At 36.6% G+C, this 72,089-nt stretch overlaps 1 protein-coding gene across 3 annotated transcripts; it reads right to left on the bottom strand.

The window, feature by feature from the left end:
- Nucleotides 1–14,095: 14,095 nt before the first annotated feature.
- On the bottom strand, nucleotides 14,096–27,102 carry LOC129877811 (phytochrome A). Of its 3 annotated transcripts, none has more exons than XM_055953345.1 (6): nucleotides 26,742–27,101; nucleotides 25,934–26,373; nucleotides 23,192–25,259; nucleotides 22,103–22,919; nucleotides 21,480–21,770; nucleotides 14,096–14,511 (listed from the first exon to the last, which is right to left on the bottom strand). In XM_055953345.1, exons 3-6 carry the CDS (start codon nucleotides 25,245–25,247, stop codon nucleotides 14,454–14,456), a joined length of 3,222 nt encoding a protein of 1,073 aa, XP_055809320.1. In that variant the 5' UTR covers nucleotides 25,248–25,259; nucleotides 25,934–26,373; nucleotides 26,742–27,101; the 3' UTR covers nucleotides 14,096–14,453. The 3 variants fall into 3 exon arrangements, with proteins under 3 accessions (XP_055809320.1, XP_055809318.1, XP_055809319.1); XM_055953343.1 differs by having other exon boundaries at nucleotides 14,096–14,495; nucleotides 26,742–27,099; XM_055953344.1 differs by lacking the exon at nucleotides 14,096–14,511 and adding an exon at nucleotides 19,658–20,590 and having other exon boundaries at nucleotides 26,742–27,102.
- Between the last annotated feature and the right edge of the window lie 44,987 nt (nucleotides 27,103–72,089).

Below are 72,089 nucleotides of genomic sequence, written 5' to 3'. Positions count from 1 at the left end.
GCCCCTATTGTTGAAGATTTTTTTTTCTGCGATATTTCTGACACGATGAAATTATTTATCTTTATCCAATCCACTAATCCGAGCTTGCTCCTTGTCGTTAGGATGATATGATCTTGAGGAAAACTGCCTCTTAATTACTTTAGCTTTAAGAAAGACAATATTTGATGTCTCTTTGTGAAAATCCTAGATGTCATGTAATATTCAAGATGTATCTTCAACGAAATATATACTCCTTTTATTGATGTGAGATAGGATTTAGGTCAGCCTCCAAAAATCTCCAACATGCCTTAGTGTCATGACCTGCCACTTGATCATCGAAAAGGGGGAAGAATCTCCACTTGATCATCGAAAAGGGGGAAGAATCTAGAGTCTTGGAGAGGTTAATAGAAGACTCTAGAATGTCCAAGAGAATTCTTGGAAATACTTAGAGAAATCTAAAACCTTGTAGAGGAGTCTTAATAGCTCTTAGAATACTCTAGATTGTAGAGAATTCTAGAAGAGGGACTATTTTGTAAATATGGAAGGACTTGTATAGTAATTATTATTTATATTTAAGCCCTTAGGGAGTAGTATAAACAGAAGGGGTCATTTATTTGTAACAACTATCAAGCAACAAGCACTCTTCCAAAGCAATATACAAAGCCTTCTTCACTAAAGCTCTCTTATCTTTTTTTTAATCCAACGTTCCCTTAGCGATCTAGTCTAAAAAGCTTACTTGAGCTTACGAGAGCGTGAAAGAGTCGGGAGTATGTTGTCAAGTTGTAATATCCACTAAAAACGTTGTTTACGATGTTTCAATTTTTGCCTAAACATGATACAACCTCTGTATTTTGGTCATAACTTTTCATAGAAATATCCAAATTGAGTGATTCAAATTTCTGAGTAACCACAAGATCATTACCTACAACTTTTATGAAGACCATATTTTAAGATTCGGAGGTTACGTAGGTCAAATAAATTAATCTTTGTAAGGTAGGATGCTGTTACGGAAATGAGTATTTATAGAAGAAAAATCATATCTCACTGTAGGTTTATCCAAATTGGTTGATTCTTGAACGATATGAAACTAGACTTCCATATCTACAATTATTATGAAGACACCAAATCCTAATAAGGAATTTATCTTATTCAAACGCAGCTCCCAAAAAGAGTATTCTGTCAAAGATAACTCATTTCACCTACCATAGAAAGATCTAGATACATTTGACATCACTCATGACATAAATTGTCCTCCATTTACCATCATCCATGACATCAATATATTCCACTAAATTTTCAGATTTTTATTTATAATTATTTTATTTATTGTTAGGTCATCTTTCCCACCTATAAATACCCACCTTATTTCCTCATTTTATTCATCAAGCTTTCTCAAGCAAATCTTCTCTCTATACACTTCTTTACACATTCTCAAATATAGTTTTAGTTCTTAGTAGTGAAGAAATACTATTCCGGTGATTCATATACTCCGGGTAGTACACAAAACGTTCCGGCGAGGAGAGAAGCTAGGACTCAAGAGTGTTCATTAAGTCTTTCGGTACCAACTAAAGCTTCGGTCTTCAGGTATGTAAGGTTTCAATGAGAGTATTCCTTCCACTCTCATGTCTAAATTATTTTGATTATATGATAAATTATGTTTATTTTCTTTAAGCTTTACTCTAAGTTATGTGGGTGTTTATCCATGGGTTCTTCCACCCATGTAGTCCAAAAACTCTTTCAATTAAATATCCTGATTTTAAGTAATATTTTCTTATGTTAATTCTTATTTTTACTTAATAGTATGAATCATGGTTAAACTAATGATTATTGGTCTATTTTGATGCAACATAATTTTATATGTATGAATTTATGGTTTACAAGTAATTCCTCTATTTATCTATTTAAAGGTTCTTGAAATTCATGGTGGGTTGTTTAAAGCATGATTTTTAATTAATAGATTTCAAAGTATTTATGTATATTTATTTACATACATATTTGCAAGTTGAAGTGATTTGAACCCACCTAGTTTTACTATGTTTTTAATAAAGTTTGACTTGAAAGCTTTGACTCCAAATAAATATTTATGAAAGCAATATCTATGATAAAAAAGGGAGTCTTATGAAATGAAAGAATGATGAAATAATATGAATGATGAATTCTTTATGCAATAAGGACAATTCTTGCATATTTGAATTATCAAATATTTTAATGAGCTATTCTACCGAATATGATGTTTGAATTCTCAAGTTATATGCTATGAATATTTTGAAGTATTAAACTATTCCGTGGGATTGACTTAGCACCGAATGAGGCATTGAGGTGGGATTCGGTAAGGGAATCCTAGTAGCAACCCCTTGTCTCATTAACTATGTGCCAACATAGGAGCCCTTGTAGGCTTAGGCTAATGGATCCATAAATAGCCCTTAAAGTTAAAGTTAAAGAAATGAATAAAGTTGACGGAGTTCTACCTGGCAAGTAGTCTCCCCGGCCAATGTAGGGGGTTATGTTGGATTTCATGTAATAGCTCGCATGGTCTTAAATATCGGTTATGGTTAGCTTCCCACAAAATGAATGTTTTAAAGGATATCCATATGATTTATTATGCATGTATTACATTATGTTCCATATTACATAAATGTTATAATATTTTCTCAATGTTCATGCATCCTTATATACTTAGTACATTCAAAGTACTAACGCATACTCTTTTGCCTACATGATATCACCATGTAGGGATCATTGCTTCTCCTCGTTCTCCTCCACGTGGCTAGTTGATATTCCATTGAAGACTACTTTTGGTGAGTTCCCATGTTCCGGGAACAATACTCCTTTATCTTTCTAGCTTATGATATGTTAAGATATTTTATTATGGCATTTCTTCTATTATGATTGAGGGTGAGCTAGGAACTTGTCTTAGCCCCATTAAATCTAATAGTTAGAGGTATTGTTGGACATATGTAAATTGAATATTTACTATTATGATTTCCTCTTCTTCATTTATCGTCATTACCTATGAAAGGCTAAAAGAATGCTAAGAGGCTTGTTTGAGGTACTTTCGGGTTCCTCATTCGCCATGTCACGTCTAGGCCCTAGGCTTGGGTCGTGACAAACTTGGTATCAGAGCCCGAGGTTTTGAATGATCCTTGGAGTCCAACATACCGCGTCGAATAGGGTCTTGTTCATGGTTGTGAAGCGCGCCACAATTATGAATAAGAGACTATGAGGCGTTTAGGAAAATTTTCACTTCTTTCAAATTCATGTCGTGCCTTAGAGTATCCTAAGCTTTCCTTTAACTAACGACCCATTTTGTGTTCTCTAGATAATGACTCGTGGAAGACCACCTCGAAGAGCAAGGGTTGACGATGAGGACCAAACTCCTCCGATTCCTAATGCCCAACATCATGAGGACGGGGTAACCCATGCCGAGTTTCGCAGTGTTATTACTTTGTTAGCTCAAGTCGTAGCTAACCAAGGGAATCTAGGTGTTCCTCCTCCCCAAATGCAAAATTCAGCCTCTAGAATTCGGGATTTTCAAAGGATGAATCCACCTGAGTTCGATGGTTCTAAACTAGATGAGGACCCTATGGAGTTTATTAATGAGGTATACCGGATTGTGGCTATCATGGGTGTGCCACCAAATGAGAAGGCCGAGCTAGTGGCCTATCAACTCAAAGGTGTAGCTCGAGTGTGGTACGAACAATGGATTGTTGAGAGGGATGAAGAAATAGGATCGATAGGATGGGAAGAGTTCAAAGGTGCCTTCCTAGACTGCTTCTTCCCATTAGAGCTAAGGGAGGCCAAAATCCACGAGTTCATCAACCTCCGTCAAGGGAGTATGAGCGTGAGGGAGTATGCTCTCAAATTCACTAAGTTGTCAAAGTATGCTCCTTTTATGGTCTCCGACCCAAGAGCTAGGATGAGCAAGTTTATTTCCGGTGTCTCAAGCTTGGTGTCCAAGGAGTGCAAAACGGCCATGTTGATCAAGGAGATGTATATCTCTCGGTTAATGACTTACGCAGAACAAATTGAAGAAGAGAAGCTTAGAGAGAGATCAAGGGGGTTCAAAAAGGCTAGAGTGGATGGTGGAGGGTTTAACCCTCAAAGGTCCGATTATGGTAACAATGGCAAAGGCCAAGGTGGGCAACGATTTATGGGGCAAGGTTCCACCAATACTCCTCCTCCAAGGTTCAACAAGGACAAGAGTGGTAAACCAATGATTCCAAGAGAAAACGTTGCTACTCAAACTTTCCCTGCTTGCAAGAAGTGTGGAAGGACTCACAAAGGGGATTGCTTAGCTGGCTCCAATGCATGCTTTAAGTGTGGCAAGCTGGGCCACCATGCTAAGTATTGTAGAGATGGTGGTGGTAGGACTCAAGGCCAAATTGCTCATGGTCAACAAGTCCAAGGAGGTGTCCAACGCACCAACCGCTTTTACGCCTTGCATGGGAGACAAGAGGTTAAAGATGCACCCAATGTCATTACCGATATGTTAAAGGTCTTTTCTTTTGATGTGTATGCACTATTAGATCTGGGTGCAAATTTATCTTTTGTTACTCCATTCCCTGCTAATAGATTTGATGTTTTACCTGAAATGTTATTAGAGCCCTATTTGGTATCTACCCCCGTTGGTGAGTTAGTTATTGCTAGAAAAGTTTATAGGGGTTGCCTTGTGTCTATCTTTTATAAAGTTATTCCTTGTGATCTTATTGATCTTGACATGATAGATTTTGATGTCATTCTTGGGATGGATTGGTTACATGCATCTTATGCTTCCATAGATTGTAGGAATCGTCGAGTCAAATTCCAATTTCCAAATGAGCCTGTTATTGAATGGCAGGGTCATAATTCAGTGGTGAAGGGTCAGTTTATTTCTTATCTTAAGGCCCGCACAATGATTTCTAAGGGATGTATTTACCACATTGTGAGGGTTAGGGATATAAACTTCAAAAGTCCTTCTCTTGAGTCAGTTCCTATAGTCAATGAATTCCCCGATGTCTTTCCCGATGACCTTCCTGGTGTCCCTCCCAAAAGGAAAATTGATTTTGGTATCGATCTCCTCCCTGATACCCAACCTATCTCTATTCCTCCTTACCGTATGGCCCCGGCAGAATTAAAAGAGTTGAAGGAACAATTAAAGGACTTGTTAGAGAAGGGGTTCATAAGACCAAGTATTTCTCCATAGGGTGCTCCCGTTCTATTTGTAAGAAAGAAGGATGGGTCACTTCGAATGTGCATAGACTACAGGCAATTAAATAAGATGACCATTAAGAATAAATACCCACTTCCTAGAATAGATGACTTGTTTGATCAATTGCAAGGGGCAAGTCACTTCTCCAAGATCGACCTTCGGTCCGGCTATCACCAACTACGGGTAAGGGAGTGTGACATTCCCAAAACAGCCTTCCGAACAAGGTATGGTCAATATGAGTTTGTGGTGATGAGTTTTGGGTTGACAAATGCACCGGCGGTGTTTATGAACTTGATGAATAGGGTGTTCAAACCTTACCTTGATACCTTTGTAGTAGTCTTCATTGATGATATTTTAATTTACTCTCGGGGTGAGGAAGAACATAAAAATCACTTGAGAGTTGTGCTTCAAACATTGAGGGATAGACAATTATTTGCAAAATTTAGTAAGTGTGAATTTTGGTTAAAAGAGGTAGCATTTCTTGGTCACATAGTGTCCGGTGATGGAATCAAGGTTGATCCTAAGAAAATAGAGGCAGTCAAAAATTGGCCTAGACCATTATCTCCTTCAGACATTAGGAGCTTCTTAGGTCTAGCCGGGTACTATAGAAGGTTCGTCAAAGGCTTTTCTTTCATCTCATCTCCTATGACAAAATTGACCCAAAAGAAATCCAAATTCATATGGATAGATGAGTGTGAGAAGAGTTTCCAGACCTTAAAAGATCGACTTACCTCTGCTCCTATTTTAACTCTCCTAGAAGGATTAGAGGGGTTTGTATTTTATTGTGATGCTTCAAAGATTGGTTTAGGTTGTGTCTTAATGCAAAACGGCAAGGTCATAGCCTATTCTTCTAGGCAATTAAAGGTTCATGAGCGTAACTACCCTACCCATGACCTTGAATTGGCGGCCGTTGTTTTTGCTCTGAAGATTTGGAGGCATTACCTCTATGGGGTGCATGTGGATGTGTATACTGATCATAAGAGTCTTCAGTATGTGTTCACCCAAAAGGACCTTAACCTAAGGCAAAGGAGGTGGCTAGAACTCCTTAAGGACTATGACATGAGTGTGCACTATCATCCAGGTAAAGCTAATGTGGTTGCTGATGCACTTAGTAGAGTGTCTATGGGGAGTATGGCCCATGTGGATGAAAGTAAGAGGGAGTTGGTGAAAGATGTTCACCGATTGGCTAGATTAGGGGTGAAGTTGTGTGGTACTAATGATGGGGGTATGGTTGTTCAAAATAGGTCTGAATCCTCTTTGGTGGTGGATGTTAAATCCAAGCAAGATCTTGACCCAAAGTTTATCGAGTTAAAGAAGTTGGTAAAGGAAAAGAAGATAGAGGTCTTTTCCCAAGGGGGAGATGGGGTACTATACTATCAAGGTCGGATATGTGTTCCAAATATTGATGGCTTAAGGAGTTTGATTATGATGGAGGCTCATAATTCTACATACTCCATTCATCCCGGTTCAACGAAAATGTACCGAGACTTAAAGGAGTTATATTGGTGGGGTGGCATGAAGAAGGACATAGCAAGGTTTGTGTCCGAATGTACGAATTGCCAACAAGTGAAGGCCAAACATCAAAGGCCGGGTGGCCTAGCCCAAGACATTGAAATCCCAACTTGGAAGTGGGAAGATGTGAATATGGATTTTATAGTGGGTTTGCCTCATACCCGGAAGCGTCATGACTCAATTTGGGTAATTGTTGATAGAATGACTAAGTCAGCTCACTTCCTACCGGTTAAAACTTCCTATAGTGCCGAAGACTATGCCAAGTTGTATATTCGGGAGTTGGTGAGGTTGCATGGTGTGCCATTATCCATTATTTCAGATCGTGGTACCTAATTCACTTCTCACTTCTGGAGATCATTTCAAAAAGGCCTCGGTACTAAGGTAAAGTTGAGCACAGCATTCCATCCTCAAATGGATGGGCAAGCCGAAAGGACGATTCAAACACTAGAGGATATGTTAAGGGCGTGTGTGTTGGAGTTTAAAGGGAATTGGGATGATCATCTACCTCTCATCGAGTTTGCCTATAATAATAGTTACCACTCAAGTATTGAGAACGGCACCGTTTGAGGCTTTGTATGGGAGACGATGTAGATCACCGGTAGGTTGGTTCGAAGTAGGTGAGATGACCTTGTTGGGCCCCGATTTGGTACTTGATGCTTTAGAGAAGGTGAAGATCATTAGAGAAAGGTTGAAGACGGCTCAAAGTCGTCAAAAGTCCTATTCTGACACTAGAAGAAGGGATCTTGAGTTTAATGTGGATGATTGGGTGTATCTGAAGGTTTCACCCATGAAAGGTGTGGTTCGATTTGGTAAGAAAGGGAAATTGAGCCCTAGATATGTAGGGCCTTATAGAATCGTGAGACGTGTTGGTAAGGTTGCATATGAGTTGGAATTACCATTGAAAATGGCCATGGTTCATTCGGTGTTTCACGTGTCTATGTTGAAAAAACATGTGGGTGATTCTAGTTCCATTGTACCTATGGGAGTAGTGAATATTGAAGAAAACTTGACCTATGAAGAAGTTCCTGTGGAAATTTTGGACCGACAAGTTAAGAGATTGAGGAACAAAGAAATTGCATCTGTTAAAGTCCTTTGGAGGAATCAACAAATAGAAAATGCAACATGGGAAGCGGAAGCGGATATGATTAAGAGATACCCTCATCTTTTCCCTTCTACCCAAACCTAAGGTATTAAGTTGTCCTTGCTCAATTACTTGAAATCCTTACATCTCAACTTTTCTTGTCATATGCTTGCAAAATTATGAAATATATTTTAAACGATATTTTAAATTACACTGTTGCATTAATGATAGGTTGTTTGTTAACACTCTACTCTACTCAAGCTAAGTCTTTTCTCATTCGAGGACGAATGTTCCCAAGGGGGAGATAATGTAATATCCCCTAAAAACGTTGTATACGATGTTTCAATTTTTGCCTAAACATGATACAGCCTCTGTATTTTGGTCATAACTTTTCATAGAAATATCCAAATTGAGTGATTCAAATTTCTGAGTAACCACAAGATCATTACCTACAACTTTTATGAGGACCATATTTTATGATTCGGAGGTTAAGTAGGTCAAATAAATTAATCTTTGTAAGGTAGGATGCTGTTACGGAAATGAGTATTTATAGAAGTAAAATCATATCTCACTGTAGGTTTATCCAAATTAGTTGATTCTTGAACGATATGAAACTAGACTTCCATATCTACAATTCTTATGAAGATACCAAATCCTAATAAGGAATTTATCTTATTCAAACGCAGCTCCCAAAAAGAGTATTCTGTCAAAGATAACTCATTTCACCTACCATAGAAAGATCTAGATACATTTGACATCACTCATGACATAAATTGTCCTCCATTTAACATCATCAATGACATCAATATATTCCACTAAATTTTCAGATTTTTATTTATAATTATTTTATTTATTGTTAGGTCATCTTTCCCACCTATAAATACCCACCTTATTTCCTCATTTTATTCATCAAGCTTTCTCAAGCAAATCTTCTCTCTATACACTTCTTTACACATTCTCAAATATAGTTTTAGTTCTTAGTAGTGAAGAAATACTATTCCGATGATTCATATACTCCGGGTAGTACACAAAACGTTCCGGCGAGGAGAGAAGCTAGGACTCAAGAGTGTTCATTAAGTCTTTCGGTACCAACTAAAGCTTCGGTCTTCAGGTATGTAAGGTTTCAATGAGAGTATTCCTTCCACTCTCATGTCTAAATTATTTTGATTATATGATAAATTATGTTTATTTTCTTTAAGCTTTACTCCAAGTTATGTGGGTGTTTATCCATGGGTTCTTCCACCCATGTAGTCCAAAAACTCTTTCAATTAAATATCCTGATTTTAAGTAATATTTTCTTATGTTAATTCTTATTTTTACTTAATAGTATGAATCATGGTTAAACTAATGATTATTAGTCTATTTTGATGCAACATAATTTTATATGTATGAATTTATGGTTTACAAGTAATTCCTCTATTTATCTATTTAAAGGTTCTTGAAATTCATGGTGGGTTGTTTAAAGCATAATTTTTAATTAATAGATTTCAAAGTATTTATGTATATTTATTTACATACATATTTGCAAGTTGAAGTGATTTGAACCCACCTAGTTTTACTATGTTTTTAATAAAGTTTGACTTGAAAGCTTTGACTCCAAATAAATATTTATGAAAGCAATATCTATGATAAAAAAGGGAGTCTTATGAAATGAAAGAATGATGAAATAATATGAATGATGAATTCTTTATGCAATAAGGACAATTCTTGCATATTTGAATTATCAAATATTTTAATGAGCTATTCTACCGAATATGATGTTTGAATTCTCAAGTTATATGCTATGAATATTTTGAAGTATTAAACTATTCCGTGGGATTGACTTAGCACCGAATGAGGCATTGAGGTGGGATTCGGTAAGGGAATCCTAGTAGCAACCCCTTGTCTCATTAACTATGTGCCAACATAGGAGCCCTTGTAGGCTTAGGCTAATGGATCCATAAATAGCCCTTAAAGTTAAAGTTAAAGAAATGAATAAAGTTGACGGAGTTCTACCTGGCAAGTAGTCTCCCCGGCCAACGTAGGGGGTTATGTTGGATTTCATGTAATAGCTCGCATGGTCTTAAATATCGGTTATGGTTAGCTTCCCACAAAATGAATGTTTTAAAGGATATCCATATGATTTATTATGCATGTATTACATTATGTTCCATATTACATAAATGTTATAATATTTTCTCAATGTTCATGCATCCTTATATACTTAGTACATTCAAAGTACTAACGCATACTCTTTTGCCTACATGATATCACCATGTAGGGATCATTGCTCCTCCTCGTTCTCCTCCACGTGGCTAGTTGATATTCCATTGAAGACTACTTTTGGTGAGTTCCCATGTTCCGGGAACAATACTCCTTTATCTTTCTAGCTTATGATATGTTAAGATATTTTATTATGGCATTTCTTCTATTATGATTGAGGGTGAGCTAGGAACTTGTCTTAGCCCCATTAAATCTAATAGTTAGAGGTATTGTTGGACATATGTAAGTTGAAGATTTATTATTATGATTTCCGCTTGTCTATTTATCATCATTACCTATAAAAGGCTAAAAGAATGCTAAGAGGCTTATTTGAGGTACTTTCGGGTTCCTCATTCGCCATGTCACGTCTAGGCCCTAGGCTTGGGTTGTGACACAAGTGCCGCACGAAAGTCTTAGTTAAAGTCTAAGTCTATGTCAAAGTGGTATCAGAGCAAGTTGCTACTAAGGGAAATGACAAGCGAGGGAGACATCAACACTACTAACGCCGCCAACTTAGGTAAGATGTTGGAAACAAGCACCGCAAGGGAAGGAAGAACTCTAAGAGGAAAGAGGAGATGCCGCTCGAGCCTACACCAAGTGAGGACCTAGCATCCTACTCACCCTCAGCCACTGAGGTAAGTGACGACGAGCGAGGTGAGCAGCCCATGGACGTCACACTCGGAATGGAGTGGATTGCAAGGGTGGATACTGCAAGGAAGGCGGTAGAGATCTTGGGCAAGTGCTTGAACAATTTTGAAGGCAAGTTCAAGACTCTAGAGGACTTCACCCTTGAGGAGAATGACAACATTCGAAAGGAGTTAGATGCACGTAAGGCTACGGAGTACGAGATGAAGGAGACGACCACTTCCTTGGAGTGCTGGCTTATTGACGTGCTAAGCACGATTGAGACCATAAGGGTCGAGATGGAGGCACTCAAGGGAGTGGAAATTAGGAGATGTGCGACGTCTAGTGGGGACAGAGAGGCCAAGGTTGAGGCTCCCAAGCCACCTGTGTTCAAAGGCGCTCGTGATGTGCAAGAGCTGGAAAAATTCCTTTGGCACTTGGAGAACTACTTCAAGTGTAACAAAGTGAAGAGTGATGAGATGAGGATCAAGACAGTCGTGTTATACCTGTCGGAGATGGCTATGCTGTGGTGGAAGCACAAGAAGTTGGAGATAGGGAAGGGGATATGTACCATCAACACCTGGGAGCAGTTCCTAGACGAGTTCAAAAAGGCCTTCTTCCTCAACAAGTAATCTATCAGGCGAAGCGCAAGTTTAGGGAGCTAAAGCAAACGAGTAGCATAAGGGCCTATGTGAAGGAGTTCACCACCCTCACCCTTCAGATTCCTAACCTTACGGATGAAGACATACTGTTCCACTTCATGGATGGGCTACAAAATTGGGCCAAGACGGAGTTGGAATTCCAAGAAGTCAAGACTATCAACGAAGCCATCACGCAGGCTGAAGCTTTGACAGACTTCAGGCATGACAAGCATGACCAAGGAAGAGGAGAGGAGATGAGAGGTAGTCATGACCAAGGTGGGGGAGATTGTGGTAAAGGAAAAGAGAAACAACCACATCCTAAGAACCATGACACCTATAAGTCCAATGGCAAGAAGTCTGGACAACGAAGCGATGCTGACAGAAAGGCACAAACTACAAAGGGGAATGGATGCTACATATGCGGAGGTCCGCATGGCTATGCAAGGTGCTCTGAACTGAAGAACCTTGGTGTCATCTTATAGGACTGGAGGGAGAAAGATGCACAATGGAAAGAACAAGGTTCAAACACGACACAATTGGGCCTGATTAGGATATGTGGAGCTATCGCAAAACAATTAGGAAAGTCAAAGGAGTACGGAGCGCATCATGTAGACATCAAGATCAATGGAAGACCTGCTCGTTCTATGGTCGACACAGGTGCAGAGGACAACATCATGAACAAGTTAGTAGCTACGAAGTTGGGGCTAAGTTACAGTCCATGTAACGCCCACCTCACGGTCAATGCATCGCTGACACCCTTTTGTGGAGTCTCTCATAGAGTAGACATCATGTTGGGAAAGTGGCAAGGTAAGACCAACTTTACCGCCGCTCCCTTAGATATATTTGATATAATCCTTGGGCATGAGTTCTTCCGGAGATGCCACATGGTGATCGACCCCTACCTCCAACAACTCTTGGTTATGGAGCAAGAGGGATCTTGTATGATGCCCCTAGTTAAGGTGCCGAAGAAGGAAGGACCAACCCAACTATCGGCCATGCAACTTGTGAAGGGCTTAGAGAAGGGAGTATCGACGTTCGTAGACACAATTGCAAGTTTAGGCAAAGACAATGGTGCTAGAGAGGCATTGCCACCATGCATAGAGATGGACGTGATGCAGGAGGAGTTGCCAAGACACTTACCTCCAAAGTGCCAAAAGAAACAGAAGCCAGTATTGACTAAGACGAGAAAAAACAAGGACAATAGGCCACCTCCATGTTCCTCATTCACTAGAAGGGTCAATCTCCTGAAGAGGCCACATGGGAACGGTATGAAGACATGTGAAAGTTTAAAGAAAAAGTCTAGGGGATCTTGCAGCAGCAGTGCGCCGCGGTCGTCAACACATCAGGTGAGAGAGAATGTCATGACCCGCCACTTGATCATCCAAAAGGGAAAAGAATCTAGAGTCTTGGAGAGGTTAATAGAAGACTCTAGAATGTCCAAGAGAATTCTTGGAAAGACTTAGAGAAATCTAGAACCTTGTAGAGGAGTCTTAATAGCCCTTAGAATACTCTAGATTGTAGAGAACTCTAGAAGGGAGACTAGTTTGTAAATATGGAAGGACTTGTGTAGTAATTATTACTTACACTTGAGCCCCTAAGGAGTAGTATAAATAGAAGGGGCCATTCATTTTAACAACCATCAAACAACAAGCAATCTTCCAAAGCAATATACAAAACCTTCTTCACGAAAGTTCTCTTGTCTTTCTTCTAATCCATTGTTCCCTTAACGATCTAATCTAAAAGGCTTACTTGAGCTTACGAAAGTGTGAAAGATTCGGAGTAATTTGTCAAGTGCCGCACGAAAATCTTAATTAAAGTCTAAGTCTATGATATTAGGCTTTGAAAAATATGGATCAAACTTATCTGGTAGAGGGACATCTAAAATCTAGTAAAACTTACAGGTCTGCAAGTACCTTGATGAACAAAGTTGGTACTATTAGCTTATTTAGTGCCAAACTGGATTAGAGGAGAGAGTTTGCTCTCAAAATGGATGGACTAGAGAGTAACATGAGGTGGGTGGAAATGGAGGAAGAAAGAAAATTGAGGATAATGGAAGGGATAAGGTTTACCAAAATTAGAGCTTAATATCAAGGGATTGCTATGTTTCCTAAACTATTTTTATCTTAGGTAATAATTTGAAAGTAGTAGTAAAACCGATAATTAGTTGTCTTAAGTCATTATATCACATATTAGAACCCAATGAAAGAGAAAAGAACAAAGGTTAGGTCAAGTTGTACGAGTTTTGTTATGACCCATCGTTAATTCATGATGACCCAACTCATCTTAGCTCAAGTAGACTTTTGGCAAGGTTAGATAATAATCCATTTATTTATGGATAATATTACCTAATTACACTCCTTCATTTACCATATTTTTCATTATTTTCATTCATTTCAAAATATTTCAAAAATCCTTTTTCCACCCGGATACATTAATTCAGTAATCCGAATACATTAATTTTGATTCATAAATTCTCTATGTTCAATGTATCATACTTTAAATGTTACATTCTGATACATAAAATCCTAATTATTATATCCAAATTACTGAATTAATGTATCCAGATAATCATATTTTTAAAAAAATTCTGTAAATTGAAAAAGGGTAGAAAAAAATGATAATTAACCCTCGTGTGATTCCTAAAAAATCTACTTTATTTATTCAACCCATTTTGAATCAGCCCAAGCAACCCATTTGCCATCTCTAATATTGAAAAGGAAAGATAATATCTTAGGAATATGAAATCTTGAAATTCTGGTACTAAAAGTGATAATAAGTTTCAGCATTTTGACATATGGGAGATCAGGATTCTAAAATGAAACTGAATTGTTGAAATGCTGAAGATGCAATTGTTCAAGCGACTTGTTAAAAACCCAAGGAAAACAATGTAACAGAGAGGAGGGAAAATGACAAGAACGAGCACAACACAGAGGAAATCATAAAACACATTTTAACTTGCATCCTCCTTAAATATACAGAACTGCGGAAATAGTTTAGGACCTTTAGAGGGTCCTGAAATCATCAGCTTGACTTGGTAGCCACTGCAAGTTCAACGGATATAATGAAAGTTGATCGCCCGGCCTCTCTTAGGTACTGAACTTCCCCATTCATAAGCTTGACCAGTTTTCTGCTGATAAGCAAGCTGATCCCTTCTTCAGATGCGTCAGCTTCACTACCAAACATTTGGCTAAGCAATTCTTCTGGCACTCCACCCCCTGTGTGTCTTATCCTGCAATAGTAAGTGTCTTTGTCCTGGTCAGCCATGCACAAGTAACAGATGGTGCTGATTCTTGTCGCTATCTAAATTCATCTGTTTAGCCTTAAAACACAATCACCACATGAACACGTCTTGGTTAAATGAAGAAAGAACATACTCCTGCCACTTGAATAGATTGGCCATCTTTCTCAATATCTTGAAAGGAGAGGACAAGACCATTCCATATATGCCAACTGAAAACTTTCCGAGAGAAGTATGATTTTCATTTATTTTTCTTACGTCAACATACCTTTTTAAGGCTGGTCATCAATCTCTAGAGTCGAGGTCGTTTGGTAAGTGTATAAGAGCAAAGTACTGAATAGGGTGTATTAGTAGTGTTTGGATTAGTAATGCTAAGATTAGTAGTGCTGGAACTAATAGTGATGGGCTTATTTCTTATCCAATATTTCGATTTGATGTATTAAAAATAAGAAAAAATTACCAAATTACACCTTATATTCTTATATTTTCAATTATTCCCTACCATTTGTAAAAATTTCAAAAATTCTTCTTCTGATACATACGAATGACACTGATACATCGTGATTTGATACATAAGTCCTTTTCATGATACATCGCTAGTTGATACAAACCAAACACACAATATATCAACAAAACATAAGTTTTGCTGCTATTTTTGTTGTGTTCATGATATATTAGATGTTATAAGCTGATTCATAAGTTTTATTGATATTACAATATTTGTTTTGTATCAACTAGCGATGTATCATGAAAAAGACTTATGTATCAAATCGCGATGTATCAGCGTCATTCATATGTACTAGAAATCTGAAAAAAAAGAAAATTCGGGCAATTACCAAAAAATCGGGATAAATTGTAATTGAGTTTTTTCACTATGGGATTTAAGTAAAATTTACTAAAAATAAAGAATAATTATCTTTTTGACTTTCTTTTATAAAATATTTATTGCTTTGAAGCATATTTTTTATTTATTACCTAGATGTACTATATTTAGAAAAAATGTACCGTCTATAGCAAATGTACTATGTATTAAAAGTGAATGATATATGTATTATATATAAATTATAAATGTATTGTACTTGTTTTGGTAAAATAAACTGCATTATGTATTAAAAATGAATTATGCATGTAATATAAATGAATTACACTATGTATAAAACTAATTTTGTAAAAAATATAGATGTATTATAAGTGTTGTAAAATATATTAGACTTCTTTTAATAAATTATCTGCATTATATATTAAAAGTGAATTACACATGAAATATAGATGTATTAAAATTATATAACTATAAATGGTAAATATTTTCTAAATATGTTATATTTAGTTAAGTTTCACTAAAAATAATATGTATTGCTATATTTCATTAAAAGTATTGTTTGTTTACAAAAATACCCTCCACTTTTTATAGTTGTGTATTTTCTTTGCAACACTTTCTTATTCATTTTGCTATTCTCACTTGGATTATTTGAGGGTAAATAATTGTCATCTCAATAAATTGATCGCTTAAAAAGTGTCAATTTTCAATTTAAAAATAATAAGACCATCTACTTTTAAATCCGAAAAGATGGTAAAATAGTAAAATGAAATAAACCGTCTACATTTACACACAAAAATCACAAGCTATATTTTTAATATGTATGCAATTTTATAAATTGTTCAAAATACAATAATCGTAAAACCACATATATATCAACAAAAAATACATTCAATTAAAATCACAAATGTCACATGATCATATATTTATTTTTTCAATTAGTAAAGATATAAGTGTCAAAAACACACCTAAATTATTCCCTCTTTTTGAGTTTCCTACCTAAAAAAATATTAAGAGTGAGTTTCATACCTAAACTATCACTTATTAGTTTGAGAAATACCACCTCTCTTTTATTCCACTCTCATCATAATGTGTACTACACTCTCTTTCATTTAAATTTTTTTTTTTACATTACATTCCACATGGACAAAACATTCCACCTTGACAAAAATTAAATAAATTATTAGAAGTTAAAATGAAAGATTAAAGTATTACTACCCCCACTCAAAAAAAAAAAATTATAAAATAAAATATAAAATATATTTCTGATCTCGCTCCACCACTTTTTCTCACCATACCCCCCCCCCCCCCTCATTTTTAGTTTTATTTTAAATTTTTAAATTTCGATTATATAAGTTTTTTTAAAAAATTCTTACTCCATCCTTCCCCAATCAAATAATAATTTAGATATTATTTTAAACAAACAAACAACAACAACAACCCAGTGAAATCCCACAACGTGGGGTCTGGGGAGGGTAGAGTGTACGCAGACCTTACTCCTACCAAGGTAGGACGGCTGTTTCCGAGAGACCCTCGGCTCTTAGATATTATTTTAATTTTTTTAAAAAAAATTCTACCTTGCCACACCTAACCCTCGGCTTCCAAATAAATTTCTCACTTTATATTAGATATATACATATGATTTTAGAAAAATATTTTTTTCTTAATGCAAGACTTCTCTTAAAATATAATTTTTATTTCTGTTATATTTGGTATGCAATTAGAAAAAACCATTTTCCTAAAAATATGTCTATATCTAACTCAAAACGAAAAAAATGTAAAAAAAATAAATATAAATTAAGAGTGGAAGGTTAGATGGGTGGATATACTTTTATTTTTTTTAAAAAAAAATAAAATTTAGGAAGGAGTGGAGGAGGGGGTGAAATATGATTTTTTAAAGAAAATATTTTTTTTAAAAAAATTTAAAACATAACAAGGACGGGAATTGTCGGGGGGGGGGGGGAGGTGGTGGAGTGAGTGAGAAAAATATTTTAAATTTATTTTTAAATAAATCATTTCTTTTTAAAAAAATAAAACTTTTTTGTGATAAAAATACTATAGTCTTTATCTTTTAATTAATATTAATAATTTATTTATTTATTGTCAAGGTAAAATATTTTATCTAGGAGGAATGCCATATGGCAAGATTTTTGCAAAAAATAGAAAGTGTGTATTACACACACTACTGAGGTATGTTTCTCAAATAAATAAGTGATAGTTTAGGTATGAAACTCACACTTCCAATAGTTTACATATGATATTAAAAAAATCAAATAAATATATATATATATTAATTGTGTTTTTGACACTCATCTCAGTAGTAAATGTTAACAACTCACATTTCAAGTATTGTATTGATTTGTATTAGAGTTAACTTAACAACATACAATTCTCTCTAAATATTAAAATGTGAAAGCTAATTTATTTAAATAAAATGTACTAGTACAAATATAAAATATAAAACCAAGAAAATAAACAAAATGATTAAAAGGATTTGAGGGGTCTTTTTGTCTTTACATGTATTAATCTCATGGTATTAAATCCTATGTATTACTAATACCACCAAATGGAAGGTATTAATATACAACCTGTGATACCAAAACAAAAAGAATTTTCCTTGTATTTAAACTTTTCTTGCTTTTTTTAACCTTCATTCATGGTCTTTTCTCTTTTATTTTTCTATTGATTTTATTTACACTTTTTATTTTCTTTATCTTTCCTTTTGATTTGATTTCAAATTTAAATCCAAATGTCTTGTATTTAAAATAAGTTAATTTCAAATGAATATCAAAATTAAGTGAAAACAAATTACATAAAACATAAAAAAAAACTAAAACATTAAAATTAAAGGACACTTTTTAATTATATATATTTTTTAAAAATCCGCATAAGTTTTTTAAAATAATTTAAAAGTAAAAATATAAGAAATTAATGAAAGAAAAAAATTAAAAAAGTTTAAAGTAAGGAAGAAATTAAAATAAATATTTTACATAGTAAGAAATGAAAATAATTAAATATATATAAGTTTTAATATCAATAATTATGTATACTAACTAATTATAAAGTTACCAATTAAAAAAGAAGACATGTCCAATTTTTTCACTCATCACTTGCCTTCAAGAGAGTGTCCACTCTCTGTGGTACATAAGCATTTAGGGTGTATTTATTCCATTTTAAAATAATTTAGGGAGGTAATAGGACCTTAGTTAAGTTAAAGTGTGTCGCTGAGATTTCGATCATAGTTGAGGGGATACTTATGCATTATCCATTAGTTATACATAGGCCCAAAATTCCTACCCAACATAAACTAAACAATACTCCCTCTATTTCATATTGACTGAATTTCTAAGATAATGCACACATATTAAGAAAAGCATTCAAGGAAAAAAAATTGAATCATATTTTCCTTTATTATCCTTTTGTTTAATCAGCCTCATAAAAATGATTAAATGTGAAATCATAAATACAAATACTCTCTTATTGAAGTATAACTTTGTAAGTAATGTAGTTTAACTCCTAGAAAATTACAAAATTTTATTAATGCATAGGGTTATATGAAAAAAATTTCAAATTTTTCTCTTGAACTTTGAATAATTCAACTATTTTGAACAATGAAAAAAGCTTTAGAAATTCAGTTAATATGGAATAGAGGGAGTGCCATACATAATAAATAGACTATTTTTCCTAATACATGCTACGAAATGACCCCTAATTGCTATTTGGGGTTATTTTATGATTTAAGCAGATGGAAAACTCAACGCTAACACCTCCACGGGAATAAAAATGCCACTCAATTGTGCTGAAGTTTATTTTATGTTTAAGTAGACGGAAAACTCAACTCTAAAACCTCCACAGGAATAAAAATGCCACTCAATTGTGCTGACGGTTGCTTTTTTGTTTGTCCAAAGAATGAGACATTTGAGTTCAACTAAAACTTACACTTTCCTAATTTGATAGGAGAATAAATACACTATCAAAATTACTGAGGACACAAATAACATATCAATCACAGGTATTGAGAGAGATACTGGTCAGTTTTTAAGCCTAAAGATGGTTTTTGAAATGCTTAGATGTCAATGGATTGTGTAGACATCCCTCAACCTTTTATGTTTTTCCAGGATGTTAGAATTATGCTTTTGAACTGCATGCAGTAACTTTATTTTACTGTTTAGTTTTTGAATAAATCCAAGTTAATAGTTGGTTAGCTAGTTTTTTCTATTTATTAGTAATTAATTTATTAAGATACTTTGCAGAGATATTCTAGGCTAGTTTACCATTATCGTTTTACTGTTTTTGTTCTTATAAATGTAGAGGCCAAGAAAGCAAAATAAAATAATTTTCTTTGGCTTCATTGCAGTATTTTTCTCTCAAAGTCTTTCTCTGTTATTTTCTTAATTTCCTTATTAAAAACCAGCAATTGGTATCTAGAACCTTTTTTCTTGAGGGATTTGTGAGTGAAAAAATGAATTCCGAAAATAGCTTTTCATGAATGACTCCTCCTATTTTTGATGGTGAGAACTATCAATTATGAGCTGTGAGAATGGAAGCCTATTTGGAGGCTTTTGATCTTTGGGAAGCCGTAGAAGAGGATTATGAAGTTAATCTGCTACCTAATAATCCCACCGTGGCCCAAATCAAGAGTTACAAGGAAAAGAAAATCATTAAGTCCAAGGTAAAAGCAACTTTGTTTGCTGCTGTTTCAACAACTATTTTCACGAGAATCATGACTCTCGCATCACCAAAAGAAATTTGGGATTATCTGAAGAAAGAATATGCCGTAGATTAAAGAATATGAGGAATGAAGGTATTAAATTTAATGAGGGAATTAGAATTGCAGAGAATGAAAGAGTCGAAAACAGTCAAGGAATACTTGACAGATTGCTTGGTATTGTTAACAAGATAAGACTGCTAGGCACTGAATTTAAAGAATCAAGAATTGTTGAATTTTTTTTTATAACAGTGCCCGAAAAATATGAAGCATGTATAACTACTTTGGAAAATACACAAGATCTGTCCAAAATTACCTCGGCAGAATTGTTAAATTCTTTGCAGGCATAGAAACAGAGGCTTATGAGGCAAGATGGCATAGTTGATGAAACTTTAACAGCCAGCCACAAAACTCAAAACAAGGATAAGTTCTTGAAAAATTACCCATCTTGTCTGCACTGTGGCAAAAATGGACATCCTCCATATAAATGTTGGAAAAGACCAGATGTACAGTGCAAGATTTGCAAACAACTTGGTCATGAAGCAGTTGCCCAAGCCACCGCTGAAGAAGAAGAAGAAGACCACTTATTTGTGGCAACCTATTTTTCTAACAAAAAATCTAATTTTTGGATGATTGATAGTGGTTGTACAAACCATATGACATATGACAAAAATCTTTTTAAAGAGTTTGTGTCTATGAAAAATAAAAAAGTCAGAACTGAAAATGGTGACTATATTCCTGTAAAAGGAAAATGATTTGTTGCAATCAATTCAAGTTCAGGTATAAAAATAATTGAAGATGTTCTTTATGTGCCTGGTATTGATAAAAGTTTATTTAGTGCTGGTCAGTTAATGAAAAAAGGATTTAAATTATTATTTGAAGACAAATATTATCGGATCTATGATTCCACTAAGCAAGAGATTGATTTTACAAGTTGAAATGAGAGAGAAAAGCTTCTCATTTAATCCAATAGAAGATGCAAACAAGCCTTGGAAGACAAAAAATGAATTGACAGATTTGTTCATGAGGTCAATTTCAGCCAAGTATAGAATCTGCAGTTCCTCAAGCAAGGAGGACTGTTAGAATTATGCTTTTGAACTATAGTAACTTTATTTTACTGTTTAATTTTTGAATAAATCCAAGTTAATAGTTGGTTAGCTAGTTTTTTCTATTTATTAGTAATTAGTTTATTAAGATATTTTGCAGAGATATTCTAGGCTAGTTTACCATTATCTTTTTACTGTTTTTGTTCTTATAAATGTAGAGGCCAAGAAAGCAAAATAAAATAATTCTCTTTGGCCTCATTGCAGTATTTTTCTCTCAAAGTCTTTCTCTGTTATTTTCTTAATTTCCTTATTAAAAAACCAACACAGGAGATGCTAACTTGGACAGTAGATATCTGGTCAAGTAAAAAAAAAACACTTTTGATTTTTCTGTCATATGGATTTACCTGAATTCCAAGAGAGCAAGCTGAACAGCTTCTCCTATGCGATCTTTAGTTAACCTGCATGAAATACTAAGCTGGCCACCAGTTGGTGTAGAGTTCACAGATACTAACAAAAAGTCTGCTAGGACTTGTTGAAGCCTCGGACCATCTCCGTATAAAGTTTCATTGAGAAGATCTTCAACCATGTCATTCGCGATCATTATATTCTTTCCATTGCTCTTCATCATGACTTGACTTATAGATGCTACCAATACTTCATGCAGCTTAAACTCGAGCATCTCCAGATCCAAATAACTGGTAAGAGATTAGAGGAAGAGCAAAAATATTACAGTGTAGAAAATCATTTAAAGTGATAAACATAAAACTAAAAACGATAAATAATGGACACGAAAACCATAATCCAGCAAAGAAAACTTAAAATCGACAAATGCACAAAAATATATTCCAAGAACAACATTTCTACTGCAAAAGGTATCCATTCTTCCATAGATCAAATCCAAGCATTTACCTGTAGCTACAGAATCATCATACCTTGATCAAGTTTTCCCTAAAAAAGGAAGAATGGGAAGCAACTCGGGGTATTGAAACAAAAACACATACGGTAAAGTAAAATAAGTGTAGCATACCCATCTATGATGCTATCAAGATCTGTATCATCAAGAATTTTATTGAGCTGACGCTGACACTGTGCACTTGTATGCAGTATATTTTTCTGCTCTATGCCCAAGCTAGTCTCCTCTAGCATCTTCCGAGAGAATATAATCCCAGAAAGAGGATTCCTAATTTGCCTCCTTATGTAAGCTAATACTTTCAACCTTTTCAACGCAGTTTGTTCTGATAATCGTTGAACATGAAGAGCTTGTTGCAACTCATGGCTTGCAAGCTGCAGGAAACAAAAGAGTCCCGTGACTGCACCCTCTTTATCTAACCTTTTGCTCACACAGAGTAAGCACTCCACATATTTCCCGTAACGTGCAAAGAAACCAAAAGGAATCTTCTCAGATTCTTGACCAGTGATAGCATTGTTTAGTATAACTCCAAATTTTACAAAAGCTTCTTGATTCTTGAGACGGCAGCAAGCTGCCTGTGTCCCAAAGACCTCCCCTAACAGCATTTTATCTATAACATCATCACGCCACCATCCCGTTAACTTGGTCATCGCAGAATTCCACTCAGAACACCAGCCAAATTGATCAGTACCAAATATTGGTGGGATCAATGGGTGAGGATTTTGGATAATCGCTCTATAGTCACCTTCGATTCGGGTGAACTTGTCCATGATAATTTTTTGTCCAGTTATATCCTGAGCAATAAAACATACACCCACAACACTATCCCGAACATCTTTGCTTGCACATGCATTCACGATTAAGCTGATTGGACTAGAATCCCTTGACGGCCCATGTGTTTTTATTTCAAACTCTACATTTCTTTCCTCTTTCCCTGGTCAAAGGGATGGTATATTCAATTAAATCTTCAGTACATAATTCATGTAACTGAATGGATGGACAAAAATCATGTGAATGAATAATATTCAAAATAATTAAATTGTGTAGAAAATTAATCATTTTCAGTACATAATTCATTTAACTGAATGGATAGAAAAAAACCATTAATAATATTCAAAATAATTAAATAGTGTAGAAAATCAATCTTCACAAAAAGAGTCATAACATCAACAAAACACAGAAGGGGTAGTGAAAAAAGATACGTACCCTGCAATGCTAATTCCAACATCTTACTCACGGTATCAACTGATGAATCCTCCACGAGAGTGAGCAGATGTTTCCCAATTGCTTCATCAACAGGAAGACCAGTTAATTCAGCAACTTTTGTGTTCCATCCATTAACCTGCCCGTCCACATCAACTGCGAATATAGGAACTGAAGCTGTTTCAATTAAGCGGACCATTTCAGCTGTCACTGCTTCTAGTTCCTGCATTCCGTCAATCTTTAGATCATTAAGCTTCGTATGGATGGAATTGGTATTTGAATTCACGGCATCAGCATCCTTGAAAGCATTTCTTAGTATAAGCTGCAAAGAGTGGATTGCATCCATCTCATAGTCCTTCCAGGGTATACTCCTAGTCTTGACAACTTCCAGGAATGCTTTGAATGATGACCTAGGATGCATTTTCCTGCCATCATCCTTCTCACCAGGTTCATGCTTTGCACCACCCCATCTAACTTCAGCGGCAGTGTGTGACCTGAACCAGAACAGCCAGTCCTTATCAGATATTCTCACAGCCGCCATACCGCAGACTGCATCACCAAGAGCAAGAGCCCCAGGAAAACCAGCATCATACAAGCTATCCGTACTCAAGCCTGTGGAATCTGTATGATACTCACAAAGCCATGATACAATATCGTGCAGCTGAAAGTCGCTTGGGTTCATTCCTAATCGATGTATCTTATTCTTATAGAGCAAAGCAGCACCATCACATTTGACAAGATCCATAATGTTGGGGCTCTGTGACACGATACCTAGGGGAGCATCTCGCATCAGCATATCACACAAGAGAGTCTGAGTACGCAGAATATTTTTCTCAAGGAACTGACTTTCCAATTCCAGTTCCTTGTTAACGTGTATGGCAAAGACTTGTGCAAGAAACTCACATGCATATCTCAGTGGGAAGGGGACAAACCTTGGGGTTGTGTTGTGGCAAACAACCAGGCCCCATAGCCTTTTTCTTTTTTGAGATTGTGAAGAATCAGAGCTTTCTCCTTCTTCATCCCCGTCATTGACCACAACTGCCATTACAAGTGATGCAATTGAATTCATGTTCTCCATATACTGTAAATGGCAGTAGTGAGGGGCCCTAAGAGTAGAGCCGCACAATGTTAAGTCAAATGGAAGCTTCTCATCTTGGACTACCTTCACATGTTTTGCTTGGCAATCACAAATCATTCGGACCTTATTCTTCATAAACAAAAAGCGTGCGGCCTGTGGAATATCCGTAGCAGGATAATGTAAACCAAGGTAAGGCTCGAGGCCAGGCTTTGTGATCTCAGACACCACCTCTCCATGATCATCATCGTGAAATTTATATGCCATCACCCTGTCATAACCTGTGAGTTCAAAAACCTCCTGAACCATTGTATCACAAAGTCTTTCCATGCTGCCACTGGGCAAAGACTGCAAGCGAGTAATGGCTTTCGCTGCAAGTTTATATGACTGCAGGGCCCCTGCAGCAGTCATGGGAACTTCATAGGGTTTCACAGGCTCAAAATCAATGATTAAGCTACCTGTAACCCTATGAACAATTGCATAAAATGGCTTCCCAGAAGTTTTGCAATGAACAAGGACAGGATTTAACAGAGAAACCTCCCCAAACCCTAAGGCTTTCTGCAATGCTGCGCCACTAGGACCAGTGAAGATCGTCCTGATATCAGTCCCAATGCCAAGAACTGGATGCTCACCAACACTTGGAACAGCATGGCTAACCATGGTCAGCATTTCAGGGGCATTCTCACTGAATGCTATGACCTTTAATGTTTTCTCATCCAGGGCTAACAGACAACCAAATGGCTGGATAAACTTGCCCTTCTGGATCTGATGAAGGTAAGCGGTGGTAACTTTGTCCGACTTGGGCCTTTGCTCACCCTCAGCGACACTTGTAACCCTTACTGAGCTTGAATAGTCAAAGGAATCACCTGATTCCTCAAAGTCTGCATGCAACCTTGCATCTATAGAGGTCTGTGCAATGATCCTAGCACTGTGCTTTGATCTTGATGAAGTGGTGGAAGATTGGCTAGGTCTTGACGACGACATTTCGACTCAAATCTAAACAGTTCATACAAAAAAATTACTATAGATGATTAACATTATATGTTATAGCTACAAAGTTTAAGAGGAACTGTTAGCATCCGGCATTGTCAAAGTCTTTATAACAGAGTTTTCAACTTTTTTATATCAGCAAACATAGTAGAATAAACGCATGGATGATTCATTGTAAATGCTCCACCTTTGATCAATATGAAATATCAAATCACTATTTGCAGCATAACATTTTCCACCCCCTCCCCAATCTGACCCCGCTTTAACATACTTTGCAAACAAAAAGAAGGAAGGAGGAAGCATATGTTTAAAACGTACTAAAAAGAGTTTCCCTTCTATTAACGGGAAGGATGGAACCGAATAAGTAAGCTAATTCGGATGCACAAATGAGCCTAGATAATTCAACTATATAACTAAGAAGTTAGAAGATGCAGACAAATAGGTATAGCACAGTAAGCTAATAGTTGTTTTGGCTGGATTAACAAACTAACCACAGCCTAATAATAATTCAAGTTCTTTAACACCCTAAAGTAGTAAAAGTAGATAAAGATGCAAGTTATCGTGTCTTTAAGGCAAAATTATAATATAGCTTTAAGGAAGCTATTGCCAAACCAATATTGAATTTGCAGAGAGAAGTAAGTGAAAGTTGAAGATTAACAAAACAAGATAAAAGACATCACCTTTCACAGGAAGAAAGTAGCAGGTTTCAGCTGAGTTCTTGATATAGTTGGTCCGAATCTGAAGCAAATAAATGAATAACAAACTGGTCCTATGCCAACATACGCTCAGCAGACATTCTTCCCAAGGTATCGATCAGCGCCTTCTCTGAATTTCCCAAGGGCTAAAAAATGGACCACAACTTGCACTTCTCCAACTCCAGAGAACTTTAATCTTTAAAAGATTTATCAATACCATTAAACACACACTTCCCAAGGCTCATACAGACAAGTATACACAAATACCACAGTACGATTACGAGTCTCTATAAATAGGAAGTGAGAGGGACTTTACTAGAAAGAAGTGAGTTGCCCGATTGTTTCCTTTCCAAACATAGTTATACGGTGTCAGTTGATGCACCCCAAAATTAGCATAGGCTTCAATCTTGATTTGTCGTCCAGGTCTATATAATATAAAATAATAATAGATTAACAATCAGTTGAATTTAAAAAAAAAAAAACCACAAGCAGCAAAGTACGGATAATATATAATAATTCGTGAGTGGGTGGAAATATAATATTAGTAGTAGTACTCACTAGAAGGCTTTTTATGTCAATTCTTGCACCAATATGAATAAACAAGATTTAAAACAAAATATCAAATATAAAAGATTCGTTTATTTAAAATATAGTATAATCAAAAGTAGGTCGGAAACATAAAGATATTGCACATATTATATATCATTATTATTATTATTATTATTATTTTAAACAAAGAGATGAGAATACCACTTGGAGGGGAAAGAATGAGGGTGGAACAGAGAGGCCATACCTCGAATAAGAAGTTACCAGCAAAGCCAACAGGTTATGGACATCACGTGAAGACATCATCCCTTATCTTTCGAGAGAGAGAGAAAAGGGTGTCAGGAATTTGAGAGAATTAAGGACTACGAGACTAAGTGAATGAGCTGGTACTGGTAAAAGGGGGGAAATCGATCAAGATTCATATAATCAATCAGGTTTTGGCGTTTGTGGGAATAGTGAGATGAATCTGATTCCCAGATTTACCCGGTGACTGACCTAACCTCACCCATATAAGATACTTTGTCACCATTGAATTGCTGCTTCTAGCTTTTAATTATTAAGTTTTATTGCTCTTGTACAAAATCATTCTGAAAAATTGAAGACTCCAGTCAAAATGAGATATATGGATCTTTTATTTTCTTTAACGGAAAAATATATTTTAAGTTCAATAAATGAACGAAAGAATATTTTTATATTATTTTCAATAGTTTGAAGTTTTTTAATAATTTTTTAATTAAATAATTTGAATAATTTTTTAAGCAAATGGCGGTCATTTATTGGTTATAATTTAATTATTTAAAATTAATTATAAATTAAAATTTATTTAATAAAATTTTAATTAATTAATTTGAATAATTTTTTTAAACACGTGGTGACCATCTATTGGTTATAATTTAATTTAATTTTAAAATTTATTTAACAGAATTTTAATTAAATAATTTGAATAATTTTTTTAAACACGTGGTGGCCATCTATTGGTTATAATTTAATTATTTAAATTAATTATAAATCAAAATTTATTTCACAAAATTTTAATTAAATAATTTTTTAAAACACGTGGTGACCATCTATTGGTTACAATTTAATTATATAAAATTAATTATAAATCAAAATTTATTTTTAAAAAAATTAATTAAATAATTTGAATAATTTTTTTAAACACGTGTCGGTCATCTATTGGTTACAATTTAATTATTTAAAATTAATTATAAATCAAAATTTATTTAACAGAATTTTAATTATGAAAAAGGGCCTAAAATGCCCTCGAACTATTGAAAATGGTACAAAATGCCCCTTATCTATCTACTAGGCCTAAAATGCCTTTTTCGTTGAAGAAAAGGTCATTTTTGGACATAAAGGTAGATGTCAAGGGCATTTTAGGCCCAATAGATGAATGTGAGACATTTTTATACCATTTCCAATAGTTCGAGGGCATTTTAGCCCCCAATCATTACCGTTAAAATTATGGCAAGAGTACTAACTGCGCTAATTTGTGGGTGTTTGATCATGTTTTAATTTGATTTTTTTTTTAGAAAAAAATTCAAAGTAAAAAATGGTATTTACGAAATTGGAATTGAGTATGAAAATAAATTTAATTAGAGTTATTTTTGATTTTTTTAATGAATAATTGAAATTGTATTTGGCCATGTTTCATTTTTCACTTTTTTCGGACATTGCTTTCTTGCTTCCATTAGCAACTGTTTTGAAGCTGTCACCAATGACATGCACTTTTAGTACTTGAGCAGTTTATCTAATGACAAAAATGTATATCATAAGGGTAAGCATCAAAATTGTGATCTTCTCAGAATTCCTCAAAATTAGAGTGGTGCAACAATTCACTAACGGTAAACTGAATGTATTGTATCTTCAAGAAAGGAGGAAGCCTGTTAAGGTAGTCTTCTCTCAGTTTTACTTCCGATGTTTTCTGCAAAAGACTTACAGATCGTGAATTTCTTTGTAGAGTAGAATTTCTCATAAAACAATCTCTAAAATTTCTTGCGAAGTAATTTACTAATCCTGAATAATTTCACGATCATAAGTAACTTTGTAAACAATAGGAATTCTAACATCGTCCGTCAGGCTTCTGCATTGATTAAGTATTCGTATAAGCTCGCACAACGTTCAACTTCAAACAAGCATATCTCCTAGAATATGAAGAGTTACGTGATGCACACTATATGTTAAATTAAAGGACTTCGAGTCTACTTTCCAATGCGCCAAACAGATTGCTATTTGTACTTTACAAGGATATATGATTGTTTTACTAAAAAAGATCACAGTGTAAGTGGACTCTATCGATATGCGACCACATATTAAGCATATTTTGACCACATTCCAGCCCAATATTTGACATGCATTTTGCCTCAATATGTGCATATCCAATGCAGATAGAGCAGATAAAATTCAATAAATTTTCATTATTTCAAACTCTAGACTAGTTCTCTTTCCTCTTTTCAACCTCCAATACTAAGGTAAGTTCATCTCATGTATTTCTAAGCTTTTTAAAGCATTCCTATTCATTAAATACGATTTTTAACAAGATAACACTACAATCGTAGGGTTTTCAAGAACACCTATCTCAAGGTTCAAGAACATATTTTTTGTAGTTCTTATTCAAATCTTGAATTCTTCTTTCAATATTTTAGAGAGAATAATATATTTAAGGCTACCCTTTATGTGTGGGAATGACACGACCCGAGACTACCCCCTAGTCGAGAGATGGAACCTAGAGTTCCGAGAGACCCCAAGCTAACCAGATGGCATAGAATGATACTAAATGTCACGACCCAAGCTAGGCCCTAGATATGACACAGAGATTAGAATCCCGAAGGACCTCATCCAAGCCTCTTAGCATATCATACATGAGCATACATAAGGTAATTAAAGCAATAACGTAAAACATAGATGCGGAATAATGGTCTGATCATAAATGCCTCGATAAAAGAGGAGTAAAACTCAAACTCCCAAGGAAAGAAGATGACAGACTCCATAATAGCTAACATGCTTCTACTAAGCTAAATGGGGGCATAAAACAAGCTCCTAACTCACTCAATGTAAAAGATAAAAGTCATGGTGAAAGAGAGTAAACTCATGTTGGTTGTTCCCTCGGATAATGAGGACTCACCAATCAAGTAGTGATAGCAATAACCCAACTCCAGCCACGAACTGCAGGATGAGTGTGATCGTCAGATCCTACATTATGCTATAATGTAGGTAAAAGGTATGCGTTAGTATATGGAATGCACTAAGCCTGTGAGAAACATGCATGAACAATGATAATATGACATATTCAATATGAGCATAGGATACATGACCAATAGCTTGAAAACATGAATAAAACTTGGAAATATTTGAAGATCGTAAACATATGGTCAATGCATCATAAAACATTGTCATAAGTACGTATAGAACATAACATATACATACGTGAGATATTAACCTTAACCAACATGTAAGACCATATGAGCTATAATTTGAAATTCGATGCAACTCCCACACCTACAAAAGAGAGTCTACTTGCCAAGGTAGACTCCGTATCATAAACATGAGCTATATGTAGATCCACTAGCTAAGCCATAAAGGCAAAACCTACGATGGCACGTAGTTTAGGAACTAATGGTTTCTACGAGGGTTCACTCGTGGATCCCCATCATAAAGATTGCTCGTGCTAAATTAATACCATGGAATACATAAAACATATTCATTAGGAAAGTTAAATCAACTAATCCAATATCATAAAAATATAATATAAGAATAGCTCTTTGAAAATGATGATCATAACTTGAAATTGTGGATACTTACATTTCTAAGCATTTAAATCATCATAATTTGCATATTGTGAGAAAACCTTTCACAATTCATGGTTTTATACTTAATTCATAGTTGAATCATAAAACATAACTTTCATAAATCATACATGAGAATTCATAAACTTCATGATCATAAATTCATAAATCATACTTGAAATTGATAGCTTAATGCATGAGTCATTGAAACATATGTTGAAAACATGTAATTGAGTTGAAAGCATGCATGAATGAACCATTGTAATTGAGATAAATCATAATTGAGATGACCCATATAGAATTCAATCAAAACTAGAATTTAGAAGGGATTTATGAAAGGAGAATTGAGGAATCTTTGGGACTCCAAGGATGGAATAAGGATCCATGGATGAATTCCTACATATCTAAACTTAGAAATATTGAATTAAACTCTTCTAATGGAAGCTTGAAAATTTTGCCCTAGTTCTTGCCTTGGAGAGAAATTGGAAGAAACTTGAGAGGTTTAATCTTATGATTTGGAAGAATGAGGGTTTAGGAGTGTTAGAAATTATTTATAGGCTAAGAATTAATCCCCAAAAATGTCCAAGTATACTAATAATAGGAAAAGACCAACACAACCTTTTAAAAATAACTAAGCGGCCTCCTGGATGGACCATCTTCATAGTTCGTGAAGAGCTTCATGGGCCATGGAGTGGTCCGTGAAATTGGACTTGGCCAAGGCTGAACAAAGGAGGTCTTTGACAGAAGGGACCACAGTCTGTGGTGACATGACGGGTAAGACCATGAAAAATGTGGAAGGTCCAAAACCAAGGATCAAAGAATAAATTCTCAGAAGTGTAGAAAATTGGCACTAGGAGCTAACCACAGAATCCATCACAGGCCATGGTAAGAGTCATGGACCATTGCGATCAACAGTGGTAGAGATTTAGAGACTTAGACTTGTAGGGAAGGGACCACGATGAGGAGCACGGACTGTGGTGAGAATCATGGACTATGAAGACCTCCGTGGTGACCTCTCCCCAAGACTCTCAGGGAATTTCCCAAGGCAAGGTCCATAGACGACCTCCACAGAGCGTGGAATCCTCCATGGACTGTGGTGTGTCCCTGTGGTGGTCACTCTACAGGCCTTATGTAGGACTTGCACCACGGTCATCTTTCACGGCCCGTCGTGACCTTCACGGACCGTGAATATGTTTCGTGATGAAACTTCAAAGACTACCCTGCATACCCTTTCCAAAATATTTTTCAATTCCCTTACCACGGGCTCCACTATGGGCCCGTGGTGAGAACCATGGACTGTGAAGGGTCTCCGTGAAGCCAATTCTAGTCAGATTTTAAAAGAGGCAGTTTAGTCTTTTCCTGCATTTTAATTCCAAGTGGTGTCATTTTGAGGGTATAATTCACCCATCTAAAGCCCCTAAACCCTTCCAAGACCTCATTCTACACACTTAGGCTCAAGACTTACGAATCTTCTCTTCTCAAACTCTCCCAAGAACTTCAAGGCAAGCTAGGGTTTCTACTCAAGGCATTCCAAGTCTCATTTCCTCCTCAAGTCTTCATTAGGGATTTTGTTTACCCAATGCATGTGGGCTTCATCCATGGGTTCTTCCACCCTTGGAGCCCAAATAATTTCCTACTTTATATTTCAATTTTCAAATGATGAATTCTCATGGGCTTTTACATTATAACTCAAGATGCATAGATTATGATATATTTTAAGTTTATTTACGTATATTTATATATATTGACTCTCAATTGCATGAAATGAATAATTTGTTAAAGTGCTTATATGAAGACTTGAAAAAGGTTTTAAGTGTATATGGTGGGTTGTTTTAAAATGTATAATTTGAGGCATTTCCATCACTCTCATGCATGCAAGTATTGTTTAAATGCACTTGAATGTTTTATGAAATGAACCCACCTAGTTTTCCTTATGATGAAGTAAAGTTGAAATGAAAGCTTGACTCTAAATGAAAGTTTATGAAGCAAATATTTATGATAAGGGAGTCTTATGATTAAATGATTGAATGATGAAAGGGATTCTTAGCCAAAGCAAGATTTCAATGTGAAAGGACAATTCTCACGTTGATTCAAATGAAATATTTTAATGAGCTATTCCACCGAATGATGATTTGATGATTAAGTCATACAATGTATATGTGATGATGATATCTAAATGTATTCCATGGGATTGACCTAGCACCTAATGTAGTATGTATATGGGGACTCGACCTAAGGGTCCTTAAAGTAAAGTCTCATGTTGCATTAACTATGCGTATACATACGGGCCCTTTTCATCTAGTTATGCTAGTGAATCCACGATTAGCCATTAAAGTTAAAGTTAAAGAAATGATTAAAGTTGATGGAGTTCTACCTGACAAGTAGTCTCCCTGTGCCAACATAGGGGGTTATGTTGGATTTCATGTAATAGCTCACATGGTCTTAAATGTCGGTAACAGTCATCTTCCCACAAAATGAATGTTTTAAGGTTTCATATGACGATTTCTCATGCATACATTCAACTATGCATATTGCTTATAAATGCCTCTTACATACTTCATTGTATAGTATGCTCACATACTTAGTATATTCAAAATAGTAACGCATACTCTTGCCTACATGATATCACCATGTAAGAACCGGTGTCGCTCCACACTCTCCTTTCCATGGCTAAGTTTGATCATTGAAGGCTACTATTATTGCTGAGTTCCTACGATCCAATAGATATACTTCTATCTTTCTAGCTCATGTTATGTATAGACTCTTGAGTTACATTTTGGCATTTTGACTAAAATATTGAGGGTGAGCTAGGGACATGTCTTAGCCCCCGCCAAGTCTTAAAGTAGAAGGTATGGTTGAAAATATTTGATGTTTAAGATAACTTTGATTCTTATTATATGTGGAATCCCTTAGTTCCGTTACCCCTTATATTTTCGCCACTTTTGACTATCATTACCAATAAAAGGCTTAATAAATGCTAAGAGGCTTGGGTGAGGTACCTTTGGGTGGCTCATTCACCGTGTCACATCTAGGCCCTAGGTTTGGATCGTGACAAAATTGGTATTAGAGCTCTAGGTTTTGAAATGGTCCTCAGAGTCTAACATATCATATCAAATAGGGTCTTGTTCATGGTTATGAAGTGTGCCATAACTATTAAGAGGAGACTATGAGATGTTTAGGAAAGTTTTCATTTCTTTCAAGTTCAAGTCATTCCCTAGAGTGTCCTAAGTCTTCCTCTAACTAAAGAATAATTTTATGTTCTCTAGAAATGCCTAGAGAAAGAGCACCTCTAAGAGAAAGGGTTGATGATGAGGACCAAGCTCCTCCGGTTCCCGATGCCCCACATCATGAGAAAGGAGTAACCCATGTGGAGTTTCCCAATATCACCACATTATTGACTCAATCCATATCCAACTAATGAAATCAAGGCATTCCTCCTTCTCAAATTCAAAATCCAGCTTCTAGGATTCGGGATTTCCAAAGGATGAATCCACCCGAGTTTGATGGTTCTAAAATAGATGAGGACCCTATAGAGATCATCTATAAGGTGTACCAGATTCCGGCTATCATGGGTGTGCCTTCAAATAAAAAGGCTGAGCTGGTGGCCTATCAAATTAACAGTGTGGCATGAATTTGGTATGAACAATAGGTTGTTAAGAGGGATGAAGAGATGGAGCCGATAGGATGGAAAGACTTCAAAGGTGCCTTCCTAGATCTCTTCTTTCCATTGGATCTAAGGGACACCAAGATCCAAGAGTTCATCAACCTTCGTCAAGGTAGTATGAGTGTGAGGGAGTATGCCCTCAAATTCACCAAGTTGTCAAAATATGCTCCCTTCATGATCTCCGACCCTTGGGCAAGAATGAGCAAGTCCATTTTCGGTGTCTCAAGCTTGGTATCCAAGGAGTGAGAGACAACCATGTTGGTCAAGGAGATGGACATCTCCTGATTAATGATTATGCAGAGAAAATTGAAGAAGAGAAGTTGAGGGAGAGATCAAGAGGGTTTAATAGGGATAGAGTGGATGGTGGAGGGTTCAACCCTCAAAGGTCAATGGTTTGTGGGACAAGGTTCCACTGTTACTCCTCCTCCCAAGTTCAACAAGGAAAAGGGTACTAATCAATAGTCCCAAGAGAAAATGTTGGTGCCCAAGCTTTCCCCGATTGCAAGAAGTATGAGAGGACCCACAAAGGGGAGTGCTTGGCGGGCAACAATGCATGCTAAAGTGCAGTAAACTAAGTCCTCACGCTCGGGATTATGGAGGTAGTAGTGGCAGTAGGCGTCAAGGCCAAGTTGATCATGGACAACAAGCTCAAGAAGGTGGTCAACGCACCAACCGCTTCTATGCCTTGTATGAGAGGCAAGAAGTTCAGAAAGCACCAGATGTTGTGTCACGACCCAAGCCTAGGGCCTATATGTGACATGGCAAATAAGAAACCTGAAAGTATCTCAAACAAGCCTCTTAGCATTCTTTTAGCCTTTCGTAGGTAATGACAATAAATAAACAAACAGAAATTATAATAGTAAATATTCAACTTACATATGTCCAACAATACCTCTAACTTTTAAATTTAACGGGGATAAGACAAGTCCCAACCTCACCCTTAATCATAATAGAAAGAAATTCCATAGTAAGCGTCTAAAGATCTCAACATATCATAAGCTAGAAAGATAAAGAAGTATTGTTCCCAGAATATGGGAACTCACCAAAAGTAGTCTTCAAATGAAATCTCAATTATGCAAATGGAGGAGAATGAGGAGGAGCATCGGTCCCTACATGGTGATATCATGTAGGCAAAAGAGTATGCGTTAGTACTTTAAATGTACTAAGTATGTAAGCATGCATGAACATTGAAGAAACATTAAAATATTTATGTAATATGAAACATAATGCAATGCATGCATAATCAATATATAGATATCCTTTAAAATATTTATTTTGTGGGAAAATGATCATAACCGACATTAAGACCATGCGAGTTATTACATGAAATCCAATATAACCCCCTACGTTGGTCGGAGAGACTACTTTCCGGGTAGAACTCCGTCAACTTCATTCATTTCTTTAACTTTAAATTTAAGGGCTATTTTTGGATCCATTAGCCTAAGCCTACAAGGGCTCCTATGTTGACACATAGTTAATGAGACAAAGGGTTACTACTAGGATTCTCTTACCGAATCCCACCTCAATGACCCATTCAGTGCTAAGTCAATCCCACAGAATAGTTTAATACTTCAAAATAGTCATAGCATATAGTTTGAGAATTTAAAACATCATATTCGGTAGAATAGCTCATTAAAACCTTTGGTAATTCAAATATGCAAGAATTATCCTTATTGCATAAAGAATCCATCATTCATATCATTTCATCATTCTTTCATTTAATAAGACTCCCTTTTGATCATATATATTACTTTCATAAATATTCATTTGAAGTCAAAGCTTTCAAGTCAAACTTTATTAAAAATATAATAAAACTAGGTGAGTTCAAATCACTTCAACTTTCAAACATGAATGTAAATGAAATTATACATAAATATTTTGAAATTCATCAATTAAAAATTATGTTTTAAACAACCCACCATGAATTTCAAGAACCTTTAAAGAGCTAAATAGAGAAAATACTTGAAAACCATCAATTCATACATATGAAATTATTTTGCATCAAAATAGATTAATAATCAGTAGTTTAACCATGATTCATGCTATTAAGTAGAAATAAGAATTATCCATAAGAAAATCTTACTTGAAATCAAGAGATTTAGTTGAAAGAGTTTTGGGCTACATGAGTGGAAGAATCCATGGATAAACACCCACATAACTTAGAGTAAAACTTAAAGAAAATTAACATAATTTATCATACAATCAAAATACTTTAGGCATGAGAGTGGAAGGAATACTCTAATTGAAGCCTTACATACTTGGAAGCCGAAGCGTTACTTATAATCAAAGGACTTAATAAACACTCTTGAATCCTAGCATTTTTTCCTCGCCAGAGCATTTTGTGTACCATCTGGAGTATATGAATCACCAAAATACTATTTTTACACTACTAAGAACTAAAACTATATTTTGAGAATGAGTAAATGAGTGTATAGAGAGAAGTGTTGCTTGAGAAAGCTTGATGAACAAAATGATGAAATAAAGTGGGTATTTATAGATGTGAAGGAGGGATCTAACAATAATTAAAATAATTATAAAGAAAAATCTAAAAATTTAATGAAAGATTGTGATGTCATGGGTGATGTCAAATAGATCTAGATCTTTCCATGATTGGTGAGATGAACTTTCTTTTAACGGAATACCCTTTTTTGGAGCTGCGTTTGAAGAAGATAACTTCCTTATTAGGATTTGATGTCTACATATGAATTGTTAATGCAATAGTGCAATTTAAAACATCGTTCGAAACATATTTCATAATTTTGTAAGCATATGACAAGAAAAGTTGAAATGCAAGGATTTCAAGCAATTGAGCAAGGACAACTTAATACCTTAGGTTTGGGTAGAGGGAAAAAGATGAGGGTATCGCTTAATCATATCCGCTTCTGTTTCCCATGTAGAACTTTCAATTTGTTGATTCCTTCAAAGGACTTTAATAGATGCAACTTCTTTGTTCCTCAATCTCTTAACTTGCCGGTCCAAAATTTCAACCGGAACTTCTTCATAGGTCAAGGTTTCTTCAACATTCACTACTTTCAAAGGAAAAATGAAACTAGGATCACCCACACATTTTCTCAACATAGACACATGGAACACCAGATGAACCATAGCCATTTCCAATGGCAACTACAACTCATATGCAACCTTGACAACACGTCTCATGATTGTATAAGGCCCTACATACCTAAGGCTCAATTTCCCTTTCTTACCAAACTAAATCACACCCTTCATGGGTGAAACCTTAAGATACACCCAATCTTCCACATTAAACTTAAAATCCCTTCTTCTAGTGTCGAAATAGGACTTTTGACGACTTTGAGCCTTTTTCAACCTTTATCTATTGATCTTCACCTTCTCTAAAGTATCAAGTACCAAATCAGGTCCCAACAAGGTCATCTCACCTACTTCGAACCAACCAACCGGGGATCTACACCGTCTCTCATACAAGGACTCAAATGGTGCCATCTCAATACTTGAGTGGTAACTATTATTATAGGCAAATTCGATGAGAGTTAGAAGATTATCCCAATTTCCTTATAACTCCAACACATAAGCTCTTAACATATCCTCTAGTGTTTGAATAGTCCTTTCGACTTGTCCATTTATTTGAGGATGGAATACGGTGCTCAATTTTACCTTAGTACCGAGGCCCTTTGGAACGATCTTCAAAAGTGAGAAGTGAATTGGGTACCACAATCTGGAATAATGAATAACGGCACACCATAAAACCTAACCAACTCCCGAATATACAAGTTGGCATAGTCTTCGGCATTATAGGAAGTCTTAACCGGTAGAAAGTGAGCTGACTTAGTCATTCTATCAACAATTACCCAAATTGAATCATGACGCTTCCGGGTATGAGGAAAACCCACTACAAAATACATATTCACATCTTCCCACTTCTAAGTTGGGATTTCAATGTCTTGGGCTAGGCCACCCGGCCTTTGATGTTCGGCCTTCACTTGTTGGCAATTAGGACCTTTGAACATGAACCATGCTATGTCCTTCTTCATGCTACCCCACCAATAGAACTGTTTTAAGTCTCAGTACATTTTCATTGAACCGGGATGAATGAAGTATGTAGAATTATGAGCTTCCATCAAGATCAAACTCCTTAGGCCATCAACATTAGGAACACATAGCCGACCATGGTAGTATAGCATCCCATATCCCCCTTGGGAAAAGACCTCTATATTTGTTTCCTTCACCAACTTCTTTAACTTGATAAATATCAGGTTAAGATCTTGCTTTGATTTAACATCCACCACCAAAGAGTATTCGCACCCATTTTGAATAACGATATAACTATCGTTAGTACCACACAACTTCATCCCTAATCTAGACAACCGGTGAACATATTTTACCAACTCCCTCTTCCCTTCATCCACATGGGCCACACTTCCCATAGACACTCTACTAAGTGCATCGACAACCACATTGGCTTTACCCGGATGATAGTTATACTCATGTCATAGTTCTTAAGGAGTTCTAGACACTTCTTTTGCCTTAGATTAAGGTCCTTTTGGGTGAACACATATTAAAGACTTTTATGATACGTATACACATTCACATGCACCCTATAGAGGTAATGCCTCCAAATCTTTAGAGCAAAACCAACGGCCGCTAATTCAAGGTCATGGGTAGGGTAATTTCGCTCATACACCTTTAATTGTCTAGAAACATAGGCTATGACCTTGCCATTTTGCATTAAGACACAACCTAAACAAATCTTTGATACATCACAATAATCCTTTTGGTAGAATCAAAATAGGAGTGGAGGTAAGTCAATCTTTCAAGGTTTGGAAATTCTTCTCACACTCATCCATCCATATAAATTTGGCTTTATTTTGGGTCAATTTCTTCATAGGAGATAAGATGGAAGAAAACCTTTCGACGAACCTTCTATAGTACCCGGCTAGACCCAAGAAGCTCCTAATGTCTGAAGGAGACAACGGTCTAGGCCAATTCTTGACTGCCTCCATTTTCATAAAATCAACCTTGATCCCATCACTGGACACTACGTGATCAAGAAATGCCACCTCCTTTAACTAAAATTCACACTTACTAAATTTTGCAAACAATTGCCTATCCCTCAATGTTTGTAGAACAACTCTCAACTGATTTTTATGTTCTTCCTCACACCAAGGGTAAATCAAAATATCATCAATGAAAACCACCACAAAAGTATCAAGGTAAGGTTTGAATACCCTATTCATCAAGTCCATGAATGCTGCCGGCGCATTCATCAACTTAAAACTTATCACCATAAACTCGAAGTGACCATAACTTGTTCAGAAAACCATTTTGGGAATGTCACACTCCCTTACCCATAGTTGGTGATAGCCGGACTGAAGGTCGATCTTGGAGAAGTGACTTGCCCCTTGCAATTGATCAAATAAGTCATCTATTCTAGGGAGTGAGTACTTGTTCTTAATGGTTATCTTATTTAATTGCCGGCAGTCTATGCACATTCAAAGCGAACCGTCCTTCTTTCTCACAAATAATATGAGAGAACCCCATGGAGAAATACTTGGTCTTATGAACCCCTTTTCTAACAAGTTCTTTAATTGTTTTTTTAACTCTTTCAATTCTTTTGGGGCCATCCGGTAAAGAAGAATAAGATAGGTTGGGTATCAGGGAGGAGATCAATACCAAAATCAACTTCCCTTTTGGGGGGACACCGGGAAGGTCATCGAGAAAGACATCAGGGAAGTCATTGACTATGGGAATCGACTCAAGAGGAGGACTTTCAGAGTCGACATCCCTAACCCTCACAATGTGGTAAATATAACCCTTAGAAATCATTTTTCGGGCCTTTAGATAAGAAATGAACTTATCCTTCACCACCGAATCACGACCCTTCCATTCAATGACAAACTCATTTGGAAATTGGAAATTAACTCGATGAGTCCTACCATCTATAGAAGCATAAGATGTATGTAACTAATCCATCCCAAGAATGACATCAAAATCTACCATGTCAATATTAATGAGATCACAAGGAATAACTTTATGCAAGATAGACATGGGACAACCCTTACAGACCTTTCTAGCAATAACCGATCCACCAATGGGGATAGACACCAAATAGGGCTCTAATAATATTTTGGGTGATACATCAAACCTATTAGCAAAGAATGGAGTAACAAATGATAAATTGTCACCCAGATCTAATAGTGAATACATATCAAAAACAAAGACCTTTAACATACTGATAATGACATTAGGTGCATCCTCAACCTCTCATCTCCCATATAAGGCGTAAAAGCAGTTGGTGCATTGGACACCTCTTTGGGCTTGTTGACTAAGAGAAATTTGGCCTTGAGGCCTACCACCACCATCTCTACAATCCCTTACATGGTGGCCCAGCTTGTCAAACTTAAAGCATGCATTAGAGATGGCTAAGCATTCCCCTTTGTGAGTCCTTCCACACTTCTTGCAAGTAAGGAAAGTTTGAGCAGCAACATTCTGTCTTAGAACCATTGGTTTAGCACCCTTGTCCTTTTTGAACCTTGGAGGAGGAGTATTGGTGGAACCTTGTCCCACAAACCGTTGCCCACCTTGGCCTTTTCCATTGTTACCATAACCAGACCTTTGAGGGTTAAACCCTCAACCATCCACTCTAGCCTTTTTGAACCCCCTTGATCTATTTTTCAGTTTCTCTTCTTCAATTTGTTCTGCGTAAGTCATTAACCAAGAGATGTCCATCTCCTTGACCAACATGGCCATTTTGCTCTCCTTGGACACCAAGCTTGAGACATCGGAAATAAACTTTCTCATCCTAGCTTTTGGGTCGGAGATCTTGAAGGGAGCATACTTTGACAACTTAATAAATTTGAGAGCATACTCTCTCACGCTCATACTCTCTTGAAGGAGAATGAACATGATCAAGGATTAAAAGCAATTGAAAATATATGAAAACTCTTTGGTCAATGCGTATCATCAAACTTCATCATAAACTCAAAGCTTAGAATTCAACTTGTGTAGGATAAGACCTTTAACCGACATCTAAGATCATGCGAGCTATTACTTGGAATCCGACAGAACCCTTATTGAGAAGGGGGAGGCTACCTTGCTAGGGTATACTCGGTTATTTTTATGACCTAAACTAGGGCCTAACAGCGACACGGTGATTAGGATTCCTGAAGAAACTCCAACCAAGTCTCTTAGAATATAATAAGCATACATAAGGTGAACAATAAGCAGAAACTTATAAAAATCCAAGAATATATCACATCTAAAGAAAATCATGACAACATAGACTCCTTATACATATGCCCAACATGTCTCTACATGACTACATAGGTGGGGACTAGGACATGTTACTACTCACCCTCAAAGAAAGTAATAACACAATATAGAGTAGTCTTTAAACATCACCATAGTCTAAAACAACGATAAAGGAAAGAATGACTCGGGTTGCCCTCGAAGCATGAGGACTCACCACACTAAGCTTTAATGAAACACCAACTAGCCATAGGAAGAGGATGAAGCATCCGTCTCTATATTATGATATAATATAATGATAAAGTATGCATTAATACGTAGAAATGTACTAAGTATGTATGCAATGCATAGAAAATCATATTTGTACAAATGACTATTTGAAATAGCATGTTAGGAGAAGTAGTAAAAATCATAAGTAGTATTAAAAAGGATCAATTCATGACAAACCATAAGAGTATCATATAAAGTAAAAGATAGGATTAGTCATTTAAAACATAAAAAGGACTATATATGTGAGATAGGAACCATAACCGACAATAAGATCATTCGAGCTATTATGCAATGCCAATGTTACCCCAATATTGGAGGAAAGGGGGGTACTACTTGCCAAGGTAGACTCCTATATGCCTAAGTGGATCCATTAAGCGGTTATGTGAACCGGGTACTCACCCCTAGTTCTTAGAGTCGGGTAGTCACCTCTACGCTATGATATTTTGGGTACTCACCACTTAGAGATTTGGGTATTCGCCTCTAATCCCTTTATACTTATGGTGGCACATAGTTCTGGGAAAAGAAACTTTATATAAAGACCCCATATTTTGATCCCCCTCCTCAAGTCCACATTCGATGCTAAGTAAAATCCCACGGAATATATTCATAGCATGAGAATCATAATATATATATATCATAGTCATGATCATAGGTTTGAAATCATAAAGTAGATTATTTTCATAACATAAGTGCAATGCGGTTATTATCCTTCCACATTACAAATCATATATACATAGTTCATATTATTAGGCCTTAACTCACCATATTGGGCCCTAACTCACCTTTTCCTTAATTTGCATAAAAATCATAATTTGAAATATACTTATAGTCTATGATTATAATTGAAATACATAATCATAATTCATACTTGAAAATTCAGGTAAACCATGAATGCATGATCAATTGACTTGAAAACATACATGATCATATACTTTCTATCAGCTCATACATAATTCATAAAGATAATATCATTTAGAAGTATAATTGAAAATACCCATAATTCATAACATAAACTCTAAAGATCAATATAGGAATATTCAATGAAAAACTCTTCAATTCAATGCAAGAACTATCAATTTATATTAAAATAAACTCATAATCAGAATTTGAATCATAATTCTTGTAATTGGAGTAGAGATCATAAAATCCATAAAATCCCATACTTAAATTTAATATAAAACTTGAGAAATTAATTGGGTTTCATGGATGAAAGAATCCATGAATTAATACCCACATACCTTGAGTGAGAAGACCAAGGATTTGAAAGAATTTGAGAGTTCTGAAGGAGAGCATGAGCGAATTTCTTTGAAGTCTTCAATAGATTCCTTGAGAGCTATTGTAGAGAGAGAAATATTTAAATAGGTGAATTGTAGAAGAATGAATGGAATTAAGGGTATAGGGTTGCTTATAGAGTAGAATTAGGCCCTAAAAGCGTTCAGGTTCATTAACTAAAAATTAGAAAAAAGAGTAAAGTTCCCTTGCTTAAAAATTAAATTCGGGCAAAATTTTCTTGTCCAGGTCCGTGATGCGGAGTTGCTCCTGTATAGGCCAATTTTTAGTGAATGAGATCTTTGTCAGATTTAGACTCAGGGAAAAATTATACTAAATGGGAACAAGTGGGCGACACAGAGCTGCCGAGCACCTTACTGTTTTTTGCATTTTTTGTCAAAATTCATCTTTTGATACACGAGGTCTAAAAATCCATCGAGACCATTTTCCTGCAGGTTTTGACTCCCTGATAGACATTCTGGACTTGGTTTTCCCAAAAAATAAGGAAAATGCGTTATGCGAATGGTCTATTCCCAAGGCATTCTTAAGGCACTTATGAGCATTTTTGAGGAATGTTACAAATCACCCCTTTGGGAACATTCGTCCTCGAATGTGAAAAGACTAGCTTGAGTAGAGAGAGTGTATAACTACCAAACCAACCATGGATGCACTAATGCAACTTCTAAACATCAACATCATTTAAAAAAATCATTTTCATGGTATGCATATGTCATGACACGGAGAAGTAGAAGCGTAGGATTTTAGAAGATTCGAGTATGGACGCCTAAGTACCTTATGATAGATCGAAATGAAAGAGATAAGGATATCGATTTCTCGTATCCGCTTCTACTTCAAATGTAGCACTCTCAACTCCTTGATTCCTCCATAAGACTTTAATGGATGCAACTTCCTTGTTCCTCAACCTTTTTCACTTGATCGTCCAAAATCTCAACCGAAACCTCCTTATAAGTCAATTTTTCTTCAACATTCACATTACCCAAGATTACAATGATATTAGGATCACCAACATATCTCCTCAATATTGATAAATGAAATACCGGATGAACCGATGCTAACTCCAATTGTAAATCAAGTTCATAGGCCACCTTACTAATATACCTTAGGATCCTACACCTCTATATGAAAATTTATTCCAAGAGTACTACTCCTCACCAACATATTTAATCAAACCTTAAGACCTAATCAAGAAGCAGCTAATGCACCGAACACTTACCCACATGCTATCAACACCATTTTCAAGTCTAGTTCAATAACCACTATAATACACTCACTGGAAACCTTTAACAGAAAGTCATCAATATCCTACTACGATCACTCACATATCTACAAACACGCATTCAAGCCTACCATTCTAACCACTTTATGTCTCTCTTAAAGTCATCATCACTTAAGAATTTTTATGTCTATATTAGCATTTCTACATCTAAATTTGCATTAACTCCTACTAACAAACACACCAATATACTCTTACCTATATATTGTACACAATAAGATCTATCTAGCTCTTTTTCCATGTCTATGACCTTAAATAGGGTTAAGCATGCCACAATTTATCAAAATATGGAATGGCCACACTCTTTTTATCTATCATGACCTCAAACTAGAGTCTTAAGACAAGAACTGAACCTACCCTTAACTATTGAATCATGACCCTTCCATTCTAGAATAGACTCATTTGGAAATTGAAACTTGACTCAACGATTTTTATAATCTATAGAAGCATAAGATGCATCCAACCAATCCATACCAATCATTACTATTTCAAAAAGGGAAATCACACTTACCGAATGAAGTACCATACTAAGTTTGGAGACCCACAGAGAGGTAGGGATGAGATCACTAATGACTATCCTTACCATTCTTAGCAACCCATGGACAATGCCTCAACTTATGATCCTTCGCACCACAACAAAAACATACACCCGAACTAGCTAAACAATCTCTCAGATGGTACCTTCCACACTTTTGGCATGCAAGAAAAGCTTGACCACTATCATTTTTACCTGGATACCTAGGGTTAGGCACCCTATCCTTATGATACTAAGGCACTGAAACATTATCAAAAGATGATCCATTCTCAATCCGTGCCTTCTTAGTCATCCTAGCAAACTTCTTAAGCTTTTACTCATCAATTTGCTCGGCATGAGTCATGAGTCTAGAGATATCAATTTCCTTTATTAACATAGATGTCTTACACTTTCTAATAATAAAATCTGAAACCCCTAATATAAACTTACTCATTCGGGCTCGAGGGTCGGATACCAAAGTCGAAGCATACTTGGACAATGTCATAAAGTTGAGGGAATACTCCCTCATACTATTTCCTTGCTTCAAGTTGATAAATTCCATCACTTTTGCCTCCCTGAACTCTAGGGGAAATAAATGCACCCTTAAAACTTTCCAAATCTATAGAACCCTCATCTACTCTTTCGGCCTTCCATTGGTTGTACCACACTTGAGAAACACCCTTGACTTAGTAGGCCTCCAACTTGCATTCTTCTCCGATGGTACCCCCATAATAACAACAATCTTGTGTACCTCATCAATAAAATCTTGTGGATCCTCATCCACCTTGCACCTATGAAACTTAGAAGGGTTTATTTGTGTAAAGTCCCTCACTCGTGGGGCCAGAGTAGGAACATTAGTAGGAGCCACAACCCCTTGGTTGGTTACCACTTGGGCTAGCATAGTAATGGCGGTTCAGAACTCCAAGTTAGTCACTTAGTCCGATAGATGACCATTATCTTGAGAAGCCACGGAGCTTGGGCTTCATTACCATTATTTCCCCTTAGCGATGGTGGTTTTCTTGAAGCCATTTTTCTGAAAATTATAAAGAATAATCATTAGGGAAATAAAGTTTTATAATACACTCTATCTCACGACATATATCATAAAAGGAGTTACAATTCCTACAAATGCCTCATAGCCTCCTACTCATGATGTGATGTACTTCATACCCATGAATAAGACTCTATATGATATGGCATTATGGACATCCTAGGGAACTTGAACTTTTTGTGCTTTGACATCAAGTTTGTCACAACTTGAACTAGGGTCTATGTCACGACCCAACCCCATAGGCCGCGACTGGGGTCTGACCTGGACCACCGTATACGTAACTGTCAAATATAGCCAAATTGAACTATGCATAATGTGATAATACACCTAAAGACCCCAATGGGTCAAAACCTTCTCATATACCTATTTCCTCTTTCACTTGTATCCTAATATGAGAGGGCACACAAGACGACAGGGCTACCATAACAAAATAACCTTTACAATAGGACATACAGGCATAGCTGAAAAAAACTTATAAATAACCCACATATATATGTCTATAGACCTATAAAAATAGTAATGGTAACATATGGTGGGACAGGTCCCCCACCGTATCCCTGAACAAACAAATATATACATAGAAGTACTAGTACCCAAAAAGCTAGGCTCCAGAAAAGTGGAGCACTTCCAACATAGTTGAGCAGAAATTCTAAGCTGGTGGATCTCTGAAATAAACATCTGTACTTGTGGGTATGAAATGCAGCCCCCCGAAGAAAGAGAGGTCAGTACGATATATGTACTGAGTATGTAAAACATAAAACATCATAACTGGGACAACAATTGAAATAGGGATGCAGGAAAATAAGTATAACAATTAACAATTACTATGCCTGCATCTTATGGTATGTAGTTATATACATTACCATACACTGTACCCGGTCCTCTAGTGAACTTGGTGTCATAATAGTTTCATCATACTAACATGTCATCAATCATCATGTATATCACTTTGTCACATCATCATATACGACATCATATCATCGTTTAAGGTAAAACCTTATTATATATGTTATCACATCACATTCGGTTCATTATGAGGCTCAGTGTCACAAATGTATCACTATATATCCATATGCATGCCTACATAAAGTATCCGACTCTTTAGTGAGGGAATCAGTGAAGAAAGTAGGGTACATCTATAGCGTACCTGCATCATGTATATACGTATCGTACGTGTCCCTCTAGTGAGGGACTTGATGTAATAATCATCATATTTTATCCAGCTCAGGATGCAGTTGTTGCATCGTTATATCATCACATCATCATATCATCATATATAGCATCCCTTCCTCGTACGTGGCATTACCTATCACATCATGGTATTATATCACGTCCGTCTTGGGACTCGGTGAAAGAGTTAGTAAAGTTGCACATGATATTAGGCCTGACCCCGCATGGGACTCGGTAAAAGAAGGGTTACCATATGCATGGGTAGAGTAGTGAGAAACCATATGCAACTAAATCATCTCCTGAGACTTAATGAAATAGTCAAGTGAATCGTCACTTGAAGACCAGGAAAGTAATTCTCTGAGGTACCTTTTAGATGTTATTAGGGATTACATCAATTAGAGCCTCAGGAACCATAGGCGTGTACCAAGATAATGCCACATAAATTATGCAATCAAAAACACAAATTATGCAATCAGACACATAGCTTATGTAATTAGAGATACAGCTTATGCAATCAGACACACTTATCCTCTCAGAGCCTTTCAGAATAGGAGCTTATATCTCCACTTACTATTCGACATATAGATGGATCGAGAGTAGTAATTTAACTACTTTAGGACCCTTTGTATTCATAAGTAACTATGAGTGAACAATTATATCAGGAACCTATAGATGGAATTACCTCTAAACTCATATTAGACATAATTTCACTTACCTTAACCGATTTCAACGAAAGAAGGAGATAGGCCTTATATGTACTACTTTTCATCCTACAGAAGACTTGAAAGGCGATGAGTCCACTTAGTGCTGGAGTTCTAAAATCCAGAAGTGAACAAGGGTCTTGACTTACAATCAGAGCTTTATGAACGGAATGACTCCTAAGTTTCGTATATATATAACTTAAGGCTAAGACATGCCAAAAGAAAGAAAGGGTAAGCTTCACCTACCTTTTATCGATTGATTTTAACCCGACTTGTCTTGTCGTCCTCTGGACCTATTTAACACGAAGGTAGTACTAATATTAATAACCTTTAACTTTCCAGCTTCTACATCTACAACTAAGCACCCATATAAATCAATTCCTTATTCGCCTTCCTTTACTACTAGTCTATTAGTTAGTTAGAAGTTAACAGAATTCAGGTAGCATCTCCTCTATAACTTGCCCTATTCGAACTTTCAATTTAAGCCCCAAACCTTAGAAGCAAACCAACAACAACAATAAGAAGCATATAAACAAGTAAGCCACTTTACAACACAAACTCCAAACAACTCGCTTAAAACAACGATGCCAAAATAGGGTTTCTAATCTCTATTCTGTAAAACCTTTAACCAAATGAACCGAGGTGTCATGTGGATGAAACCAGAAGCATATATAGTAATTTTTAGTCATTTTCCATCCCTGCAACACTACAAAACAATGCCCAACACAACACCATAATAACAACGACTCTAGCCAAACTTTAATCCATTAAAATCGCGTCAAATCAGCCTCTACATGACCTGCAATGTTCTTTAGTCGTAACATATATATTTTCATGTTTCCAACCTGTATTTATACCTTCATAACATTTCCAAATGCTTACCAAAATGTGGGATAAGAGAACCAAGCCATACCTTGCTAAAACTCGCTAAAACTTGCCTTGGAAGTTCTCTTAACATGCTGAAAATTGGCGGGCTATCGTGTCCCTTCTTCGCTGCCCTAAATAGTAATTTTATGCTATTAAACACTGATATATAGCCATGGGATAACTTAAATAATTAATTCATAAAATGAAAGTCCGAGAGCTTACCTTGACAGCCATGGTCGTAGCTTCCTTTCTTTCTCTCTAATGTTTTCTCTCAATTCTTTTAAGGCTAAGATACTGAAAAGTGATGTTGATCCACAATACACATGTATATATATATGTGTCCTTAAGAGGGGATACATGTCAGCTCCTAGGGGTGACATATGGCAGCCACCTAAGGTGCCACCTCATCCATGCACCCACTAACATGCTGCCACATGGCAGCCTGGGGTCTACCCCAAGTAGGCGAGTCACCTACTTAGCCTAAGTAGGTGCGTCACCTAATTGTCACCTGCTTTCTTCTTTTTGTGGGTTCTTAATCTCGTCTTACTTTAAGAGCCTATGTATTCTTTGCTACTTAAGCTCGACATGTACTCAAGTAGCTTAATTATGTAGGATATCTAAGTAGGTAGCTTACGCAAGTAGATCGGATCCTACGACTCATTACTTGGCCTCCAACTCCTTCCAAATTCTTATAACCCTATTTCTAATCTTCCTTATTATGGGGTATCTCATTTTCCTTTCCTTAGGGTTATTTGATAACGTGGTAGATAATCTAGGTCACATGACAACTTTTAAGAAGCTTAAGAAAGCATTTCAAAGTATAAAAGTACGGGGCATAACATCCTTCCCCCCTTTAGAATATTCATCCTCGAATGTTAACTAAGCTCATTAGGTCCCACGAGGACCTTAGGAATTCTCCATAATGGTTGTCATCCATAGACCTTTTATTCATTGATTCAGCTAACCTAGGAGTTTAGACTTCCTATAGACATAGGGGGCACGTATGGATATTTCTTTTCTATATCTTCTTCGGCCTCCCAGGTCAATACTTCGTTCTTCTTATTTTATCTCAAGACTTTGACAGAAGCCACGTCCCTAGTTTGCAACCTTCGAATCTGTTAATCCGTGATGGTGATAGATTGCTCCTCGTAGGATAAATCCTTGTTACATGGATCTCCTCTATAGGAACTATTCTTGAAGGGTCACTTATACCTTTGCAACACCTTGACACATAAGGGACTGGGTGTACCATTCCCAAATTCGATGGTAGGTCTACCTCATAGGCAACTCTGCCTATCCTACGAATGAACGGATAAGGGCCAATGTACCTCAGCCCAAGTTTCTCTTTTTTGTCGAATCTTATTACATCTTTCACTGGTGATGTTTTAAAGAATACCCAATCCTCAACTTTAAACCTTACATATCGACGTCGATTATCTGCGTATCACTTCTGTCGACTCCCAAGTCTGCTGAGGCATGTCTGGGCCTTTTAATCGTGTTGCCCTAAGCAAATTCACTAAGTGACAAATAGTCATCCCAGCTGCCCCTGTAGTCAGTAATGCAAGCCCGCAATATATCTTCTAGCATCGGGATAGTACGCTCGGCCTGTCTATTAGTCTAGGGTAAAATGTTGTATCAAGATTCACCTATGTTCCCAATCCATTCTGGAATGATCTCTAAAAGTTAGCCGTAAATTGAACTTCCTTGTCCGAAATAATAGATGTTGGGACTTCGTGAAATCCTACTACTTCTCTGATATATACAGTCTCGTATTATCCCCAATTAAATATATAATCTTAGCTGGAAGGAAATGGGCTTCTTTTGTCAGCCTATCCACCATAAACCCAATAACTCATACTTACGTAGAATGCGAGGTAAGCTTGTACGATAATCCATATTAATTATTTTCTATTTCTGAGTCAGAATTTCCATTTCCTATAATAGCCTATTAAGCTTATGATGCTCAATTTGTTTAAGCTATTGTACTATTCCTCTTAATCCAACTTGTAACACTTTAGGCATGTTATACTGCGCTTTTACTTTGATCTTCTCTCCAGTTCTCTTATCACACATCATATTATAATCATTACACAAATGTGTGTAGGTGCTTAGAGCAGTCCAAAAAATGCCTTAGCGCTGCTGTACTAGTCTCTTACCTCCTTCAGTCGATGTTAGGGCTCTACTATGGCTTTTGTCCTTAATACTAACTATATGTTAATAGTTCTGCCTCGAACCATCTTATACTTTTGTCTAATAGATTCTAATATGGAAATCACATTGCTGTTACCGACTTTTTTTTATCGAGTAATCACTTGATCTTACTCTTAGTATACCAGTGTTCATAGGCCGCACAACTATTCTTATACAATTTGCACAAACTGCATTCAATTTTAGTCATAGTCTTTTCAGCTCTTAGCTTACTCTGATCTACATATGTCATTGTACTAACACACACTTATATTTATTTGGTCATACTTATTTCGCTTTCTTCATTTACTCTTATGTTCTTTTATATTCTACCCTAGGAGAAACTTCTTATCCTTCCTCTTGTGTTATTTGTATGCCAATAAATCTGTTGCCAACATCTTGACCTTTAGTCAGGTATAACCTTGATATCCTTTAAAATACCTTTACATTACTCAGTGTTATTCTCTTGTCGTATTAATCTCACCCATTCTATGATGTCATACCGTTCGAGGTCTTGACCAATAATTTCCCAGCACTGTCTCAGATATTACCTTGGCTTCTATCCGTTTATTGCTGGATTTTAGATCTCGATAGCTCATGATAGTATGGGGTCTCACTTGAAGTTTAAGTATTCACATTAACACGCTGTAATGTTAGTTGATTTCATCTCACGCTTGTATTTTTCATATCCTCTTCTCCCCTTTAGGGTGTATCCATGACATTGTGTGTTTATTTTTAACTTTTTAGATGCATATGAGTCTTTTCCCCACATATTTAGAATATTGCACCATATTCATATCTTTCTCTCTACCACCTATACTTTAGGTTACCCATGTATGAAACCTTCACACAATCGGGAGGTACTTAAAAATTCTCGATATACAAACACTAGTAGTCGAGTAGTATCCTTAGGGTAGCAATGCATTCAAGTCAAATTCCATTTGTCCCAATCAGTAATTACCTAGTCTTTATAATCGTCTCAAATTCTCCATTCAGGAGCATTTACACTCTGATGACCCGTGCTTCAAACTTCATCATAACACCAGCCTTATCCCATCGGTACCAACTTCCAAAGCATACTATGAACTTATAGCTCATTATTTCTTCTCTTTTTTTGGGAAAATTTGGGCAGAGTTTCCTTTGTATTTCTTACTATCTCAATACCTGCACACAGAAAATGCCAACAGTGCCTCACAGGGCCAACATACATATTCAGGTCATATCACATCGCAGCCACATAGGGTGTCCAATATCAATAATAGTATAAAATAATAGACTTACCTCATATGCCCAATTCAAGCTGCACCTGTTACACTCCCCTGTCTAATTTTCCTTTCCATTCTTAACTTTACATGCCAATCGCACTTAAATACTTCACCTGACATATCACTTTCATGCCTTTGCTTACCTATGTGCTTTGTAACTTCTAATATCATCAATTACTTTCTTCTATCGATGTTATCCTCTTGCTAAAATCATATGTTAGTATGAAACAAAATAAACTTTACAATACGACATACAGGCATAGCTGAAACAAACTTATAAACAACCTACATACACATGTCTACAGACCTCTAAGAATAGTAATGGTAATATATGATGGGACAGGGCCCCCGCCGTACTCCTAAACAAACAAATATATATATAGGAGGACTAGTACCCAAAAAGCTAGCCTCCAAAATAGTGGAGTACTTCCAACATGGCTGAACGGAAATCCTAAGCTGGCGGATCTCCAAAATGAACATCTATACCTACGATCATGAAACGCAGGCCTCCAAAGAAAGTCGGGTCAGTACGATATATGTACTGAATATGTAAAGCATAAAACATCATAAATGGACAACAACTGAAATAGGGATGCAGGAAAAAAAGTATAACAGTTAACAATTACTATGCTTGCATCTTAGGGAATGTAGATATATACATTATCATACACTGTACCAGGCCCTCTAATAAACTCGGTGTCATAATCATTTCATCATATTAACATGTCATCATATCATCATGTATATAACTTTATCACATCATCGTAAATGGCATCATATCATTGTATATGGTATAACCTTATCATATATGTTATCACATCACATCCAGTTCATTATGGGGCTCGGGATCACAAATGTATCACTATATTTCTATATACATGCCTACATAAAGTATCCGGCCCTTTAGTGAGGGACTCGGTGAAGAGAGTAGGAGACATCTATAGCATACTCGCATCGTGTATATAGTACCGTACCTGGATCTCTAGTGAGGGACTCGGTGTTCCTTCCTTATATCACCATATACCGTACCCAATCTATTATGGGACTCAATGTTATAATCATTATATTTTATCCGGCCTGGGATACAGTGAATACTCATATCATTGTCGCATCATTATATCATCACATCATCATATCATCATATATAGCATCCCCTCCTCATACATGATATCACCCATCATGTCACGGTATTATATCGCATCCGCCCGGGACTCAGTGAAAGAGGTAGTAAAGCTATGCATAATATTAGAACCGGCCCCGTGTGGGTCTAGGTGAAAGAAGGGTTACCTTATGCACAGGTAGAGTAGTGAGAAACCATATGCAACTAAATCATCTCCTAAAACTCAATGAAACAGTCAAGTGAACCGTCACTTGAAGATGAGGAAGGTAATTCTCCGAGGTACCCTTTAGATGTTATTAGGGATTACATCAATTAGGGCCTCAGGAACCATAGGCGTGTACCAAGATAATGCCACATAGATTATGCAATCAAAAACACAAATTATGCAATCAGACACATAGCTTATGTAATTAGAGATACAACTTATGCAATCAGACACACTTATCCTCTCAGAGCCTTTCAGAATAGGAGCTTATATCTCCACTTACTATTCGACATATAGATGGCTCGAGAGTAGTAATTTAACTACTTTAGGACCCTTTGTATTCATAAGTAACTATGAGTGACCAATTATATCAGGAAACTATAGATGGAATTACCTCTAAACTCATATTAGACATAATTTCACTTACCTTAAGCGATTTCAATGAAAGAAGGAGATAGGCCTTATATGTTCTACTCTTCATCCTATAGAAGACTTGAAAGGCGATGAGTCCACTTAGTGCTGGAGTTCTAAAATTCAGAAGTGAACAAGGGTCTTGACTTACAATCAGAGCTTTATGAATGGAATGACTCCCAAGTTTCGTATATATATAACTTATGGCTAAGACATGCCAAAAGAAAGAAAGGGTAAGCTTCCATACCTTTTATCGATTGCTTTTAACATGGCTTGTCTCATCGTCCTATGGACCTATTTAACATGAAGTTAATACTAATATTAATAACCTTTAACTTTCCAGCTTCTACATCCACAACTAAGCAACATATACTTTCATCGAACAATCAATATCAGAGTTCCAAAGGTTAGGAATACCTGTAGAAGTAGGAAATAGGTACGGATACTTTTGTTTCCTTTCCTCTTTCGCTTCTCGGGGGTCACCCATCCTAGTACTACTCTCTTCTAAGAACACTTAACTTCAGAGTTCTGATGGGATCCGGTACGTTAGTGCTGGTATGATCGCATCCACCCCTTATGGGATCTCGTTTGATGTTTAAGCATTCCCATTTTCATATGATAGCGTCAGTTGATTTTCTCTTATGCTTGAACTTCTTTTGTCCACTTCCCCCCTTTAGGGTGTATCCATGTCATTGCCTGTTTATTTCTAACTTTCCAAATGCATATGAGTCCTTTCCAACCTATTTAATACACTGCGCTATTTCCATATCTTCCTTTACATCACCTATACTTTAGGTTACCCCTGTACGAAACCATAATACAATCATGAGGTTCTTAGAATCCTCAATATACAATACCAAATCCAGCCTTGAACACTGGTACTTGAGTAATATCCTTAATATAGCAGTGCACTTGAAGCAACATTCCATTCATCCCAATCAGTAATTAGCTCATCACCGTTTATCCCGGTGTATCAACTCAGTCGGTCCCTTAATATCATTTTATCCAGATCTAGGTGTCATCTCTAAATCATCTCTTTGTCTCACCAGTCTTTTCCAGATTCTTTTTCCATACCCATATTGACCTCCTTATTACTATTACCATTACTTTAGTCATTAACTTATTTCTCAAGGTCAGACATACTCATAGTTTAGTCAAATCTCATCCTTATTATGGGCAAGACTTACTACAACCTCGTATCTCTCTCCTTTTATTTCTAGGAAAATTTGGGCAGAGTTTCCTTTGTATTTCTCCCTATCTCAACACCTACATGCAGAAAATACCAACAATACCTCATAGGGCACGCATATATATAGTCATATCATCTCATATCACAGCCACACAGGGCGCTCAATATCAATCGTATGAAAATGGACTTACCTCGTATGTCTACTCGAACTGCACCTGTTGTACTTTTCTGTCTATTTTTTTCCTTCCCATTTTAACTTTACATGTCAATCGTACTTCAATACCTTACCTTCCATATATCTTTCATGCCTTTGCTTACTTGCGTGCTTTGTAACTTCTAATATCTCCAGTAACCTTCTTCTATCAATGTTGTCCTTCTACTAAAATCACTAGTTAGTATGAGGAATTTCATTCCCTATGACTCTCTATCGCACGATCGTAGATATGAAAGTAAGTAACATCCTAAATGTTCTCTAGCCTCCTATCTATAGATGTGGTGCATAACACACCAATAGATAAGACTCTACTAGACACGGTCTGTAGACACTCCAAGGACAAACTGCTCTGATACTACTTCTTTCACGACCCACCCCCATGGGCCGCGACTGGGGTCCGACCTGGACCCCCGTGTACCTATCTGTCGACTATAGTCAAATTAGACTATGTATAACGTGATACTGCTCACAAAAACTTCAATGGGTTAAAACTTTTTCATGTTCATATAGCCTCCTAGATATAGGAACCAAACATATGAACCCAGTGGGTGATAAAATATTCATACATGTGTAGCCTCTTTCTTTTGCATCATGTCATAAAAGGGAAATCCAGTCGACAAGGCTGCCACAACATAGTAGCTTTTATAATATATCACATAGGCATAATCAAAATAAACTCCTAAACAACCCACACACATATGTCTACAGACCTCTAAGAATAGGAACGACAACATATGGCGAGACAGGGCCCCCGCCGTACCCCTGCATAAACAAATATATACATCGCAGGACCAGTACCCAAAAGCTAGGCTCCGAAACAGTGGAGCACTTCCAATATAGTTGAGTAGAAATCCTAAGCTGGCGGATCTCCAAAATGAACATTTGTACCTGCAGGCATAAAATGCAGCCCCCCAAAGAAAGGGGGGTCAGTACGATACATGTACTGAGTATATAAGCATACATAACTGAGATAACAACTGAAACAGGAATGCAGGAAACCAAGTATAGCATTTAATAGGGTACTGTACCTGCATCTCATAAAATAAAGTCATGTATACCATTATCACGTACCATATCCGACCCACTCGGGGATTCGGTGTTACAAACAAATCATCTATCATGATAGGCATATGCATATTATTAGAACTATGATATATACAATCCGATCTATGTATATAGCAAGCACATGCCGAGGAACGACAACCCAATCCATATGTCACATGATAATGCCGAGGTACGGCAGCCCGATCCATATATTACATAATGATGCTGAGGTACGACGACCCGATCCGTATAATGCATAATAATGCCGAGGTACAATGGCCCGATCCATATAACGCATAATAATACCGAGGTACGACGGTCCGATCCGTATAATGCATAATCTATCGTGGAACGTACGACCTGATCCTTACATAGCAAAATGTGCTGAGGTACGTCCAGCCCGATCCATATATATATCATAATACATATACGTGCATGCAAAACTCTATAACATCCCTTAGGTATCATCATAAAGCATGTCCAAGAGCCCCTAGGTATAGGAGCTTACACATCCCTACACTATTCAACCTATAAGAGGCTCAAGGGTCGTAGTTCAACTACTTCAAGGCCTTTATCATTCAAAAGTAGGTAAAGTCGTGAGTTACATCCAGAATCTATAAATGGGGCTATATCCAAATCCATGTCCTATAGAACCTTTAGTCTAGTCTTTCTAGAAGCAGGAAAAGACAAGCTTTACATGAACCACTTCCTAACACATGGAACACTTGAAAAGTAATGACACAACTTATTACAGGAGTTTTAATCAGTAGGAAGTGAACAAGAGTCTTAACTCACCCTCAGAGTTTTAAGAGTGGAATAACTTCAAACTTCATATACACAATACTTACACCTAAGTCATACCAAAGGAGAGGAAGAATAACTTTACATATGCTACTTCTCAGCATATAAAAGACTTGAGGAGTGGAAGCTTAAGTACTTTAAGAGTCTTAACATTCAACAGTGAACACGAATTATAGATCATGAATCATGTTCAGAGCTCATGAATAGAGTTACCCCAAGCTTCATACACATATCACTTGTCACTTAGATCTAAGACATGCCCAAAAGAAAGAACAGATTGGCTTTACATACTTATACCAAAATATGCCAAAAGAAGGAATAGCTTTACATACTTATGCCAAAAACATGCCAAAAGAAAGCTTCACATACCTCGTATGGACTTCTCTCAATCACGTCCACGTCATCGTCCTCTAAACCTATTTACCATGCAAGAAATGCGAGTCAACAACCTTAAATTTTTAGTGCCCTCAGTTGCACCTTAGCATTCATGGAACCTATTTCCTTATTCGTCTCCTCGACTAGTTCTTTAATTAGTTAAGGCGTTAACGAAAATTGGGCAGCACCTCCCCTATAAAGTGCCCTATCCGAATTTCCAATTACATACCTAATCAATAAATCCAACTAACAACAACAACCTTCAGCATATATACACATAAAACATGGCGACATCACACAACACAAGCTCCAACCAACCTGCTGAAAATTACGACACCAAAATAGGGTTTCTAGTCTTTATTTCGTAAAGCCTTTATTTATACGAAACGAGGGGTAGTTTGGATGATACCAGCAGCACCCAAACCCCTTTTAGAACACCTTTAGTCCCTGAAACAAACCCCCACACGCCTGCAGCAGTACACCACAAGCACAACACTTTACTTCGACGACAATTCAACTATAGCGACTCCAATTTAGTTTTTTTCAAACGTCAAGCATTTCCATGAAGTTCGTACACTTACAGCAGCATAAAAGATGTATAATACACCCTATAACAATACCATAAACTTCAAATTAAAAGGAAAGACCTTACCTTTCCCGAAATTGGCCAAAACGCGCAAAAATTTGCCTCAGAAGTTTCTTAACATGCTGAAACTTTAGCAGACTGTTTGTATCTTTTTGGTGCTGCTAAAAACCATAACTTTATGTTATTAACACCCTAATAACATGTACAAACCCTTACCAAAACGTGGGATAAGATAACCACACCATACCTTAACAACGGCTTTCCAAACTTGCTGAAAATTAACTTCGGAAACTCCTTAACATGCTGAAAGTTGTGGACTGTTCGTGTCCCTTATTTGCTGCCCCAAATAGTAATTTTATGCTATTAAACCCCATCATATAGCTGTGGGATACCTTAAATAATTAGTTCACGGAATAAAATCGGGACTTACCCTTTTTTTCCCTCCTAGCCGTCACCCTTTTCTCCTTAGCTTTAGGGTTTTGTTTCTAAGGTTTGCTAAAGTTTTTTTTTAGATAAGGAACTGAATTGTTAGTCATGTAATACATATGTACACATTGGCTTAGGATCTGACATGTGGAAGCCCCTTAGGGTGATACGTGGCAGCCCCTTAGGGTGATACATGGCAGCCCCTTAGGGTACCACCTCATCCGAACTTCCAACCCAAAGCTGCCACATGGCAGCGTGGAGTCCACCTCAAGTAGGTGAGTCACGTATTTTCTTCAAGTAGGTGCATCACCTTCTTACTTCAAGTAGGTGCATCACCTTCTTGCTTCAAGTAGGTGCGTCGTCTTTTTATTTCTCTTCCGTAGTTTCGTAACCTCATCTCACTTCAAGAGCCTATGTATTCCTTGCTACTTAAGCTCGACGTGTACTCAAGTAGCTTAGTATGTAAAATGTCCCAAGTAATATCTTTCACAAGTAAGTCGAGTTCGACGACTCACTACTTAACCTCCAACTTCTTCTGGATTCTTATAACCCTATTTCCAATCTTCTCTCTTATGGAGTATCTCCTTCTCCTTTCCTTAGGATTATTTGATATCGTTATATATTACACAACTCACATGACGACTTCTATAAAACTTAAGAGCCTTTCCAGAAATTTAAGAAGCTTAAGAAGCGTTCTAAGATACCAAAGTATGGGCTGTAACATATATCGCGTCCGCCCGGGACTCGGTGAAAGAGGTAGTAAAGCTATGCATAATATTAGAACCGGCCCTGTGTGGGTCTAGGTGAAAGAAGGGTTACCTTATGCACAGGTAGAGTAGTGAGAAACCATATGCAACTAAATCATCTCCTAAAACTCAATGAAATAGTCAAGTGAACCGTCACTTGAAGATGAGGAAGGTAATTCTCCGAGGTACCCTTTAGATGTTATTAGGGATTACATCAATTAGGGCCTCAGGAACCATAGGCGTGTACCAAGATAATGCCACATAGATTATGCAATCAAAAACACAAATTATGCAATCAGACACATAGCTTATGTAATTAGAGATACAGCTTATGCAATCAGACACACTTATCCTCTCAGAGCCTTTCAGAATAGGAGCTTATATCTCCACTTACTATTCGACATATAGATGGATCGAGAGTAGTAATTTAACTACTTTAGGACCCTTTGTATTCATAAGTAACTATGAGTGAACAATTATATCAGGAACCTATAGATGGAATTACCTCTAAACTCATATTAGACATAATTTCACTTACCTTAACCGATTTCAATGAAAGAAGGAGATAGGCCTTATATGTACTACTCTTCATCCTACAGAAGACTTGAAAGGCGATGAGTCCACTTAGTGCTGGAGTTCTAAAATCCAGAAGTGAACAAGGGTCTTGACTTACAATCAGAGCCTTATGAATGGAATGACTCCCAAGTTTCGTATATATATAACTTAAGGCTAAGACATGCCAAAAGAAAGATAGGGTAAGCTTTCATACTTTTTATCGATTGCTTTTAACACGGCTTGTCTCGTCATCCTATGGAACTATTTAACATGAAGGTAATACTAATATTAATAACCTTTAACTTTCCAGCTTCTACATCCACAACTAAGCACCCATAGAAATCAATTCCTTATTTGCCTTCCTTGACTAGTCTCGACTAGTCTATTAGTTAGTTAGAAGTTAACGGAATTCAGGCAACATCTCCTCTATAACTTTTCCTATCCGAAATTTAAATTTAACCCCCAAACCTTAGAAGCCAACTAACAACAACAATCAGCAGCATATATACAAGTAAACCACTTTAACATTACACAACACAAACTCCAAACAACTCGCTTAAAACTACGATACAAAAATAGGGTTTTTAATCTCTATTCCGTAAAACCTTTAACCACACGAATCGGGGTGTCATGTGGATGCAACCAGAAGCATATACAGTTATTTTTAGTCATGTTCCATCCCTGCAACACTACAAAACAACGCCCAACACAACACCATAATAAAAATGAATCTAGCCAAACTTTAACCCGTTAAAATTGCGTCAAATCAGCCCCTACATGACCTGCAACGTTCTTTAGTCGTAACATGTATATTTTCATGTTTCCAACCCATATTTATACCTTCATAACATGCCCAAACCCTTAACAAAACGTGGGAGAAGATAACCAAGCCATACCTTGCTAAAACTCACTAAAACTTGCCTCAGAAGTTCTCTTAACATGCTGAAAATTGACGGTCTGTTCGCGTCCCTTCTTCGCTGCCCCAAATAGTAATTTTACGCTATTAAAAATTGTCATGTAGCCGTGGGATACCTTAAATAAGTAATTCACAGAATGAAAGTCTGAGAGCTTACCTTGGCAGCTATGGCTGTAGATTCCTCTCCTCCTCTCCAATGTTTTCTCTCAATTCTTTTAAGGCTAAGATGCTGAAAAGTGATGTTGATCCAACAATACACATGTATATATATGTGTCTTTAAGAGAGGATACGTGGAATACCCTAGGGGTGACACATGGAAGCTACCTAGGGTGCCACCTAATCCATGTACCCACTCACATGTTGCCACGTGGTAGCGTTGGGTCCACCCCAAGCAGGTGAGTCACCTACTTAGCCCAAGTAGGTGCGTCACCTACTTGTGACGTGCTTGCTTCCTTTTCGTGGGTTCTTAATCTCGTCTTACTTTAAGAGCCTATGTATTCTTTGCTACTTAAGCTCTATGTGTACTCAAGTAGCTTAATTATGTTGGACATCCAAGTTGGTAGCTTACGCAAGTAGATCGGATCCTATGACTCATTACTTGGCCTCTAACTCCTTCCGGATTCTTATAACCCTATTTCCAATCTTCCTTATTATGGGGTATCTCATTTTCCTTTCCTTAGGGTTATTTGATAGCGTGGTAGATAATTTAGGTCACGTGATAACTTTTAAGAAGCTTAAGAAAGCGTTCCAAAGTAAAACATTATGGGGCATAACAGTCTAGCCGTGACACGATGATTAGGATTCACGAAGAAACCCCAACCAATCATCTTAGCATATCATAAGTAGTCATAAGGTGAAAAATAAGTGGAAACTCATAAAAATCCAAGAATATAGCACATCTAAAGAGAATCATGACAACATAGACTCCTTATATATATGCCCAACATGCCTCTAAATGACTACATAGGCAGGGACTAAGACATATTCCTAGATCACCCTCAAAGAAAGTAATGACACAATATAGAATAGTATTTAAACATCACCGTAGTCTAAAACAATGATAAAGGAAAGAATGACTCGGGTTGCCTTCAAAGCATGAGGACTCACCACACTAATCTTCAATGAAACACAACTAGCGATGAGAAGAGTATGGAGCATCCATCTCTACATATCAATATAATGCAGGTAAAAAATGTGCGTTAGTACATTAGAATGTACTAAGTATGTAGGAAATGCAATGCATAGAAAACCATGTTTGCACAAATGACCATTTTAAATAGCATGATAGGAGAAGTAATAAAAATCATAAATAGTCTTATGAAGGATCAATGCATAATAAGGATCAATGCATAATAAACCATTAGAGTATCATATGAAGTAAAGGATTGGATTAGTCATTTAAAACATTAAAAGGATCTTACATATGTGGGATAGGAACCATAACCGACAATAAGACCATGCGAGCTATAACTTGGAATCCCAATGTTACCCCTACATCAGAGGAAAGGGGGAGACTACTTGCTAAGGTAGACTCATATATTCCTACGTGGATCCACTAAGCAGTTATGTGAATCGGGTACTCACCCCTAGTTCTTAGACTCAGGTATTCACCTCCAAGCCTTGATATTTTGGGTACACACCTCTTAGAGATTTGGGTATTCTCTTCTAATTCCTTTATTCCTATGGTGGAACGTAGTTCTGGGATAAGAGAATTTATATAGGGACTCCATATTTCGAGACCCCCACAGCAAGTCTACATTCGATGCTAAGTCAAATCTCTGAATAATTCATAGTATGAGAATCATAATGGACATCTATCATAGTCATGCTCATAGGTTTGAAATCATCTAGTAGCTCATTTTCATAACATAAGTGTAATGCATATATTGTCCTTTCATATAAGAAATCATACATACATAGTTCATATGATTAGGCATTAAGGGACCACATTGGGCCCTAAGTCATCTTTTTCATAATTTACATAAAAAACATAATTTGAAACATACTTATAGTATGATCATAATTGAAATACATAATCATAATTCATACTTGAAAATTAGGGTAAAACATGAATTCATGATCAATTGACTTGAAAATCATGAAGTTGACTTGAAAACATGCATGATCATGTACTTTCTATTAGCCCATACATATTTCATAAAGATAATATCATTTGGAAGTATAATTAAAAATATCCATAATTCATAACATGAACCTTAAAGATCAATATAGGAAAATTCAAGGAAAAAACTCTTCAATTCAATGCAATAACTATCAATTTATATTAAAATAGACTCATAATCATAATTTGAATCATAATTCTTGCAATTGGAATAGAGATCATAAAACCCATAAAATCCATACATTAATTTAATAAAAAACTTGAGAAATTGATTGGGCTTCATGGATGAAAGAATCAATAAATCAATATCCACATACTTTGAGTGAGAAGACTAAGGAATTTGGAAGAATTTGAGAGTTTTGATGGAGAGCTTGTGTGAATTTCTTTGAAGTCTTCGATGGATTCCTTTAGAGCTCTTGTAGAGAGAGAAATATTTGAGTAGGTGAATTGTACAAGAATGAATGGAATTAAGGGTTTAGGGTAGTTTATAAATTAGAATTAGTCCCTAAAATATACAGGTTCATTAACTAACAATTAGGAAAAAGTCTAAGGTTTCCTTACTTAAAAAATAAATTCGGGCAAAATTTCTTGCCCAGGTCCGTGAGCGGAGCTACTCTCGAATAGGCCAATTTTTAGCGAATGCGATCTTGGCCAAACTTTTGACAAGTGGGCGACGCGGAGCTGCCACGTACCTCACTGTTTTGAGAAATTTTTGACAAAATTCATCTTTTGATACATGAGTCGTAAAAATCCATCAAGACCATTTCCCTGTAGGTTTTAACCCCTAATCAACATTCTAGACTCAGATTTGCCAAAAGAATAAGGAAAATACATTATGCAATCGGCCTATTTCCAAGGCTTTCTTAAGGCTCTTATGAGAATTTTTGAGGAATGTTACAGTTATGGTACTCATCTCAACTAAACTCAAATATGCTATATATGGATTCACTAGATAAGCCATAGAGGCAATCCTACGAGAGCAATGTAGTTTGGGACTTTAGGTTGCTACTAGAATTTCCTTAGGTAAATAACTGTGTTACCAAACCGAACCGCACCTAGAAGTTATCTCGGTGCTTAGTCAATATCCAAACGAAAACTCATAAAACATGATTAGAACATATTAGGGAAAGATAGTAACTTCCCATCAATCCATATTTATAAAATATATTATGAATAATTCATTAACTTAGTAATTCATAAAAAGCCATAACTTCGATGAGAATCGTACTTATCACCATCTTTAATATGATTGTGTAAAAATTGGACTTATCACACCATAATAACTTCTTTGATCGTAACTTTGATCATCATCATAAATTTTATCATAAAATCATAATCTCAACTTTAAATCATAGAAACTTTCATTAAAAATTATTAAATTCATGATCAACTCATAAAATCATCTTTAACCTTCATAATCTTAACTTGAAACTAGCTTTATGCATGTATTGTTACACCCCACACTCTTGAGCTCGGAGTGTCTCTTAAGATTCTTAGAAGTTATCAAGTGAGTCGGATAATCTACTACTCTATCCAACAACTCTAAGTAAAGAAGAATGCGATGCCCCGAGTTAAGGAAGGTTGAAATACGGTTATAAGAATCCAGAGGCAGTTGGAGGCCAAATAACGAGTTGTGAGACTCGAATCACCTACGTAAGCTACTAAATTAGAAGTCTTGCATAACTAGGATACCTGAGTATATACCAAGTTTACCTAGTAAGAATTACATGGGTTTTTAAAATAAGAAGAGATTACGAACCTACGGGGAAGAGGAGAAGGTACTTGATATAAAACTATGGGTTATATCAAAATAATCAAAATGAGCTACAACGACCCAAAAGTTTTATTTTGATATAACCCATAGTAACTTTCAAAAGGTACTTGATAAGACTCTTGTCTTGATTTTGAATGATAGCTCATTTTGATTATTCCATCGAGTCTCAAATATGATTTAAATTGCATATAGTTTCTCACTACTCCACTCGTGGATGCCTCAATGCTTCCTTCGCTGATCCCGGGCCATGATTTGTTATCATGCGTACTTCTCTACATTGTTCGCCATGCCCTGAAGTGAGGGGGAAGGTACGGCCTATACATGGGAGTTGTGGAGTTATGATGTACCATGTATACATATGATATGATATGATCTAATATGACCATCCGATATGATATGATCAGTTACGGAGATATTTCCTACTCTGGAGTTATGATGTGTTATGGCACTAGTGATGGGGCAGCCACTACGATTTGTTCACTGAGTCCCATAATGGGGCTGGATATGACATATTTTTCTGCATACCTTATCTGTAGTTACGATAAACATTTTGATATTTCTCGATACTTTGCTTATTTTTTGCACATTCTACTTTGGTAATGACTTTACATATTATAGTCCATGCTTTACATGCATGGTACATTTTCCGTACTGACCCCCTCTTTCTGAGGGGGTGCCTTTCATGTCCACAGGTACATATACATGTTTTGGGAGTCCGTCAACTTAGGATTCCATTTAGCTCACCTGGAAGAGGCTCCATTATATCTAAGCCTAGTTTTTGGCACTGGCAACTGGCTTATATAATTGTTTCTATTTATTCAGGGGTACGGCAGGGGCCCTGTCCCGCCATATGTTGTCATTAATATTTTTAGTGGTCTGCAGATATGTATATGTGGGTGGTATGTGTAAGTTTAATTCGGCTGGGTCTACATGATGTATTATACAGGCATGTGTTATGGCAACCTTATAGGCTTGCGTGCCCTTTCATGTTATGATCAAATGAAAGAGGCTACAAATATATGAAATGCTATGACCCATGGGGGTTCTCATGTACATATCATGTTGTTTGTAGTCCAGTTTGACTACACTTGGTGTATATGAATTACGTGTCTATAATTCGACTTGACCACAACTAATAAATATGTATACGGGGTCTAGGTCAGACCCTAGTCATGGCCTATGGGGTTGGGTCGTGATAGAAGTGGTATCAGAGCAGTTCGTCCTTGGATTTTCTACAGACCGTGTCTAGTAGAGTCTTGATTATTGATGTGTTGTGCGCCACATCTATAAATAGGAAGCTACAGGACATTTAGGATGTTATCTTTCTTTCCTATCTGAGATCGTGCTATAAATCCAACTCATAGGACAATTCTTTATACTAACCGTGGATCTTAACAGAAGGATGACATCAACAGAAGGAAGTAATTGATGATATAGAAAGTTACGGAGCACACAGGTAAGTAAAGTAAAGACACAAAAGATAACCATTGGGTAAGGTATTGACATGTGCTTGTAATGTAAGGGCGAAACCTGAAAGAAAAATAGACAAAAAAGTACAATAGATGCAGTTCAAAGTTAGACATACGAGGTAAGTCCATTATTTCTATATTATTGTTGATATTGAACGCCTTGTGAGGCTGTGATATGAGATGATATTGAAAGGCCTGGGCGGCCGTGATACGATATGAATATATATAGTTGGCCCTGTGAGGCATTGTTGGTATCTTATGCATGCAGGGTTTGGGATAGTAAGAAATATAGAGGAAACTCTGCCGAAATTTTCCCAGAACAAGAAAAGGGAATGAAACATAGATTCTTAAGATGTCTTGGAGATTGATACCAAGTACCCCTATTATGTTTTACTAAAGCTGTAAGAGATACCCTTCATGTCTTCGATAAGGGGCACCATTTTTACTTGGAGAATTTTATTTTAGAGAAATAAAAGCCTATTTGAGCAGTAAAGTTCAGACTACGGTACCTCTAGTCGTATTTGTGCTGTAGGACCAAAAAGAAGGAAAAAAAAAGCTCAGGTTTAAGGGTAAGATGTGAAGCAATTAAGTTTCACCTTTCTTGAAAAGTACCAAGCCCCCAACTCTTAGTTAAAATTTAGATAAGTTATTCATAACGCGAGGATAAACTCAGAAGAAGACCATGTGGGTCAAGTCCTAAGAAGTACTGTGATGTTTAAGAGATTCTAGTTCCTTCTAATGAAGGTTGGAAAATGATTTATGATAACAGTTTTGTTACACCCCACAGTTTTAAACTCGGAATGTCTCTTAAGTTCCTTATATATTATCATGTGATCCGGATAAGCTACGACACTATCAAACGACTCTAAGTAAGGGAGAATGTGATACCCTATAGTAGAGAAGGTTGGAAATAGAGTCATAAGAATCCAGAAGGAATTGGAGGCCAAGTAATGAGTTATAGGACCCAATTTACCTACGTAAGACACTAACTTAGAAGTCTTACATACTTGAGCTATTTGAGGACACACCAAGCTTATGTAGCACGGATTACATAGGGTGTTAAAATAGGATAAGATTACAAACCCACGAGGAAGGGCAAAAGATGACACATGGCATCTAATGAAGGAGTGACAGTGGAAGCATCTCAAGCAAGCAGGTAACCCACCTGATTGGGGTCAAGTAGGTGAACCACCTATTTGGGGGGAGGTGGTCCCCACTGCCACGTGGTAGCCCCTCCTTGAGTGCATGGATACGGTGGCCCAATAGAGGCTGGACACGTGTCCCCCTTAGGGGATGAAATGTGTCACCTCCTAGGACCACCTATATATGTATAATATGTGAATAATCTGCATTTCTTGATCCAAAAAACTTCAGCCAACAAAGAAAACAAAAACCCTAAAGTGGAGAGAAAGTAGCGACGGCTTGGAGAAAAAAATAATGTAAGTCCCAATTTCATTCCATAAATTAATTATTTAGAATATAACATGATGATATGGAGGTATTATTAGTATAAAATCATGGCTTGGTACAGCACAAATCAGACAACAAGAAGCCACGACATTTAAATAGCGCTAGAGAAGTTTCAAGGTTCAATTTTGGCGAGTTTTGGCCAATTTCGGGTAAGGTAAGGTCTTCCCTTCTAATTTTGAAGTTTATGGTGTTGTTATAGGGTGTATTACACACCTTTTAGTCTTCTTTAAGTTTAAGAAAATCTTGTAAATGCTCGACGTTCGAAATAAGCTAAATTGGAATCGTTATAGTTAAATTGTAGTCGAAATGAGGTGTTGTGCATGTGGGGACTGCTGATGGTCGTGTGGTGGTGTGTTAGAGTGATGGAATATGTTTTAAGGGAGGTGTGGGTGCGTCTTGTTGCAGCCACCCGACCCTCCGTCATGTGTAGTTAAGGGTTTTGTAAAACTGAAACTAGAAACCCTTTTTTGGTATCATAGTTTCGAGCGAGTCGTTTGGAGTTTATGTTGTATATTGTTGATGTGAATTTCTTAAGCACATGATGCAGGTGATGGTTGTTGTTTGGATTTAGGTTTTAGGAGTGTAATTGGAAATTCGGATAGGGCACATCATAGGGGAGATGTTGCCTAATTTTCATTAACTCTTTAACTAGTTAATGAACTAGTCGAGAAGGCGAGCGAGGGGATGAGTTCTACAAATACTCGTGTGTAACCTAAGGTGCTAGAAAGCCAAGGGTTGTTAATATTTGTATTACTTCCATGTTAAATAGGTTCTGAGGACGAAGACGTGAACTTGATTAACAGAAGTTTGTAAAAGGTATGTAAAGCCTATCCTTCCTTTCTTTTGGGCATGTCTTAGATTTAAGTGACAGATGATATGTGTATGAAGCTTAGGGTAACTCTACTCATGAGCTTTTAACATGATTCATGATTCATAATTCGTGTTCACTTCTGGATCTTAAGACTCTTAGCGTAGTTAAGCTTCTATTCCTTAAGTTTTCTATATGCCGAAAAGTAGTGTATGTAAAGCTTATCTCTTCTTTTCTTTTGGCATGATTTTAAGTTAAGTTATGAATGATATGAGCTTTGAGGTCATCCCATCCCTAAGCTCGGTATATAACCCATGACTTGAACTGTTCATAAATATTAAAGGCCTTATAAGAGTAAAAGTCTCTAATTACATAAATTATATGACATCGCCTTGACACATGCTTCTGATGCCTAAGACTTCACCCGATATGATTCTTATTGACCGTTAGAGGGTACTTAAAATGACTACTACCCTGATCTTTAAGTGATTGCTCGGTTGGGCCTCGGATGGTAATTTAGTTACATATGATTACACGCTGCCTTGCTCACGCATACTGTAATACATCTTACACTGAGTCTCATGCCGACTATAAATATGTACATACGGTCATATGATATGTGGATCGGGCCATTATTCCTCGACACTATTATTTGAGATGTGTGTATACGAATTGGGCCTTCGTTCCTCGATACTAATATATGAGACATGGGTTGGGCCGTCATTCCTCAATACTAATATATGAGATACGGGTCGGGTCGTCGTTCCTCGGTACTAATATATGAGATACGAGTTAGGCCATCATTCTTTGGCATTATCATATGATATGTAGATCGGGCCATCGTACCTCAACGTAGACTTGCTATATACATGGATCGGGCTGTACGTTCCATAGCGCTAACAATATGCATATGCCTATCAGGATAGATGATGTATTTGCTACACCAAGTCCCTGAACAGGCCGGGTACAGTACGTGATAATAGCATGTATGACTTAATTTTATAAAAGGCAAGTACGGTGACTGGCTAAGCGTTATACTTGCCCCTGCATCCCTGTTTTAACTGTAATTTTTCATATAATGTTGTATGCTTACATACTCAGTACATATGTCGTACTGACCCCCTCTTTCCAGGAGGGGCTGCATTTCATGTCCACAAGTGCAAACACAGGTTTTGGGAGTCCGCCAGCTTAGGATTCCGCTCGACCAATTTAGAAGAAGCTCCATTGTATCGGAGCTTAGTTTTTGGTACTAACCCTGGGTGTATATATTTACTTTCATTTATTCAAAGGTACGGCGGGGCCTTGTCCCTCCATATGTTATCGTCGCTACTCTTAGAGGTCTGTAGACATGGGAGTGGGTTGTATACATATTTATGCTTAATCGTATTTGTATGAGATATGTTTGGGATGTTCTCTCTTTTGTGGCAGCCTTGTCGGCTCGCATATATGTATATAATTGGACAACCCCACATGCTATGATAGCCTTGTCGGCTTATATGATATGCTACCTGAATAATAAGTTGTAGCCTCTCAGGAGTCGGCTTGGGCTAATACATGATCATACGACAGGATTACTTACAGTTTACAGGTGTATACATGAGTGTTCATCTTGGGCACCCAAACACGGCCTATGGGGCTGGGTCGTGATAAGTTTATTAGTTCTCCACTAACTATGCCATGAACTGAATATGAGTACGAATGTAAAGGTGTGGTATAACAATATGGGGATAAAGTAAGACTGCTAGTAAGGCGCACTCGGTAGGTGTTGAATAAGTTGAAAGCCTGTGTTGGGTACATAGTAAGGACAAGGTGCATAAGGTATAAAGGAATGACGCGTGTACATAACGTCGCTCTAAAAATAATGAAACCCTTAAGAGATAAAGACGACAAATTTAAGGAATACATGGGGCAACCTACATTCACCTTGAGGAACAAAAAATATAGGTTGGGGTAAATCTATTACTCCGAAAGACCTTTGAACAATCATTGTCGGAGTATAATTATTGCCTAATTAAAATTTGCAATGACTACCAGTGGATATTAACCTTTCATAAAGAAAAGTAGAAGGTGGCCTTGGATGAGTTGTTTCCTGGGTCACATTATCAAGTACATATTAGTAGGTGAGATATCTCCTTATGTATGGGAATGCTCCTATCGCCTCGTGATTTAGCCAAGGTTCTGTACATGGATAATTATATTGTAAACAATATGCAGAAAAATAGGGACATGATATAGGACCAAGTAAATTGGGGATGGATATTAGATGAAATTGAGACTGGACATAGAGACATAGAGCAAAGTATAAGCAGATAAAAGTATAAGTATACTCTAAAGGGGGGAAGCCAATGAGAAAATTGCAAGGGTAAGATGGAGGCAATTAAGGTGGCAACATATTTATGATGGATGTTTAAACTTCAATGAGATCCCTTGCTAAACCAAGTTGGGAAAGTCACCAATAATTGGATAGACATTATGCTAGACCAAAAGCCAAAATGATGGCTATAGAGTTGGTCGTAAATAATGTTGCGGTAGATAAATAACCAAGGAAAAAGGATAGGAAACCTCCTATGATAGGAGATGAGAAGAGCAAAGAGTGAATAAGGGAGAAGAAAGAAGTATAAAAAGATGGGACATGCAAACTCCATGGTGAGTGAGATGGGTACAGTAGAATGAACAAAGAGACGGAAAGACTATATCTACCTCATATAAGTTGCATTCGAATGGTTGTATAACCTACAAGTGGGTCTATATAAGCATCAGGCTAAGTGAGTAAGTACATGATAAAAGGGAATAGAGATTCAATACTGACAATGCAGTTGTGATATTTTGGATACTCTACCGAGAGATACGAAGATAGGTTAAGCCAAACTATCAAGATGGAATTAGTACTACGGGTAAAGTAAGACATAACCATGATTAGACCAAAGATCTACCCCAATATCGATTGTAGGATAAGGGAGTAAACGACAAGGTAATATATGAGACCTAATGAGATAACGCTAAGATATTTCTCAAGTTAGGTTGAGCACCTTCTTGCATTCTCGTAAAGGTAAAGGATGACACAAGATAATGTATTTAAAGTGTTACAAGCTTGGAAAGGAAAATTGTGACATGATTTAACCAGGAAGAACAGAACTAGTGGGTTACCAAAAGATGGCGGACTTATATGCCAAATTCCTTCAGAATTATACCAGGTAATGATAAACAGGACACATAACAACTAGGAGAGACATTATATGAAAGGACTTCAACATTATTCAGTAGCCAACTCTAAGGCTAGAAAAACAAAACCCAAAAGGTAGAGTGCCAGTTAAAGTCTTGAAAGGAATCAAGAAGGACTATACGAGGATAAGGATTCCTAAATTATTAATGTCTAGAGACTAGTCTAAGAAGAGATCAGGAACACAGGTAGGTCTTAGTACCACATTTTCCCCTTGAGCTGCTAAATAGACTGAGCATACTATCAAATATTAGAAGATATATTACGAGACTATATGGTTAGCTTTAAGAGTAGCTGGGATGATCGTCTACACTTATTGAGTCTGCCTGCAAGAATGGCTACCATTCCAATATCCAGATGACCCCCTACAAGATGTTGTATAGTAGAGTGTGTAAGTCCCCCTATTGGGGCAAAGACTAAAAAGCCCTGAAATAGTTGAGCAAACTATTAATTAGCAACCCAGAGTTGGTAGAAATGATATGTAGATAATCGATATCGACATTTAGAGTTCAAATTGATGATTAGATGCTCATAATACAATCACTCAAGAAGGGCATAATAAGATTCAGCAAGAAAAGAAAACTTAGCCCAAAGTACATTAGACCCTAGCAAGTTGCTCGTAAGATGGACAAGTTGCCTGTAAATTGAACTTACTACCTGATTGCGAAACTATACGCCCAGTACATCTAATATGGATACTTCACAAATATACTGTTGATCCACCCAGAGTATGTCCCATAGATAATACCCACAGAATATAATCCTGTGAGGAACAACCTATAGTCGCCTTGGGTTGGTAAATTAGAAGGTTGCGAACTAGGATGTGACTTCCAATAAGGTATTGTGACAAAATAAAAACCAGAAAGAGGATGACCTGAGAAG

The sequence above is a fragment of the Solanum dulcamara genome, chromosome 12 (genome assembly GCF_947179165.1).
Source record: "Solanum dulcamara chromosome 12, daSolDulc1.2, whole genome shotgun sequence".
Lineage (NCBI taxonomy): Eukaryota > Viridiplantae > Streptophyta > Magnoliopsida > Solanales > Solanaceae > Solanum > Solanum dulcamara.
This window is presented reverse-complemented; position numbering and strand designations above follow the sequence as displayed.

Coding starts and splice junctions, on each gene's coding strand:
- LOC129877811 (XM_055953343.1), bottom strand. CDS start 25,247: ATGTCGTCGTCAAGACCTAGCCAATCTTCCACCACTTCATCAAGATCA. Junction 21,771..22,102: donor CTTGATAGCATCATAGATGG/GTATGCTACACT, acceptor ATCTCTTACCAG/TTATTTGGATCTGGAGATGC. Junction 14,496..21,479: donor CTTGCTCTCTTGGAATTCAG/GTAAATCCATAT, acceptor TTACTATTGCAG/GATAAGACACACAGGGGGTG.